This window comes from Temnothorax nylanderi, unplaced genomic scaffold (assembly GCF_030848795.1).
Source record: "Temnothorax nylanderi isolate EJ_2023f unplaced genomic scaffold, tnyl_v1.0 TNYL_tig0234_pilon, whole genome shotgun sequence".
NCBI lineage: Eukaryota > Metazoa > Arthropoda > Insecta > Hymenoptera > Formicidae > Temnothorax > Temnothorax nylanderi.
The window spans coordinates 1-72089 of NW_027249296.1; the positions used below are offsets into that span (position 1 = coordinate 1).

The 72089-nt window shown below is 36.2% G+C and overlaps 4 protein-coding genes, 3 long non-coding RNA genes and 2 pseudogenes across 7 annotated transcripts; 5 read left to right on the forward strand and 4 right to left on the reverse strand.

Moving 5' to 3' along the window:
* Nucleotides 1-4249: 4249 nt before the first annotated feature.
* On the reverse strand, nt 4250-6096 carry LOC139779603 (uncharacterized). Its single transcript, XR_011719945.1, has 3 exons — nt 5960-6096; nt 4829-5429; nt 4250-4639 (listed from the first exon to the last, which is right to left on the reverse strand). It is a non-coding gene; the product is annotated as an uncharacterized lncRNA (long non-coding RNA).
* A 780-nt stretch (nt 6097-6876) lies between these two features.
* Nucleotides 6877-11145, reverse strand: LOC139779601 (uncharacterized). Its single transcript, XM_071718001.1, has 6 exons — nt 10547-11145; nt 10130-10263; nt 9951-10049; nt 9308-9358; nt 8919-9192; nt 6877-7650 (listed from the first exon to the last, which is right to left on the reverse strand). Exons 1-6 carry the CDS (start codon nt 10728-10730, stop codon nt 7547-7549), a joined length of 846 nt encoding a protein of 281 aa, XP_071574102.1. The 5' UTR covers nt 10731-11145; the 3' UTR covers nt 6877-7546.
* A 44-nt stretch (nt 11146-11189) lies between these two features.
* On the forward strand, nt 11190-14420 carry LOC139779600 (uncharacterized). Its single transcript, XM_071718000.1, has 4 exons — nt 11190-11565; nt 11689-11862; nt 11939-12022; nt 12130-14420. The coding sequence occupies exons 1-4, from the start codon at nt 11422-11424 to the stop codon at nt 12634-12636; spliced, it is 909 nt and encodes a 302-aa protein (XP_071574101.1). The 5' UTR covers nt 11190-11421; the 3' UTR covers nt 12637-14420.
* A 2045-nt stretch (nt 14421-16465) lies between these two features.
* LOC139779602 (uncharacterized) lies at nt 16466-17055 on the reverse strand. Its single transcript, XR_011719944.1, has 3 exons — nt 16932-17055; nt 16759-16857; nt 16466-16690 (listed from the first exon to the last, which is right to left on the reverse strand). It is a non-coding gene; the product is annotated as an uncharacterized lncRNA (long non-coding RNA).
* Nucleotides 17056-18333: 1278 nt separating this feature from the next.
* Nucleotides 18334-30088, forward strand: LOC139779604 (uncharacterized). Its single transcript, XR_011719946.1, has 3 exons — nt 18334-18825; nt 29120-29281; nt 29773-30088. It is a non-coding gene; the product is annotated as an uncharacterized lncRNA (long non-coding RNA).
* A 715-nt stretch (nt 30089-30803) lies between these two features.
* Nucleotides 30804-32631, forward strand: LOC139779605 (serine/threonine-protein phosphatase 6 catalytic subunit-like). Its single transcript, XM_071718003.1, has 8 exons — nt 30804-30817; nt 30870-30957; nt 31053-31175; nt 31430-31592; nt 31669-31748; nt 31826-31931; nt 32056-32217; nt 32304-32631. Exons 1-8 carry the CDS (start codon nt 30804-30806, stop codon nt 32492-32494), a joined length of 927 nt encoding a protein of 308 aa, XP_071574104.1. The 3' UTR covers nt 32495-32631.
* Nucleotides 32632-38893: 6262 nt separating this feature from the next.
* LOC139779595 (vacuolar protein sorting-associated protein VTA1 homolog) lies at nt 38894-41131 on the forward strand (annotated as a pseudogene).
* A 1934-nt stretch (nt 41132-43065) lies between these two features.
* Nucleotides 43066-45215, forward strand: LOC139779596 (uncharacterized). The gene is made up of 4 exons (XM_071717995.1): nt 43066-43500; nt 43589-44024; nt 44121-44315; nt 44682-45215. The coding sequence occupies exons 1-3, from the start codon at nt 43450-43452 to the stop codon at nt 44291-44293; spliced, it is 660 nt and encodes a 219-aa protein (XP_071574096.1). The 5' UTR covers nt 43066-43449; the 3' UTR covers nt 44294-44315; nt 44682-45215.
* A 17704-nt stretch (nt 45216-62919) lies between these two features.
* Nucleotides 62920-70846, reverse strand: LOC139779594 (putative fatty acyl-CoA reductase CG5065; annotated as a pseudogene).
* Between the last annotated feature and the right edge of the window lie 1243 nt (nt 70847-72089).

A 72089-nucleotide genomic window follows, 5' to 3' on the forward strand; every position in this document is an offset into this window, starting at 1 on the left:
GAGAGAGAGAGAGAGAGAGAGAGAGAGAGAGAGAGAGAGATGAGAGAGAGAGAGAGAGAGAGATCGAGAGAGAAGAGAGAGAGAGAGAGAAGTGCGAGTTTATGTATTGAGGGGAATATAGACGATTATTTAAAGAAAAAGAGTGGAAGGGGGAAAAGAAGAGAGGAAGAAAAGAAACGTTTAAAAGGAGTAGGAAATGGTGAGATTGCCAGAGGGGAAAGAACAGATGATAGGGATAATGAGTAAAATAATGGAGAAAATACGGGAATTAAGGAAAGAACAGAAAGAGCAAGGGGTAGAATGCAAGAAAGAGAGAGAAATGATAAGATATGAGATTAGGAATATGAGGACGGATGTGGAGGGAGAGAGGTGAAATGGCAGAAGGAAAGGGAGAGGAATTAAAGAAGGAGATAGGAAAGTTGAGAGGAAGGCTAGAGAGTATAAAGAAGGAGAGAAATGGGAGGAAGGAAGGGCAGGGAAAAGTGAAAGATGAAGGAAAGTGGGAGATAGGAAAAAGAGATAAAGCAAGGGAAGCGAAGGTAAGAAAGCTAGAAAAGTGGAGAGAGGTAGAAGAGAGAGACAGAAGGAAAAACAATGTAGTAGTGAAAGGGATGGTGGTGAAGGAGGGAAGGGCGGAGAGAAGAGGGGGAGGAAAAGTAGGAAAAAAGGGAGTGGTGATGAGGCTGAGGGGAGGGGGGAAGGAGTCAGAAAGAGTAAAGTGGGGAAAGTAAAAAGGAGTGAAAGAGAGGAAAAAGAGGGAGGAAAAAGAGAAGGGGAAAGAAAGAAATTAAGGAGGGAGGAAGAAAGGAAGGAACAGGAAGGAAGCCTAAAAATAGGCTTTTGGAATGTAGCGGGAGTGAAGGGAAAACAGAAAGGGTTTTGGGAAAGGATAAAGAGTGGGATGTCGTGAGGTTGGTGCAGACGTGGCTGGAACAGGAGGAATGGGAAGAAAATGAAGAATAGGGTGCCAAAGGAGTTCAACTGGAGTATACAGGGTGCAAGGAAAGAAAAGAGTTGGAAGAAAAGGAAGAGCAATAGGTGGAATAATGATGGGAGTCAGAAACGGGTTAGAAGAGGAAGAAGAATGGGTGGAGAAGGAGAGTTCATGATTAGAGAAGTAAGATGGAAGAAGGAGAAATGGAGATTGGCAACAGTTTACGTAAGCGGCAACTTGGATAAGATGATGAGTAAGATAAAATCGGTAAAAGAGGGGGAAGGGAGAGAGGAGAGAGGATATTGGGGGGGGGCGATTTAATGCGAGAACAGGGGAGAAAGGAGCGCTGGAGGATGGAGAAGAGGGAGTTGTTGAAAGAAAATCAAAAGATAAAATGAAAATAGGTAGGGGGAAGGGCTGATTAGATGGATGGAAGAGGAAGGATGGGAAATATGAACGGTGCAAAGGAGGGAGATGAGGAGAGGGGAGGTGACTTTTACAGGAGGAAGGGGGGGAAACAGTGATCAATACGCAATAGGAGATAGAAAAGCTTGGGAAAGAGTGACAAGATTGGAGATGGGGTGTGAGGTAGATTCGGATCACCAATCAGTAGCAGTACGGGTGGACAAAGGGGGGGGGGGGTTGGTGACAGGAGAGGGACATAGCGGAGGGAGAGAGGTGGGTTTAAAGACGGACTGGTCTCGAAAGAGGCAAGAGAGGAGTTTAGAGAAGGACGGAGGAGGTATAAATAGGTAGGGGGGGCAATAGATAAAGAGGTCAAAAAGTTGACAAAAAAAAATTAAGATGGAAGTAAGGGTGAGAAGAGTAAAAAGAAGGGCAGAAGGAAAGGGAGTATGGTGGGATGGGGGACTGTAGGAAGTAGAGGGAGGAGGTAGAAAAGTTATTAAGAGACTGGAAAAGAGGAAGAAAACACAAAGAAGATCATAAGAGAGAAAGAAAGGAGTATAAGGAAATGTGTGAGGAAAAGGAGAGAAAAAAGGGAAATCTGCTGAAAGAGGCAAGAGAGGCGAGAACAGAGAAGCAGGTGTGGGAAGTAATAAACAAGGAAAGGAGAGAAGGGTAGAAATTAATAAGGAGATAACAATAGAGGAGTGGGATAAATACTTTAGGGTGATGTAGAAGGAACGGAATACAAGCGAAGGCTAGGAGAACGAGAGGAGGGAGAGTAAGGGGCGGAGGGGGAAGTGGAGAAAGAGAAGGAGATAGGATGGGAGGAAGTAGAGAGAGTGCTGAAAGGGCTGAAAAAAGGTAAAGCGGCGGGAGAAACGAGATAGAAAATGAAGTGTAGAGTTATGAGGGAAGTGGTTTAAGAAAGGCGTTATGGGAAGATGCAGGAAAGTATGGAAAGGAGAGGTTTTCCAGAGGCGGGAAGGACGGAGTAGTCGTTCCGATAGCGAAGAAGAGGGGCAAAAGAGGTGAGTGAGCATAGAGGGATTACGCTGATGCGACGGCGTACAAAGTGTACGCGTCGATATTAGCAAATAGGTGAGGGGAAGAGATGGTGGAGAAGGGGATGATTCAGAAAGCCAAGCAGGGTTAGGAAGAGGAGAGGAGTGGTGGACAACATTTACACACTGAATTATGCGATAGGGAAGCGATTAAAGAGGAAAAAGAAGGCTGCTTTTGTCGATCTAAGGGCAGCATTTGATTCAGTGGACAGGAGGGTTTTGGGAAGATGTCTGAAAAAACCATGGGTGAGTGAGAGATTGGAAAAGGGATCATGGAAATATACGAGAAAACAAGGAGTGTAGTGAGGGTGAGGAAAGATACGGAAGGAAATTTTGGACAGCGAGAGGGGTGTAAACGGAAAAATAACAGAGCCGATCAGGATTTAAACTCGAAACCCTTTCATTTTCTACCTTCGTAGTCTGTTACTGTGTGTTGCTTCACAATTGCTTTATCCCACATAACAAAATGTTGGCAGTATGCCGACAGCATGCCAGTAAATTTATCTCATAATTTCGCAGCAAGATCTTCTTATGCTGTGTTTTTTATTCTATTCGATTTGATTTTACTACCTTATAATCTGTTTTATCATAAGTATGCCAGTTTACGTTGCATCTCAATTTTATATTTAAATATAAAACTGCATTATGAGAAAAATAAAAAAAAGAAAAATTTAAATAGTTTTAGGACGTTAAAACATGTAAATGATCTAATATTATCAATAATATATTCACTATTATTTAAACTGTACAATTAGTAAAAGAAATATGGGTAAATTTTATTTTTAATAATTGCTTTTGAATGATTCGTTTTTACGTCTATGGGTTTTACGTCTATAATTATATAAGTAAATTAGGTCCTCATCAGCATTAATAAGTGCGGTGTTTAGTTTTCGAGAAATAAGAAGGTGTCGCTTTAGAGGACCTATGTCGATATTAGCGACTTACCTCTTCACTTCTAATAAACATATATCAAATGTATGGTTGTATATTCGTGATGAAATAAAATAAATGCGCGCGCGTAGCGCGCGCCTGTGTTGTTCTATTCGTGAAATAAAATAAAAGCGCGCGCGTAGCGCGCGCCTGTGTTGTTCTAGTCCACTTTTAAAAAAGGCGTGTTAACTGAGTGAATTTCGTTTGTATCAAAAAATTGAAGCCTCTTTTCCGCGATGCCGATTGGTTATCTCGATGCGTTGTGCGAGTTATTTGCAGCTGTCATTGTATATTTTGACAGTTGCGTGTATCAAGGGTTAATAGTGTAATAGTAATAGCATAATGTTAAAGCTAAATGGCGCGCGCGAAGCGCGCGCGTCTGTAATGTCTAGTCCACTTTTAAAAAGGCGTGTTAACTGAGTGAATTTCGTTTGTATCGAAAATTGAAGCCTCTTTTCCGTGATGCCGATTGGTTATCTCGCTGCGCTTACTTCATTTGCAGCTGTCATCGTATATTTTGACAGTTGTGTGTATCAAGAAGTTAATAGTGTAACAGTAATAGCATAATGTTTCGTTTGTATCGAAAAATTGAAGCCTCTTTTCCGCGATGCCGATTGGTTATCTCGCTGCGCTTACTTCATTTGCAGCTGTCATCGTATATTTTGACAGTTGTGTGTATCAAGAAGTTAATAGTGTAATAGTAATAGCATAATGTTAAAGCTAAATAGCGCGCGCGAAGCGGGCGTCTGTGGTGTCTAGTAATACAAAATAGTATGTGTTACACGTACGGAAGTTGGCTGTTGGTCACGAGCGCGGGTAGGCGCATGAGCCGAAGGCCGAAGGCTCATGCGCCTACCCGCGCTCGTGACTAACAGCCAACTTTCCGCACTTGTAACACAATATACTATAATCCTTTTCTCGTTCGTTATAGCACAAATGTGTTGTTAGGCCAAACGTTCTGTATCTTACAGCCATGGGTGCCACGAGGGATCCATTCTGCAGAGATTGTCATGGCTATTGGCAGCGGCTACTAGTGTGCTGACCTTACTGTCAATGCCGTCGAAATTCGCGAGAGAATTTAGTCTACCGACAATCGCGTTGACCGCGTGGTTCACCATCTTTATCAGAAGTTCACCCTTCAGATCGGTCGGCGCTTGTGATGTGCCCTCGGCGTCTTCTTGCCGTTTATGGTCCGCAATCACTTCATCCCGCAAAATTGTGCGAAGTATAGCATGCAGCTGGAACGTGGGCTGAACCAAACAGCGCGCTGTGGCGATCGCGCTAGCGGTCAATGGTCCGCAAACTCCTGCAAAAGAATTAACATCGTGAAACCTGAAAGAATTTGGCAACCGTCTGCACAGTAACGAATATCGGATTTACTACAAGTATTTCTATATAACATTTGAATTTATCCAAGCACAAGAGATGTCTATACCAAGATATCTTTTTATTTTCACGTCGACAGACGAGAAGATTGAGATTGTGTCTGACTGACCTATAGTTGTGAGAATTCGAAGATATTGGGCGTCAAGCGGAAGGGTACCGGTCTCTTTGCGTCTGACTCTCCGGAGATGTCATCGATGTCGAATTTGAAATACGCGATGTTGATTAGACCGGAATCCTGATGCACGTACATCATGTCGGGATTGAGTCGCGTAAATGAAGTACGTATTCGGCAAAGCATGTCAGCGACAGCTGCAAGGTGAACTAAAAACAGAAAGATAAAGACACGATGAAAATACATATGTTGCATTGTAGTTTTTTTACATCAGCAATAAAGAATATTGAGGATTTCATGATTTAACCTGTTTATACTAAACATACACTTTACGTTGGTTTGTGTACGACGGCTTTAATGTGCACTGAATGCGCACCAGCTCTGCCAGTGAAAAACGCTATTAGAAATCAAAGAACGTTCTGCTTAAAACATTAGCATATAGAATTCTACATTAATTACCTTTTAATCTCACTCGGTCTCTCGTTCAAACGATGGCTTGGCGCAAAAAGACAGGAAATACCACCATGTTTCTTGATCTTTTCGCGATTTTCTGCCGATGTTAAGGCCCGTATTCATAGCCAGTTTTATAGATGTTAGCCTTACATTTATAGAAATAAACCTCAAGTCGTAAGCAAATAAACCAATCTTCGATTACTGCAGATGCGGGTTTAATGTGAGATAATTTTTCATTTTTAAGACTAATAATAAACCAACAAACGCTAAAATTAGACCAACAATCATCAGCAACGATTACGCATCGATTAGACCGTTTTTTAATTAAAAATGAGATTTTTCCGGCTAACTTAACGCTAATTTTTCTTTTTTAATTAAAAAAAAATTAAGAACCAACAAACGTTGTAATTAGGCCAAATCACCAACAAACGACCAACAAACGATTAAAAAAAAAATTAATAAAGTCGAAGTTGACCGGCTAAGTTACCGGAGCTACCGGTAGTACCCTTTATATCATTAACATGCTGAGGTTAGTAGTGAGGTTAAAAAATGTTGAAATGTAAAAACCCACTTTTAAGGTATAAAGGGAAATGAGACATCAGAGGCCGTATATAAACATCGGCTAAAAATATCGAAACCGGCAGCAAAAATGTGAAAAAACATATATATAGTTACCGAGCTCGCAGTGCGACGTTGCCGTGTTTTTAGGGTCGAACGCCAAGATCTGTGAGAGTGCTGCAGTTTTTATTTCTTTTCTCAGAAACTAGTCAGTGAATCATCGTGAAATTTATTGAGAATCTGTGCCAATGTATCCTCTATACACAGTAATTTTTTCAAGAATTGTTCTCTATTTTTTTCTTTATATTCTGAATGCATATATTTGCCCTGGTGGAAATAATTTTCCGATTTTTACGCGATAATTACGTGAAAACTACAATTTCTTCTAATGTAATTACAACTTTTCAAACTATTTTTACGTAATTTCACGTCAAAAGTGCGCGATTTGGGCCATGTTTGTAGTATTTCATAAATTTACGTAGAAATTTTTATGACAAAACTACAACTTTTTAGATGTAAGTATGCGACATGTGTTCGACATTTTTACATCGAACTATGCTGGAATCTGCAACTTTCTATGCATAATAAGGTCTGTTTCTATTCCTGCACTGCTGAACTAGTGCACACTGGTGCAAAAGTTAGAGTGAAACAAAATATACTTGTCACTTTAACTTTTGCACCAGTGTGCACTAGTTCAGCAGTGCAAGAATAGAAACAGACCTATATTGTTAAAATTATTTACAAACTTTTACAAAACAATTTAACTATGTAAATAATCTAATGACGAATAAAATTAATTAAATGTTAAAAAAAACACTGTTATATTATACAATTCACATAAATTTATGATATTTAAAACGGAAAGTGTTACACAAACATAAATAATACAGGACTTTAAAATAAATATAATTTTTTTCTTATTTTTAAAAAGTAATTTAATTATCCAAATTTTAAATTTTATTCAAATAGGTAAGTATTATTATAATAAGTGTATTAATAAGTATCAGGTAGGTAAGCAATAAAATTGTTACATATATATATTAGTGTTATTAATTCTTATCATTTAATTATATCACTTATTTTCTACTTTGTTTTTTTGACTGCTGGTTTTTGTTTTTGATAAATGTTTCATAGTCAATTGTCTTATCGCTTATTGTCTCCTCGCTCGTATCACTTGCATCTTCTTCTTCTTTTTCTCCTTCTTCTTCTTCTTCTTCTCCTTCTTCTTCTTCTCCTTCTCCTTCTTCTCCTTCTTCTCCTTCTTCTTCTTCTTCTTCTTCTTCTTCTTCTTCTTCTTCTTCTTCCTTCGTTGTCTTAAACTTTTTTATTCCACTGTCCAATTTATGTTTTGATTATTTGATTTCGCCTTCGTTGTTTCTGCTCTTTTACTCTCAACTGCTTTTTTTTGGCTCAATGTTCCTTTCATTTTGTAGTTGATTTTCTTGCGGGCGGCAGTTATTGCACCATTGAAGTACTTGTTAACTTTAGAACGATGTAATTGTTCGTCAATTAACATTTGTGGCATTTTGCGTTTGATCCGCATCCATTTTTCAAACTCATTAAGAATGCCATATTTTTTAGTTGGAGTCAACGCAGGTTTTACCACATTGGATTGCGATCGAACGCAACGACTGGCCAACACCTCTGGTCCCCACACTGCATACGACATATTAGTAATAAAGGAGCTAGGTTCCTTTTCTCTCATTATGTTATTATATACATCTGCAGATATATGAACATCAGGTATTTCACAGATAATTTGCTCATCTTTATTACTCTTGGTGTATCTCGTTTATCTCGGCTTGTATCTATTAAAGAAAATTATAAAATATATCATAGTAATTATAAATACAATTATAAATACAATTATAAATACAAGAAAAAATACAAATAAATCCTTTTACAGACTAACTTACGATAATTCCTTCGCGTAAATGGGATTTTGTAGTAACTTACGATAATTTACTCCGCATAACATAGTATCAGTGCCAAAACTGGTACATCGGCTTTAGCACACAAAAACAAGTCGAAAATGTCTAATAAACATATGTCCGAATCTGAACGGTTCCAAAGTTATAAGGTATTGAAGTTGCTCTACATTAAGCATTAAGTGTCAGTTGCCACAGTTGTTTTGAATCGTGAATCTCATTCTGGTAGAGCACCTTTTGTAAAGCATTAAACAGCATTAAAGAACGTTAAGGACCAGTTTTTCAATAGTCGCTTAATTTTAATCTTAGCTCAACTCGACACTCTGTCTCTTTCTAATGTCCATTTCTACTCTTGTAGATTAACTTTAATCTTGGTTTAATTAATTTTTTATCTTTTTCTAATTTAAGAACTAGAAAAAAATAAAAAGTAAGTTAAACCGAGATTAAAGTTAATTTACATTGGTAGAAATGGACATAACTATCCCTTTTAGAAAAAGAGAAAGAGTGACTTTAGCTAAACTATAGTTTAAACGACTATTGAAAAACTGGCCCTAAACAATTTATGATTTATTATTACAAAAGCAACTTCAAGACTCGATAACTCCGAAACCATTGGGATTTAAACATAAGACATTTTCGACTTGTTTTCATGTATTAAAGCTGCTGTACCAGTTTTGGCTGAGTGCAGCGACACTCTACATGATAATAATAATGATTATTGCAATTTTTTATGATCTATAATTATAACTTCTCAAAAAAGGATGACGTCACATCTTACAAAAGGGCGCTCGAAATATTTTACCTCATGGGCGCAAAACAGGTTAGTCCCGGTCTACAATAGGTGTTTTAAGCCCTAAGCCTTAAGAAATTGTTCAATCACAGTTGAATTTGAGGAGAATAATTGACTGTGATTGGTCAATTCTTAGGGCTTAGGAATTAAAACACATATTGTAGACGGGCACTTACGTTAAGTCTCCGTCTACAATAGGTGTTTTAAGTCCTAAGCCCTAAGAAATTGACCAATCACAATTATTCTCTTCAAATTCGACTGTGATTGATCAATTTCTTAAGGCTTAGGGCTTAAAACATCTATTGTAGACCGGGACTAATGCTGCACTGACTGTTTTCACGTATTGAATATAACTTACCAGGAAACATATAATCGGCTACTTGTTTGAGCAGATTTAATATTGCATCCAATTTCTGTGAATTTTCCATTTCAACATTAGTCTGTTTGAAATTGTCACATGTATCCGTCAAAATTTTTATCATTTCTTGTGCGTCATCTAATTTTTTTTTTAATTCATCACGTTCTGCTAAGCATATTTGATAATCGCTGAATAAACACTTCACTTTCTTTACTGTTTCAGCATCGTCAATAGCAGAAATGATATCCAACAGCTTATAATTATATGTAGATTTCTAAAAAATGTAACGTAAGAATAATGTTAACAAACAAAATAATGACAAAATTAATAATACTTATTAATAAATAGCAAAGCAGTGTAGCATAGCAAAATATATTTAAATTTATTACCAATAATAATTGATCTGAGTCAGATTTGCTACTGTTGCCATAGCTGACATTCTAAAATGAAAAAGATTGTTTAACATAAAATATAATTAATGAAATATTAATTTTTAAGTTAAATATTTCTGATTGTTTATACAAATTAATATTTATGTTTTAGTTAATAACAAAACTATTTCAAATAATTTTATCAAAATTGTTTCAATTTCAATAACAATTTTCATTATAAAAGCAATTATACACATATATTGACCAATTAAAATTGTTCAACATGTTACATTTGAAAAATGTTTCAAAATAATTATTATTAATACTGAGTACTACTACCTATCTGTTACTTATTAAGTTAACAATATTTTTACTTTAAATATTGACAGTGGCATTTGAATAGAATCCACGGGGTATATAGTACGCGTAGCAGGTGTAAGGGTAAATTGCAAACAACATGGAAGAGAACAGTTGAAGAGGCAGGAGCAATCAAAAAGATATGGAGATCACGGATAAAGGCGAGGAATAGAACCCGTTGGAGAAGCTTAGTCGAGGCCCTATGTCCTAGTTGGAGATAACAGGCAATTATTATTATTAACATTACACATTACAACACATTATAAACACTTTAATACTTCCAATTTCATATTCATATACGTACCTCTTGCTTTTTTTTTACTTTTTGTTTCTCAGCGTCTATATGTGCTTTTATAATTTCACTTTCTTTCTCTTTCCTTGCTTTAATAACATCATCTGTTTTCTAAAATAAAGAATTTATTTTATAAATATAATACTAAAACTATTTTTTACCTTATTTTATAATTATTATACTTAATTTACCTTCGACTTTCTTTTTACGTGTTTATTCACTTCATTCTCAGGTGGTTCGTATTTTGCGTTAAGATCGGAATAACGAATTTTTGGCAAAACAGGTCTCTTTTTAGATACTTGTGTCTTAAGAAGCGGTAAACTACCTGAAAAAATTAGATTTTCCATTTGCATTTGATATTACCACAAAATAATTTTATGTACAAAAATACCCAGATAGCACAGTGACGTCAAATGACATATCAATTCCGTCATAATGACGTCTCTAACGGGTTAGAGACCCGTTAGAGACGTCATTATGACGGAATTGATATGTCATTTGACGTCACTATGCTATCTGGGTAAAGAGGTTTTTTTAATAATATGTTACACACTCATATAGTTGTTCACAAAATTAATAAAGTGTAACGGAAAAGCTAATACACTTACTTGACATCAATAAAACGTACACTGGAAGTGGCGATTCATTGGCTTTGTTTTGCCAGAAGAAAACTTTCTTTTCGTACAAATTTTTGTTTTCATCGTACGATTCTAACGAAAAATTAAGCAACTCGTCTACAGAAACGTATTCTTGTTTTTTTGTATTTAAAACGTACACGTATGCCCACATCATGTCCACTTAATTATAACCTCTTTCAGAGTTATAATATGGTAAATAACTGCGAACTTTATAAGTAAACTACTGCAATTAAAACAATTAAACACTGAGTCACTGGAGTGTAACGCACGCTGCGTTCCGATATATATTCAATTCACTACACCACTGTACGACTGTACCAGTACTGAAAATCTATAAGTTTACATCATGTATACATTACAGATTTTTAGTACTGGCAATGTGAATATCGGACCACAGCCGTAATACACACAAATAGACAAGTTAACAACAACTAATTATTGATATTTACGCGTGCGAAAATTCACAGCACAGAACGGAACGCGCGAAAGCAGCACCAATCACAGTCATTTCGCGGCCTTAGGCTGCGTTCGGAAACGTCACCCGAGTGCACATGAGTGTACCGTGTGAACCCGTGTGTACCCGGGTGACGTTTCCGAACGCAGCTTTACAACGTCAAGACAAACGCAGCAATTAAGATCCATACCACGGAGGATCCGTGATCCATACGTTTTCACCGACATTTGTAAATATTATCCTAAGAACGCAGCCTTACAACGTCAAGACGAACGCAGCCATTAAGATCCATACCACGGAGGATCCGTGATTCATACGTTTTCACCGACATTCGTAAATCTTAACCTAAGAACGCAGCCTTACAACGTCAAGACGAACGCAGCCATTAAAAATGTCAAAAAGAGGACCATATAAAAGATATTTAGAACCTGGAAGTACAAGAGACATTCCGCGGTCTACCGTAAAGCGAAGAAAGAAAGTTGATCTTTCTGACTTGGACTCATTGCAATCAAATAACTCACAGAATAATCAACAAGTAAGTTGTTTTATAAAATGTTTCAAAATTTATACATTTATGCAATTTTTATACATTTACTTTATTGCTTTTTTCATCAAGAAAATAATTGCCTTTATGACACACTTATACATTCAATTCCAGATATCAACATTTGATCACGATTTATGTACACTTGAAGAGTCTTCTAATAATAAAATCAATGAACCTAGTTCTTCAAGAATATATGAAGAATCTGTATTCTATGATGCCGATAATAATAACAATAATGAGGTTATCGAAGAAAATATTGATGATACAATCTATTTTGAAACTAATGTAAAATTTTATTTTTATTATAATTGTAATTTTTAATCTACATTAGAGTATAAATGATGAGAACATTTTTTTACAGCTAGACGATGTTCTGAGTACAAGTGATTCTGGAGCCAATTTATCTGATACTGACATTGATGATGAAAGAGAAAATTCAAATCAAGTACGTAATTTTGTGGTATATGTGCTTGTGTTTTTCTTAGCATTAAAAATGTTTTCATGTTACTTTATACAACATTCACAAAAACAATCTAACGTTTTTAATTTTAGAGTGAAGAAAATGTGGGACATGACGAATATCCATTCTTAGAAGAACACTTGGGGGCATCTACAACTACATCTAAAGGCGAAGTTTTATTGATGACTTTAGTAATAGGACTGCGCCATTCTTTACCGTGGACAGCGATCACAGATATATTAAAAATGATAAACGTAATATTTGGCGAGCGAATAGTACCAGATACTAAATTCCACTTACATAAATATTTTTCGCCAGAAATTACATCCGCGGTTTATCATGTTTATTGTCCACATTGTACGAAATATTTAGGTATTAAAGAGTCTATCCGAAATTTAAACAATTGTGAGTGTGGATTTAATCTGAAAGAAGCAACATCTTCCTTTGTTCAGTTCAATTTAAAAGATCAATTTAAAAAGTTATTATCAAATAAATTCGTGATAAAGCATCTTAACTATAGATTTACAAGAAAAAAAAAGAATGATAAAGCGTTAGAGGATATTTTTGATGGTAAAAGTATAAAGAAAATAAATGTTTAGAAGATGAATTAAATCTATCTTACATATTTAATACTGATGGGTGCCAGCTAGCAGATACTTCTAAAGTAGCTATATGGCCTTATTACATAATGATAAACGAATTGCCACCACATATTCGTACAAAATATATAATACCAGCTGGATTATGGGTTGATAAATCACAACCTAACATGAATGTATTTGGCGATATTTTTGTTCAGCAAGCAAATGAGTTGTCCACAGTAGGAATTTCGTGGAATTATAGAGGAAAGGATGTTACATCTAAATTTTTTCCATTACTATCTTCTGTTGATTCGGTTGCTCGTTGTAAAATGTTAAATATGAAGCAATTTAACGGTTCATTTGGATGTACATACTGTTTGCACCCAACAGAGCGAATTAATAATGTTGCAAAGTACCCAATTTCTATAAATATTCCAGTACTTAGATCTGATTATGATATAAAAGAATTAATGAAGAGAAGTGTTACATTAGAAACTGCTACTGCTGAGGACAATTTTGGTATAAAAGGACCGTCTTTTTTAATGAATTTAAAATATTTTGATTTGGCAGATTCTTCACCGCCTGATTATATGCATTCTGTGTTATTAGGTGCAATACGACAAATAACTGAAACGATTCTTACTTCAGTTAATAAAAAATACTATATTGGACAATCTTATAAAATGGACATAATTAATAATCGTTTGTTATCCATATCACCACCAAAAATAATAACGAGAACACCAAGACCTTTGACAGAACGAAAGTTATGGAGAGCATCAGAGTGGCGATCCTGGCTTTTATTTTATTCGCTTCCTTGTTTACGCGGAATATTACCAAACAAATATTTGCGACACTTGTCACTTCTTGTAATTGCAATTAATATTCTATTACAAGATTCAATAACACAGACTGCACTTGCCACGGCAAAGTCGTTACTTATTAAATTTGTTGTCAAATTGCAATCACTTTACGGTAAAGAGATAATGACATATAATGTTCATTTATTATTACATTTATGTAAAAGCGTTGAAAATTTTGGTCCACTATGGGCACATAATGCATTTGCATTTGAAAATGCGAACAGATTACTATTAAAAAATAAACATAGTCCAGCTCGTATTATACCTCAGTTTACAAAAAGAATATTATTATTTCAAAATATAACTTCATTTTCTGATAAAACAACAATAAGTCATCATGTAAATGAATTTTGTAACTCTTTGTTTGAAACAAGACTAAAAACAGCCGTAAAATTGTATGACAATTCTGTGTTAGTAGGTTCTGGAAAAAATTGCCATTTAACAGAAGAGGAAATAGAACTACTTAACGAGCCAGTAGAAAAGTGCTTGTCTTTTGATAAACTTATTTATAATGATGTAAGATATACAACAATTTATTATCAACAACAACGCTGCAAGAAAATAAATGATTCAATTGTGCAATTAGATAATGGTTCAATTGGTCAAATTCATAAAATTTGTTTGATAAAATTCGGAAATGTGGAAAAAGTAATATTATTTATAAACACTTTTAGATTAAGAACTTCAAATTTAACATTTTCTTTGATCCCTATTGAGCATATAAAGGAATGTGATGTTACTAATAGTATTTTAACAGTACATAAGCCAGCAAATTTAGTCAGGCCATGTATATTTATGCAAATAGATAAGTTTAAATATGTGAGTAAAATTCCCTATGGTTGTTTACACGATTAATAGGTAAACTATATTTTGTAATTAGTAATTAGACTGTATAATCGTCATATGTATTTATAATGTGAATAAAACAACTTGCAATTATTTATTTTCTCTATGTTGTAATAAAACACTTCCACAAGTAAAGATAAGTTAAGTATTAGGATAAATACGTCAACTTACACCATTGAATTGTTGTGTGTAGAAATGTGCAAAGTAAAAAGGCAATTATAAGTATTTCTTACGATTTTTTAATAATTTAATACAACTTGTAACTTTTTATGAAAATATAAAAAATGTATCAAATCTTTTATGGACTCATAATGCTGAAAAAATATTAGCCACGTATTACAGGGAATATACTGATACAAAAAATCGTATAGCGCCTTTTATGTCATGCAAACTTGTATGTTGTGTACAAAAAACGTAGAAAGTTGTAAATAATATTATTGTTTAGCCTATTTTGGGGGCCCTCGAAATTTGAGGGCCATGGGCTAAAAATGTCCAATTTTAGGGTTACTCTTTATAAACATGTTCTTATACTTCTACAACAAACTGCATTTAGATCATAAAAATATTCGTAGAATTTTGTACGAAGTTTTAAATGATTGTAATTTTTGCAAGAATGTACAACTTCTACAATTTACTATAAAATTTTCATTAAAATATTCGTAGAATGTTGTAGGAAGTTTTAAATAGTTGTAATTTTTACAAGAATGTACAACTTCTACAATTTACTACAAAATTCTCATAAAATATTCGTAGAATGTTGTACATAGTTGTAAATGGTTGTGATTTTTACAATAATCTACAACTTCTATAATTTACTACGTTCTCATAAAAAATATTCGCAGAATGTTGTAGATAGTTGTAAATAGTTATGATTTTTACAATAATCTACAACTTCTACGATTTACTACGTCTCATAAAAATGTTCGTAAAAAGTTTGTTACAATTTTCTATTATCTTTTACAACTTACTACAATTTACTACAATTTACTACAATTTACCATAAATTTCTACAATTTTCACAAATTTCTACAAATTTGTGATTTGTTGTAGAAGATTGTATTTTTTCACAGAAATACGTAAATTGTTGTAAAATTATTTCCACCAGGGTGATAATCTGTCAATCTCCATAAGAACTCATACGAAATTAAAAAGTTAATAACTTTTGAACGGGTCAGACAATCGATCGCAAAAACACAGGTTTTTGGGATATATAAGTGCACAATCTCTATAAATTTCACCTTTATCCCTCTATTTTGACTTAAGCGATATACATCCTTAATAATCAGTTTTACTTTACCTCGGATCTTGTAGTCTATATTATTCAATCGTCCTAAAACTATTGGCACGTATTGTATAACATTAAATCATTAAAGGTATGTGGTTTGTATACAAGATTCCATTTTCTTTCTATATGGCTTATTGCGGTACTTAATAAACATTTTCATTAACGAAATGTAGGGCATCTCGAACATCAAAGATAATACATAGGAACAAAGGTAAGTGATTATAATGTATCCCAAAGTCATAATAATCTGGAACCATAAGTTAAAAAAAATTAATGCATTTTTCACGATATTCCTCTATTAATGCTGAAATTTCAAATATATGTATACTTACAAAGGACAGTAATTTAAAATGAATCGACGTTTCACCATATAAATGAATCGCTTGTATGATGATCGGATTTAAAAGATAAGCGCAGTATGTGAGCCTGCTAAGAGGAATCCAGCCCTTGAATGAGAGTAACTGATTAACGATGCCTATAACAAAGCAAGCATACAATGATAAAAATGATGTTTTTAAACTATGACAATGTTTAAAATATATCACTAATATATTAAAAATATGCCGATTTTTATAAGATGTATTTATCTATTAATGAATAAACGAACCTCCGTGTTTAGTGGAACATGCTATTACAACACATGCAATACATGTGCCCCAAAGTGTTCTGTTCAGTGCTACATAAATAGAAGTAGCTAGAACGGATCTGTATCGATAGTAAGACAAAAATAGTACGAATACTTTGCAAAGAATAGCCAGGCACCAACACAAAATTATATGTTTCTGAAATGTATATGTCAAATTAATATAATACATTTTCATTTATGCGATACTATATAATTAATTTATATGAAACTAGTTAGTTTCTATAGAATAAGTTTATATATTCCATAAGTATTTTAATGACTATTTATTTTCAATATGTTATATAAAACAAAAAAATATACTTTATCTTTTTCAAAACAAAATTATTCTTTAAATGTAAAATGCAACCCGTAATTATCCCAATAATAAATGGATTCATTCTCATCCATGGTGGGATATAAAAGATATCTGCAAGATTGTTCTGTTCATCAAATCTGTAACAATAAGAAAGAGCATCCTCTTAACTTGATTTCTCAATAAGTAAAATACTTTAGTAACTTACGTCGCGATATATTCGTAAACGTGTGAAATATAACCGTTAAGAATAACCGAGCCTATAATTAAAAGTGCACTCAATATCGTAACAGCGGCATAGAAGTATCTGAAATTTATAATATATTTATTCAAGTATACTCGAAGAAGACATTAACTATAATAGTTGGTTAATTAACATACCTTATAGTCGAGAAAATGAAAAACAACGCCATAGCGATTACATAGAATTGCATATCATTGGATAGATACCAACTCCAACTCATGCACTGTAATGCAATAAAAATTTTAGAAAAGTTTTATGCGTCTCCAAGTATAATTTCAAATTGATCTTAATCAAACGTGTTTGTACCATTTTATCCATTCCAAAGAAATTATGTATGTACAAAAGATTTCTCCACCAATATTTCGCACAAGTTTCGTGCGACCTTTCGTACATGTAAGATTGCGATGTTTTATTAAACCAAGCCGAGCTTAAATCCGCTATTCCTATCACCGTCACGTAAGTCGGTGTCAGCCTTAAAAAGAAAAATTTTATTACAGACGCGTGTGAAAAAAGAGAGTTAGTATTTAGCTTACATTGAAATCAATATTCAAATTTCTTTGTAACATATTCTCTTATTTTAATTATTACTACAATAATTTTATTATATTGTTTGTATTGTTTTTTGTGTTCTTCAAACATATCATCATATAATAAAAACTTACCGAATATATCTTTTTATTACGTAAACAAAGAATTCAATTAATTTTTCTCCGCGACCAATCGGCTTTGGTACTTCGTTCCTTTTAACTTGTAAATACATATAATTCAATGTCATTAAACATGCGCTTGAAAAAAAAATATATCAACTGCTATGAATCCCATGTCAACTGCTATGAATCCCATGTATTTATAACTGTCAATGAACTTCCACAGCCATACTTTATTGTCTGTCAATACAAAGCAATTTTCGTTATGCGTAAAGAGTAAAAAAACAAAAGAGCTAAAAATGTCTATTCTAGAGATTTATTATAAATTACTTACCGAGAGAATTAAATGTATAGGGGGACCGGGGCTAAAAAGTCTACGGGGTAAATACGTCTAATCAAATATCTCGGAACCTGTATATTGTGCGAACTCGCTATTAATATTATAAACGCTGCTTATGGTACCCATGTGACCAACGGAGTTTCGGCAGGTTACCTGCCGTGTTATGATTTTTACGAGGGCAAACGTGTTTTCGGAAGGTGAAAGTGAAATTTTCTGCGCGTGGAAATTTTGTAATATCTGCAATAATATTTGCTCTCCAAATCTCGAGGTACGTGATTATAAAGAGTAATGCATGCTGAACACGAATCCAGTGTAGTTTTTTCATTATCGTTGATGTCTAATATTTCATGGGCGATCAAACCTGAAACTTGTGTTTGGGGCTAATCAGTCTACAAGCACCCGGGGCTAATCGGGCTAATCTCATCACTGTGGCGCGTCGGGCGCACGACTTCAGCTCACGGCGATTTCAGGTTAGGTTTCCCTCGAGCGTGATTCTGTCTTCCCTTGCACGTGCGTCAGTTGTGTAAAAGGGAAATAGTACGCACGTATCGTCGCAAAACGGGCGTTTTGGCCGACCGAAAAGATGGCGGACCGTTGTTTTCGAGATCGCTCGCGCTCACGGCACGTCGGCGAGGTACGGCGAGGCACGGCACGGCTCTGAGATCCCGCGATTTCCGTGCGAGAGTTGACATGCCGCGCGCGCGGTAGATCGTCCCGACTCCCGACCGCGGTAAATTGTCGTTGTTGGTCGTTGTGTCCAGTGTCAGTGAAAGTCGCGCGTGCGACCGCATCGTCCAGCGTTCGCCGCATCGTCTCGGCGTCATTGTCGCCGCCGTTGTAGTGGTGGTGGTGTCGGTGGTGGTCATCGTCGTCGTCGTCGTCGTCGTCGTCGTCGTCGTCGTGGTGGTCGTGGCCGTTGTCGTCGTGGTGGTCGTGGCCGTCGTCGTCGTGGTGGTCGTGGCCGTCGTCGTCGTGGTGGTCGTGGCCGTCGTCGTCGTCGTCGTCGGCGCGTCGAGGAATCGGCGCGAGGACGCCGTCGAGTCGGTAAAATGGTCGCGCTCCACCGCGAGCTTTTCTAACCCCCCTGTCGCTATTTATCGCTCCCCCGCGAGAAACGCGGCTTGGTTAGGTTGCTCGAGGGTCCGCGCTGATCCTATGGCACCGGAACGCCGTCACGCGTGTTCCCCGTGGTTGCCCGCGTTGACAATGTGACGTGCCGTTGGGGAGTTTACGATTTGGTTAACCTCTGTATTCACGTGCCTGAATTGTTTTATGGAATAGGTAAAACAATTATTTTTTAATAATGTTTTGCATAAAAATTTTAAATAAATTTTTATATTTTTCTCTTAAAAAACAATTATTAAAATGTATTCTATAATTTTTCAGGATTAGATGTACGTATATGTATTGAAAATGCAGTGTGACCGATTAGCCCCGGGGGGGGGACCGATTAGCCCCGGCATTTTTGAGATTTCAATTTTTCCACCGTTGTCGTTTTTGCTCTATACCGGTTAAACAAAGCGACGTAGATAAAAATTTCCTTAATAAATTTTGTAGCTAAAGGTTCACTCTTTACAGTGGTATACCACATTTAACTGAAATTATTTATTTTGTTGATAAAAATCGGCACCGAAAAAAACCAGACTGTTTAGCCCCGGTCTCCCCTACATATACACTATGGAACATGATTATCGAACACATGCTTAGCAATTTTAAGCCGTGAATAACGGGTATTGTGCTGGCGTCTAACTTTGTGCTAAATATTTTTCCGGTATTTGTGTAAGCGGAAAAACATATTAATATTTCTCCAATTTTACTTTTCCGATATAAAGACCAATTTACTTTTATTTCTATTTCCTCGGAGTTATTTTCAATACTTGAATCATAATTTGACGTCTTTAGTAGTAATACAAAAATCAAAATGCTTTAATTAAGTAAGATTAATATTAAACAAAGGAAATCTATACACGCGAATAAGCCATATGTACACAAGATGTAGCTACAAAATATATTTTATAATTAATTATTAATTACTTAAAGTAATAACTGATTGCAAATTATTAATAATTTTAACACTGAAGATGAAAACTTGATTTGTAGAAAATTGTAGCATATAAAAACAGTAAAAAGTCTGTTGTAATAGAAATTATTTCTATAAGTTTTAGATATGACACTTACCGTTACCAGTTTTATTCGTCTCATTTTTCTTTACATATTTTTGATACACAAATATATCATATATCGTTCCGATTGCTGTCATGAGAAAAGAAAGCCCTAAACCAACACTGCAATAGAATATTTCTTGATTAATTCTTCATATTCTTTCAAAGGATTAAGATTAAAATTACTTATAATATTATTAAGCTTTTCTGTTATATAATATATTATTGTTGTGCATTTCTGGAGACGTACCAGATGAAACATAACACGCCATTAGGTAGCCTTTTGTTATCGTCATTTAGATCTTTAACTTCGATTAGCTCAAAGTCCGCGGAGTAGAGATCATCGACGATAACTCTGTCACGAAATATTTGTTTCAGAATAAAGCTGAGATTATTTATTGTGCATGATGCTGGTAAACAGAGTCCGAGCGTAATCACATTCTAAGATAAAACTTTCTGTATATATTTAAATATCAAACACATCCTTTATCACATAAAGATTTTACAAACTTACCTCGTCAAACATATTTACGTGATATTGAATAGTACTGTTGTGTCTCAAATAAGCTACAAAATAGTTTAATTGATAAGGCGGAAATTCTTTCAAATCGCGATATAGCGTGTTATTTAATATTCTCCGCTGTGAGGTCTGTAGAGGAGCCGTATTCGTTGTATCTAAACATTGGGTACGACTGCCCAGCCAATAATTATTTCCATAAAGAAAATCTGAATTAAAGATTCCACCACTGGAATCTAATACTAAAAATAAAAATTACAATGTTACTACTTATGCAAAAACAATAAATAACTAATTTTTACTTATAATTAATTAATCACGCATTGTTGCTTCCTCATTACAGGAAGCTGTTTTCGTAAACAAATTTTATTTTAGTTTTCTGTGCCAATGTGTTCAGAATGTTCTAAAATTACATTTTTACAAAATGTGTGTGTGTTTAGATATCGGACTCAATTTGTTTTTAAATACAGAGTATTATTAAATAAAAGTTGATATTTAATTAAGCGAGAATCGGTGAAGGGGTTCATTTTTTATAAAATTTTGAATTTTTTGAGAAATGTCTGGTAGCTATAACTTGCGCAAATTTTGAGATATCGCGCTATTTTTAATTCTATTATATTCTTCATTCTTTTCTACTCCTATTTCATATAGTACTTTAAGATTTGATTAGATTTAGCTTTATACGCGATCAAAGGTCCATATGCGAAGTCCATATTGGACCATGTAGCCTGAACTCCCAAAGTCAACATCGATTTGACGCTGCGTCGATTGTGAAACCCCACTTGGGCTACTAAGCTAACCAACTAACTAGTTGGTGTATTGAAAAGTAGATATATATACAATTTTATGTTTTAGCGTAAATATGGTTTCAGCCGTCGCTTGTTATTTATTAAAAAGTTATTAACAAATGTAATTGAAAAATATAACAGTTTGTGACAATATTAAGGGTAGTAATTTGCTGATATGTGTACTTATTTAAAATGCATCAATGCAGCTTCGCTAAATATCATTTGCCTAACAGCGGCTCAGTTAAATAGCGTTTGCCTAGGAAAGTAGCATTTGAACACAAAAACAGATGGGCAAAAGCCATTTGACTAAGCAGATAGCATTTGTCTGGTCAAAAGCTATTTTCCTAAAACAACTATTTACCTACGACATATATATATATATATATATATATATATATATATATATATATATATATGTGACATTCCACGTCAAGTGGCCCCTCCCTCTGTCCAAAAATTGAAGCGACTTTAAATATTGAGTTTGGGCTTAAAATGTTCGTATAAGCGAGGGCTTTCGAAATTTGAGTGGCCTTTTTGACAAACTCCATAACCCCATGACCCCATAAGCAAAATAACCCAAAAACCTGATGAAGTGATCTTACAATATGATTTATACAACTTGTCTCATCTCAATAATCGCTTTAATTAAGCTGTTTGGCCCTAAAACCCTCATAAACTATTAACCCCATGACCCCTTGATCTTATAACCCTCAAAACCCTATAACCCCATAACCATATAGCCCCATAAGCTTCTAAACCCCTATAATCAAAACCATCGCACTTTGATTATTATCTTTCTATACCTCCGTAATCCTGTAATCCCATAACCCCTTGACCCTAAAACACCAAAACCCCATAACCCCATTCTAGAATATGCCCAATTACAAATTTGAATACGCATCATGTCTTACCTGCACAATGTCACGACTCATTCCAAAAACTGCATTACCATGTCGTCAGTATCCAAAAACTCCATAAAAATCATAACTTAATGAGTCTGATCTTGTAATCCATTCAAAATTAGTGTTTTCTCAAAATTTGTACTGGTTTTAGCGTTACCCATCCTGACCACGTGGAGGTACCAGTACAAATTTTGAGAAAACACTAATTTTGAATGGATTACAAGGTCAGACTCATTAAGTTATGATTTTTATGGAGTTTTTGGATACTGACGACATGGTAATGCAGTTTTTGGAATGAGTCGTGACATTGTGCAGGTAAGACATGATGCGTATTCAAATTTGTAATTGGGCATATTCTAGAATGGGGTTATGGGGTTATGGGGTTTTGGTGTTTTAGGGTCAAGGAGTTATGGGATTACAGGATTACGGAGGTATAGAAAGATAATCAAAGTGCGATGGTTTCGATTATAGGGGTTTAGAAGCTTATGGGGCTATATGGTTATGGGGTTTTGAGGTTTATAAGATCAAGGGGTCATGGGGTTAATAGTTTATGAGGGTTTTAGGGCCAAACAGCTTAATTAAAGCGATTATTGAGATGAGACAAGTCGTATAAATCATATTGTAAGATCACTTCATCAGGTTTTTGGGTTATTTTGCTTATGGGGTCATGGGGTTATGGAGTTTGTCAAAAAGGCCACTCAAATTTCGAAAGCCCTCGCTTATACGAACATTTTAAGCCCAAACTCAATATTTAAAGTCGCTTCAATTTTTGGACAGAGGGAGGGGCCACTTGACGTGGAATGTCACATATACAGGGTGTCACTGAATGTTTGGTACTTTTCTCATATTTAGATAGAGCGAGCCAAACTGAGTCGAAAAGTCATGTACCATTTTGCAATTTTCGCAATAGTTGATGAGTTATTAATGATTAAAAATCGCCGTATTAGCCCGGCCCACCACCAAATCCAAGCGCGCGGCGAGATGCGGCCGCCCCGCGGTCGGCGCGCGGGCAGTTGTTTTCTACAAGCGGCGATGATTACGCACGAGCGGCGCGTAACGCCGGGCCCCCGTCCTGAGCGATGATAGTTTCTCGCCTTTTTTAAATAGAAATAAAATTTTCTAACAACATAGAAAAATTTTTTGTGCGTACGTATGTACATACGTGTGTACATGCATACACACAGGAACATATCAATTGTACTGCTTAAAAAAGCGATTACTCAATTTACTTTTTTTCTTTTAGTAAGTAACGGTTGTCTTTAAGAAAGAATATTTTCTTGATGATAGTCTTAAAATGTACAAATTTTAGAAAGAGTCTTTATCATGTACTCGAAAGAAGAATTTATACTCCTTCAAAGAACATAATAAAATTTTATCAAAGAAAAGTCAAAATAATAAATAAAGTAATATGAGGACCCTCGAGATTAAAATAGGAGAAGTCAAGGCTATGAGGGTCAGAGGCAGATCACAGTGCGTAATATCAGAAATAACTGATTTATTCGTCGTTTTGATACATTACATCGATCCGTACGTTTCGGCTCAGTTTTGAGCCATCTTCAGCGGCAGTTACAGAAATTAAGTTACACGTTCTCCGTACCGTATGGTGAGTTTACCGATTCAAAGTATCAGAAACATAGACCAATTGATCCATATCTGTAAATTTGTTCAATTAATGTTGAGATATTAAAAAGATCCCTTAGGAAACTCACTATTCGGTCTGAATAACGTGGAATACAGAGCCATGTACATAATGAATACTCTCTGCGAGAAGACTTGACGATCTTATCGACACGACACATGCACAGCAATGATATGGAAGGTCTTGCAAGAAGAGGTATGTCGTAGGTCAACACACCGGCGAGGATTATAACAAAGCACGATTTGACACCGTCTCAAAATGACACGGATTTTTTGCATCATGCATATGTCACGGTTTTGAGCAAATTGTAATCCATGCTCATGAACTTTGGGCGTTGGCAAATCGAGGTTTTACTATTGGTATACATGCAATATTGTGACGGTGTCAAATCGTGCTTTGTTATAATCCTCGCCGGTGTGTTGACCTACGACATGCCTCTTCTTGCAAGACCTTTCATATCATTGTGTGTCGTGTCGACAAGATCGTCAAGTCTTCTCGCAAAGAGTATTCATTATGTACATGGTTCTGTATTCCACGTTTTTCAGACCGAATGGTGAGTTTCCTAAGGTATCTTTTTAATATCTCAACATTAATTGAACGAATTTACAGATATGGATCAATTGGTCTATGTTTCTGATACTTTGAATCAGTAAACTCACCATACGGTACGGAGAACGTGTAACTTAACTTCTGTAACTACCGCTGAAGATGGCTCAAAGCTGAGCCAAAACGTACGGATCGATGTAATGTATCAAAATGACGAATAAATCAGTTATTTCTGATATTACGCACTGTGATCTGCGTCTGACCCTCATAGCCTTGACTTCTCCTATCAAAATAATTAGCAAATCAAATTTTTGTTTTAATTTTATATGCTTAACTGAAGAACTGAATAATTAGAATTTAGAATATTATTTATTTTAAGTAATATTATCAAGAAAACATTCTTTGTAAAGATCATCGTTACTTAAAAGAAGAGAAAACTGAGTAATTGGTTTTCTTAGCACTAGAATGATAATTTTTTGCGTGTGCGTATACGGCACGCCGTTTTGCTATTTAATACCATCATAAAAATTCTACCAAATTAAATTGATACTCAAAGAAAAAAAATTATTATTATGTCTAGACATACTTATAATTCATCGAATTATTAATAAGCTATAATTGAAAATGCAGAATTAAAATTATGTCTAGACAAAATATTAATTCCAAATTAGTTTATGTTATGCTTAAAAAAAGGAAGAGAAAAAAAATAATTATTTTTTCTTTCTGTGGCAAGAAAATGATAGAGCGCTATCATTTCCACACACCACCTTGCGGCAGATAGCATGGCGCATTTTTTTAAGTGCAATGGTACCCCAGTAGGTCTAATCCACTTTGCATTAAAATATTCTCATATTTTAATGCAAGAACTGTTTGAAGTGCCTTTTTCCAAATGATTAGGCCACCTCGACCCATCCATCTGTCTGGATATCGCGCGTCTAAAACATTTCGCGCCTTTCGCGAAAAATCCGCAGGAGCCCCATCGTACTGGAAAATGCGCATTTTTCGCGACAGGCGCGAAATGTTTTAGACGCGCGATATCTGGACAGATGGATGGGTCGAAGTGGCACAATCATTTGGCCGGCGCGGTCGCCGGATATTAACGTGCTCGACTATTTCGTTTGGGGTTACATTAAAGATTTAGTCGAGTACACCGGCGTGGTGGTACAGAAACTGAGGTACGAGAAGAAATTCTCGCAGCTTTCGATACCATCACGCCGGAAATGGCGCACCGCGCGACGCGCAATATTAATCGAAGGGCCGAACTCTGTATACGAGAACGAGGAAGGCACTTCGAACAGTTCTTTCATTAAAATATGAGAATATTTTAATACAAAGTGGATTAGACCTACTAAGAATACCACTTAAAAAAATACACCATGCTATCTGCCGCAAGGTATAGTGTGTGGAAATGATAGCGCTCTATCATTTTCTTGCCACAGAAAGAAAAAATACTTATTTTTTGGCTCGCGATCTTATATCGCGATTGCTATTTATGTCCGCAAAATTCACACGCAAAAAATATTATTCTAGTGCTAAGAAAACCAATTTCTCTATTTTAGTTCTCTTCTTTTAAGTAACTGTTTACTCTCTTTACTTAAAACAAGTAATATTCTGAATTCAAATTGTTTAATTCTTCAATTAAGATTATAAAATTAAAACAAAAATTCGATTTGCTTATTATTTTGACTTTTCTTTGATAAAATTTTATAATGTTCTTTGAAGGAGTATAAATTCTTTTTTCCAGTACATGATAAAGACTTTTTCTATTTGTGATGAATACATTTTAAGATTATTATCAAGAAAATATTCTTTCTTAAAGAACCCCGTTACTTACCAAAAGAAAAAAAGTAATTCCAGAATTACAATTGTGTACATAATAGAAATTCAAGTATTTAAATTGCGTACATAAGTAAAATTCGGGAATTACAATTATGTACATAATTTTAATTCCCGAAAATTTTTTATGTCATAACGTAAAATAAATTCAGAATTAATATTTTGTCTAGACATAATTGTAATTCTGCATTTTCAATTATAGCTTAACAATAATTCGATAAATTATAAGTATGTCTAGACACAATAATAATTTCTTTTCTTTGAGTATCAATTTAATTTGGTAGAATTTTTATAATGGTATTAAATAGTAAAATGGCATGCCGTATACGCACACGCAAAAAAATAATAGTGCTAAGAAAACCAATTACTCAGTTTTCTCTTCTTTTAAGTAACGATGATCTTTACAAAAAATGTTTTCTTGATAATATTACTTAAAATAAATAATATTCTAAATTCTAATTATTCAGTTCTTCAGTTAAGAATATAAAATTAAAACAAAAATTCGATTTGCTAATTATTTTGATAGGAGAAGTCAAGGCTATGAGGGTCAGACGCAGATCACAGTGCGTAATATCAGAAATAACTGATTTATTCGTCGTTTTGATACATTACATTGATCCGTACGTTTCGGCTCAGTTTTGAGCCATCTTCAGCGGTAGTTACAGAAATTAAGTTACACGTTCTCCGTACCGTATGGTGAGTATACTGATTCAAAGTATCAGAAAAATAGACCAATTGATCCATATCTGTAAATTTGTTCAATTAATGTTGAGATATTAAAAAGATCCCTTAGGAAACTCACCATTCGGTCTGAAAAACGTGGAATACAGAGCCATGTACATAATGAATACTCTCTGCGAGAAGACTTGACGATCTTATCGACACGACACATGCACAGCAATGATATGAAAGGTCTTGCAAGAAGAGGCATGTCGTAGGTCAACACACCGGCGAGGATTATAACAAAGCACGATTTGACACCGTCACAATATTGCATGTACCAATAGTAAAACCCCGATTTGCCAACGACCAAAGTTCATGAGCATGGATTACAATTTGCTCAAAACCGTGACATATGCATGATGCAAAAAATCCGTGTCATTTTGAGACGGTGTCAAATCGTGCTTTGTTATAATCCTCGCCGGTGTGTTGACCTACGACATGCCTCTTCTTGCAAGACCTTTCATATCATTGCTGTGCATGTGTCGTGTCGATAAGATCGTCAAGTCTTCTCGCAGAGAGTATTCATTATGTACATGGCTCTGTATTCCACGTTTTTCAGACCGAATGGTGAGTTTCCTAAGGGATCTTTTTAATATCTCAACATTAATTGAACAAATTTACAGATATGGATCAATTGGTCTATTTTTCTGATACTTTGAATCAGTATACTCACCATACGGTACGGAGAACGTGTAACTTAATTTCTGTAACTACCGCTGAAGATGGCTCAAAACTGAGCCGAAACGTACGGATCAATGTAATGTATCAAAACGACGAATAAATCAGTTATTTCTGATATTACGCACTGTGATCTGCCTCTGACCCTCATAGCCTTGACTTCTCCTATTTTAATCTCGAGGGTCCTCATATTACTTTATTTATTATTTTGACTTTTCTTTGATAAAATTTTATTATGTTCTTTGAAGGAGTATAAATTCTTCTTTCGAGTACATGATAAAGACTCTTTCTAAAATTTGTACATTTTAAGACTATCATCAAGAAAATATTCTTTCTTAAAGACAACCGTTACTTACTAAAAGAAAAAAAGTAAATTGAGTAATCGCTTTTTTAAGCAGTACAATTGATATGTTCCTGTGTGTATGCATGTACACACGTATGTACATACGTACGCACAAAAAATTTTTCTATGTTGTTAGAAAATTTTATTTCTATTTAAAAAAGGCGAGAAACTATCATCGCTCAGGACGGGGGCCCGGCGTTACGCGCCGCTCGTGCGTAATTATCGCCGCTTGTAGAAAACAACTGCCCGCGCGCCGACCGCGGGGCGGCCGCATCTCGCCGCGCGCTTGGATTTGGTGGTGGGCCGGGCTAATACGGCGATTTTTAATCATTAATAACTCATCAACTATTGCGAAAATTGCAAAATGGTACATGACTTTTCGACTCAGTTTGGCTCGCTCTATCTAAATATGAGAAAAGTACCAAACATTCAGTGACACCCTGTATATATACACATATATAGAACATATATTCGGTTTAAATGATACATCGTAAATTATAAACATGCAATATGATAAACACAAATGCAATCTCTTAATTTATTACACTAATATTTTCGTAAATACTATTATTAATTTAAGATTAAAAGATTAAAAGATATTAGCTAGTCAATATATTTAATTTAAATAGAATTCAAGAATTGTAAAATTGATCAATTAAAATATGCAATACAAGCTAAAGATGAGTAGTTGTTTTTTTACTAGCTTTTTAGATTTTAAATTGGAGTAAATGGAGTTAATAGCGATTCAGTTATAATTTTACGTACCTTTCAAGCTCCACAGTATTCGTTGATTGACAGCGTCTCGGAAATCTTTCAGTTCGTTTCCGCATGTAGTTGAGTTCAGAACATCTGCCTTGCAAGCAATGGCATAAGCAGGCAATGTCTGAATACGAGTACTATTCAATTTATGTGCAGAGAATAACGCTAAACTCGTACAGATGCAGAGAATATATTTCAGTTCCATTGTTATGCACTTTTGCTTCCTTCTCGTTATCGTGGTAAATATCTGCACCAATGGTAAATATGCATAAAAGATCAGTACTCGCCAATTTTATCGCCACTTAAATATGTTGTAGAGGAGGTTTTTCTGAGTAATTCTACGCACAAAAAGTGGGGGGACGACATTGATTTACAAAATGTAGCAAATTAAAGTTTTACAATTTTAATGCTAAAAGAAGTAATTTTCTGATATATGTGTGTATAGACATGTAGACTACCGCCCCTCCCCCGCAGGCAGAGGTGAGTGAGAGTAGACCTCGGTTCGCGTGGAAATCGGTAGCGGTGGTATCCCTAGATGGAAAACTGGGCTCCGTCTTTCGGAAATCGGAAGAGACGTTAAACCGTTGGTCCAAAGGAAATGGTAATGGTAAAGGAGGAAATTATAGGGTTGGGTACGTCCCTTCAAAACGCCCTTTAAGGCCCCTTCGGGGTATATAAAGTATACATCTTTAAGTTCAAGTTTTTCTTTAAATAAGGGCGATTAACAGAAATAGAAAGTTAATCAAATTTCAAAGTGAAATCTCACTCGCTAACTTACTTTCATTCACTTCAATTTATTCAACTAACTTTCTTGATTCACAAGAACCACTTTTACATGCAATCAGTGTATTTTCCTTGAGGCGAAAAATTTCAATTCAATTAATGTGATTTCTGCAGTTTTTTGACTTCATGATATTAAACATTTCTTTAAAATATTTAATAGTACTTATAATAAAGTACTTAATTCTGAACGGTATTGTGAGAACACTTTCAAATATATATAATTTATTGTTATAATTTTAAAACATTGTACGTATAAAAGAATTTAATCTTCTTCGCCGGACAACAAATATCTTCATGAATATTTTTCCTCCTCAGACACGACTCTAATGGCCAGTAGCATTTTCTTGCTTAATTAGTGTGAGTAATGTCACGCATTTGACCATTTGGTATCTGTGGCCACGACGGTAAAAAGATACCGCGCGAAAAGAAAATCCGGAGAACGCTAAAAGTGGGAATGACAAATCCGAGGAGCCAAGAAAACAAAGCTCGACCGAGGGACAAAAATTACGAAAAACAATGAAAAATGTTCATTAGTTATAGGGGAATCAAGTACGTCCATTTTCTCTCTAACAAAATCGTCTCGGCTATATATCACGCTACGCGAAAAACGTGTTTGCATCCATGTTTTCATTGCCTGTATCAAGAGACACGGTAGTGTCTCGCGCCAAGTATACGCGGAGCGAGACCGACCGTGACTCTTTTACGCGACGCGACGGGTTGCGAGTACTCGAGATGTTGAGATCTCGAAAACGAGTGAACGGATCAAGTTCTAAGTAGGCTTGATTGATAGCTTGGGGTCGAATTAGGGGGGGGGGGTTTCTCTTATAATATTTCCGCTACGTGCCCTACGAGCGGAGATATTGCGACGCAAAGTCGAAATGTGAAAATTTTTTTTAAGATACGGAGATACGTCGTCGTCTCTCAATCAATATAACATATATATATCAGAAAATGTCACTTTCACTTTTTTGACACTGGCGGCTAGCGGCGTTAGTATCGCAGTGCAGTGCAGTGCAGACAGTGCGTTTAGCGCGCTGTCATCAGTCAGTTCATCAGTTAACCTATTCTCGAGAGACACGGTAGTACGCGCGGAGCGAGACCGACCGTGACTCTTTACGCGACGCGACGATTAATTCAAGGTAATTGTTTTATGTAATTATCCTATAATTAATTATTTTATTCTATATATTACTGTTACTTATTTTACTGTTTATACTACGTTTACGTGAGTGTTTACATAGGTTAATAACCTATTATATTTATTTATATATTGACGGCAGGGAGCTGATACTGAGATCAAGCCCAGGTAGCAGAGTGACGTCAAATGACGTATTAATTCCGTCTTAATGACGTCTCTAACGTCATTAAGACGTCTTTAGACGTCATCTTGACGTCACTCTGCTACCTGGGAGGAGTCAAGGAGCCTGTTCACACGAGGCGTTTCTGCCGCGCGATTGCGGCCGCGCGTTAACGTTTGCACGAGCCGCACGCTGTCGCGAGGTAAGGTGCGACAACACGCGTACGCGAAACGGCAGTAACACCGTAATCGTGCCGGCGATATACTGAAAATTGAATTGCTTCGTGCTTATCTGGAGATTTCGTATCCCTACATCGTATTACCACCGCTGCCGGAAAAGAAGGTTCTCTACGCTTGGCAGAAAGTGACGACTGACACGTTCGATCCCGACTTCGTTGATCGCAGAAGAGCTGGACTCGAGGTACGTTTCCGATTTGCAATTATAACAGTATTGTGCGATGAATGTTGTACTAACCTCAAAGTCGGAGCATCCTTGCTCACCGCTACGGGATCGACGTAAAGTTTTAGCGGATTTTAATCTTCCGAATTAGCGTCGCAACAATATTAGTCTTCCATTATCTATTGCCTCACAACTTTTCGATTTTAATGTTTTGTAGCTGTATAGTTATTTGTACACAATCGTGATATTAATATACATCAGATTGTTCATTACAGTTCTATGATTTAGAGGAACTGTTTCGTAACGGTGGCCTCGTGCCCGATACAAATTACATATTCCTGGGAGATTTTGTCGATCGGGGCTACTATAGCTTAGAAACGTTTACTCGTCCGCTCACACTTAAAGCTAAATGGTCCGACAGGATAACGTTACTACGCGGTAATCACGAATCTAGACAAATCACGCACGTTTATGTGGATTTTGCGGTAATTGGTCTCTTCATTTTCTGTTCTAGATGAATGCCAAAACAAGTACGGCAATGCTAATGCGTGGAAGTACTGTTGTAGGGTATTTGACTTGCTCACAGTTGCTGCCGTGAGTATTTGTATAAAATATTTTTTTAAAAATTGTAACTTCACTTTTGATTACGCTCGAATAAAATTCTGTTTTAGTTAATTGATGAACAGGTTCTTTGTGTACACGGTGGATTGTCTCCAGCTATTAGAACACTAGATCAAATTAGAACGATTGAAAGGAATCAAGAGATTCCACACAAAGGTATTAATTGTATAAAGTGATATGTCATTGCAAAAGTTACATAATAATAAAAGTTACATGACTGGATATTTACTGTTATTGTACAATAATAATAAAATGTCGTTGCTTAATTGCCATATTACAGGTGCTTTCTGTGATTTGGTCTGGTCCGATCCAGAAGATGTAGAAACATGGACAGTAAGTCCGCGTGGTGCAGGCTGGCTGTTTGGCAGCAAAGTGACTTACATGTTTATGGAAGTGAATGATCTTAAACTCATCTGTAGGGCGCACCAATTAGTTCAGGAAGGTATGTCTTTGCTCAAATATTTCTGTCGCAGATTTTTTTAAATATCTCAGAAGTATGTATTGATGACGCATATTTTTATCGTGCAGGTTATAGGTACATGTTTAATGACAAACTCGTCACAGTGTGGTCAGCCCCAAATTATTGTTATCGATGTGGTAACATAGCTAGTATCATGCAGTTCACGACAGTGGATCAGAGATCACCCGTGCTGTTTCAGGCAGTGCCTGATTCCGAGAGAGTAATCCCACCTCTAACGCCCACTCCGTACTTTTCGTGATCTATCTTAGTGGCTCATCTGTACGGATGCGGAAGAGAAATGTCTGTGTCTAGACTCTACGGAATCACATGATTTGATTGGCCGGATCCAGGCTGGTACCATGACGGACCCACAGATTCATGAGAATATATCACTGATTATATACTGTCACGACTTTTTCACTCCCGGAGCGGTCCGGGACGTGTGCCGGATCAAAAGGGGAAAGGAGAGCAGGATGGTAGGCCTCTCCGGTGATTCTCTCGCACCTCCGACACTCCACGAAACGATTCTAATGTTGGGCGCCAGACGCGTAAATTCGCGTCCGCGAAATCGCGAGAAACCAAAAACGAGACGCAAAACGGAATAAGTCGGTGTGCGAGGGAATGGCTAGCTCGACCGAATAGCAGGGCGGGGTTGATGGAGGGCAGCGCAGTATTCGGCGGGGTGACGCCTAATAACGAATGTCGTAACTCAAGCCATTAACATTTAAAGAATAACATTTATTCTGTAGAAAACTTTCGTAACTCAGTGAGTGCCACTGGGGCTTTCAAAACAAAAGCAAGTAACAGGTGATAGATAACGCGGGCGTCAAATTTTTAACAACCAAATATAATAACGCGGACGCCAGACATAAACGGAAAACTTACGTTAACTCAGTAAACGCGCGGAAGGCGCAGCAAGAGAACGTGTGAGGAAAACTAAACTTACGAAATCATCGAGATCACGTAATTTCACAGCTAATAATAGTAGAAAAGTTCGCGGACAAATCACATAGAATATCGGTACAAATTACGACTGACTACGACATAACGGAAATAAACGCGAAATAATAGCGCGAAACACCGCGAAATGATAATGCGCCACGCTTGGAGCGCGTGAACGCAAGTTCCCCAAACCCGTGCCGGGCTTCTGTCGCCATAAGAATCTTACTCTAACGCAAGTAATAATCTCAATCTAACGCAGGGAATAATCTTAAACTAACGCAAAGAGTAATCTTAAACTAACGCAAAGAATAATCTTAAACTAACGCAACGAACGCGACGCGAGTAACGTCCCAACGCAAGAAGGAACGAACGCAACATGTGATATCGCCAGGGATATCCTCACGCGAAGAATAAGGCGCCGGGGCGCTCGACGAAACGCGAAATACTAACTTAACGCGAGACAATATACGGAATTACCGCGACCAATATTATAACTAACGCGAAATGACCGATTTAGCCTAACGCAAGAAACCGAGAATACGCAAGTGATTCTGATCGAACGCAACACCCGCGATCGTCAGCAATCGTCCAACGCGAAAAATGATGCGCCGAGATACTCGGCATAACGCGAAATACTCGAATTAACGCGAGAAAGATACGGAATTACCGCGAGGAGTAACGAGACGCAACATTAGGTCGACGCGAATGGTATCTTAAGGCGAACCACATCCTACCGCGAATAATATCTCAGCCGATATCGCGAGGATAGTCTAAATGTCCGAACGCGAATCGTAAGTGACGCAATTAAACCAACGCGAATATCCCTCGGACGCCATTAATATCGCGTGCAGAATCTAAGATTCGACCGGGCGCAATACTACGCATAACGAGACACGCGGTCGTGAACGTGAAGAGCGCGAGAAATTGCGTATTCGCTACCGCACGTCGTCATCGACGCGCCTACCGCGATCTCCAGAGGTTCGTATTTTTCGATCGCGATCCCACGGCCACGAGACCATTCCGGTGCCCCTCGCTCTCGCTATCGATCGCTAAATACGCCTTGTCGGCGGATACGCTAATTATCGCGAATTTTCCCGAGCGAGAGCGCGACCCGGGGAGCGGTGTCGTGGCTTTACATCAAACGTTACCGAGGCAACCTCACCGTAGGCAGATTCTCTTCCGAGGGTCCTCGCCGTCGTCCCAAGGGTCGAAAGAGATAGCGGCCGGACGTCGTACTCGGCTCCGGAATGCGACTTAACGTGGAGGTAATACCGCGACTTGACTTCCGACGTGCGTCGATCACCGAGGACGATTTACGAATGCTCCCGAAATTTCGCTCGATGGCGGAATCGATAGCGCACCCCACCCCGGGCGTACGCGGCCCCGCGACGTTGGAGCGCGGACCAATGAGGGGTGAGCTCGCAGGCTCGCGGCGGATTCGTGCGTAGGGCCGTGAATTACGGCTTTCCGCAGGGCGCTAAACGGCCCTTCGCTCGCGCGGCAAATTTTCCGGGATTCTTCCCGGCGGCGGACGGGACGTGTCTGCCTCCGTGTTCCTTCCCGCACCGGTTCGGGAATGGTGGCCATCCATCCCGGAATCCGGTCAGCAGTGTGAGGAGGACAGATGGGCTGATTTTTGCCCCGGCGTCCCGGGGCCCCGCCATTATGGGTCCGCCCGCCGCTGTGTCACGCGCCGCGCGCGGGTTCCTGCGCTCCGTCGCTTTCGGCGGCCCGCGGGTCGCTTCGATCCGCTTTCTGTCGTCCGAGCTCTCGCCATTATCCTTCTCGTCGACTCCGCGTCCGCTTCCTCTGTATCCTCTCAGGAACTCCAGTCTCAGCTCGGTGAGGCGCCACGCAATAATACAAAATAAAAGGGATCAGTATATCGTAACGCAATGACTAATATGCCCCTGGAGATCTCGCATCGATTCGTTGAACCGTCCTCGGGCGTAAAAAGGTCGCGAAACCCGCGCCTTGTGACGGCGGCGGGGCGCTGCAACGCTGCAGCGAAACTGCAACGTCACAATACATATTACTTTAGAAAATTTTGATTCCCTTAATAGAAATTATTTGATGCGTTCTACGATCAAAGTATGATACATAGAGAGGACTGAATTGTCGTGTGATTGATCTTATTCAGGGAATGTTCTTTAGATTTTTTAAGAACTTTATCAGGTTTTACATGTTGTAAAGCTAACTTTTATATATCTACATAGTATCTGCCATTGCATCAGCCTGATTTTTGTAGCTCGAGAAAAAAAAACGATATTTTGCATCAGAGCAAATGTGAACATTCTGTGGTCTAGACGCTTTTGCTACTATGTACATTCTGTAGAGCATTCATATCTCAGAGCAGCATTCTGGACTTTAATGTTCAAAAGACTAAGAGCTTTTAAATAATTTATGAGCGCAAATAACGCAAATAGTCCAGTGCTGTGTGTGAATATAAAAAGAAAAGAAAAGAAATATCACGTTTAAACATTCCGGCAAAAAGTACACTCTCTGAGTACAGTGAATGCTTCTCTGACATTACAATCGTTGTGCGTAGAATTCAGGTTTATTAAAGCGTGAGCATATATAGTACTGTTAAGGTCTTCCTGAACATATAAATGATCTGTTGCTGGTACTGTTAGGTACTGTGTGTGCTGCGTACCGTTCTTTTTTCTTCTAAATGCGCAATCGGTGTTCTTAGCAAGAATCGTAAATTCGGCTCTTTTTCGCCGAAGTACAAATAGCGTGTAGCAGTAGCCAAAGTTTTCCTGCTTAGATAAGGAAATCCGATAGCAGGATCGTTATAACATCTGTAGAGAGTTGTCTTATTATTTTTATGCACATGACATTTTTTACGCTTAATTTTAAGAAATTCCGAGCTCAAATATTGTCTTTAAACTACCTTGACACACATTGATGTTCTTTTCAAGAAAGATATCCACCGTTCGTTCGTCACACACACTTCTCTCTTCTATATATATATGTACAAAGCAATATTTTCAAATACTATATTGCATCCTCCGAATCTTTGTACAATTTCCAATATTGTATGCCAAATCGCTGTCGTATTGAATAATCGTAATTAGCTAATTGTCATAAGTTCATTAATGTAGGGAGCAACTTGAAAAGAAAAAAAACCGAGACCCTTAGCAATGTACCTCTAAATTAATAAGCGTTTGTGTAATATAATGATACGATATTGATATATAATTAATGGAAATGCACCGGCCATTGCGTATCATAAGCCTGAATTCTGACCTTCGATTTTTGCTAGCTCACGATAATTCCTAACCGATCACAGACCCGACAAATACGGCATTGGCATTGTGGCACAGGCTGTCAAGTTGAGACTACTCTATTTTGAATTTTGTGATATAGACCGAAGGAGGCGTGTGCAATGGTCATGTCGATGTTTATAACGACTCTCCTTGTCGCACCATTCGAAGAGGTGTTTTGCGAAGACCCGTTATTCCAAGAGATGTAATAAACTTTTGAACAGTGCCTTCAGAACTATAACACGACGGTCTACTAGAAGTATAAATGCTTTCTTACTGACAGATAATCGATAGACGAACTAACATAAGGACAAAGAATCATACAAATATTAGAGCTTAACAGAGAATGTGTATGAGGAAATTTTTTATCATTTTTTCTTTTTATTCTATTTCATAAGCCTTCCGCTATTGTTTTGGAACGAGCCTTTGCTTTTTCGCGAAATTTTTCTACGATATTTACGTTTTACGATTTTACTACCTTTTAGGTCTACTGTTACAATTTTACATCACGCGCGCGCGGTATATTCTCTATTTGTACTACATTTATTATAACGTACAATTACAATTGCGCGATACTTTACGCGAGTAATGTATTACATTAGGTAGAGAGGAGCGCATCTAGAACGAATTGGGACACGGAGCTTGCGTTACAAACTCGACTCGCTACATTTGCAGCCTCCGAGTCGTGAAACGGTTTCGCAACGACGGGAACGCCCTACGTGCGGTACGGATATCATTAGAAATCCTTAAAAAAAAGAAAAGAAGTATTAGCCTCTGTATCTATTGGGGTGTTCTCGGCGTTTCGTTTACCGGAATGCCTCTGTCTGTGATCGCTTTAATCTTATCGAAGTGTCCAAGCGCTTGCGGCGACTCGATATTAATAATCGGTAAGCTCGCGAGAGAAAGAACAAATAAAGACAATTTGCAAGATAAAAATAAAATAACGAAGACTAATTTAGCTTAATGTGCTCCGTGCGGGAGCTTGAACACTGCGCATAATCCTTAAAGATCTCACAGGTAGACACCATTCTAAAACGATCATCATGTACCTTGAAAGTATAGACTTTGTTATGTTAATGTAATGAAGAACGTCTGTAATAAAAATGCGCAAAAAATCGCACTTGATCGCATTGTCAATAATACTCGAAAAAAAAACAAAGTGGTAGTATTATACCTCGAAATAACACCTTGTACATACTGTTTATAAAATGCGTAATACTACAAAAAGGCGTGATATCCGTACAAAATTACCTTTTTTAAAATAGAGAAGAACACGATCGCATAGTGCAGACCAAACGCTTTGGACCAAACGCTATGGTACATGAGCATATTTACAGTTCGAAGACCAAGAGACAGAGCCGCGGAGATACGACGACAAGAAGAAAGATGTCGTCAGCTAACTACCATTGGGGTAGACGAGGCAGAAGACCGAGACAGTAACATAATTATTTTTAAGCCGTATTTTTAAGCAGTAATATAACCCGTCAGTATTATATATTCGTACCTCTGACCATACACATATGAACACACACATACAAAGTGAATATGTGAATATGCTACGTTTCTTATACATACATGAAAACATAATTGCTAAATAAACATTTAATAAAACTATTATATTGTTGTTATTTACTTCATACTTACCAAATCAAGTTTTATTTAATATGTATAATCTATTGTAACTGTAAATAATCTTATATCAAGAGACACGGTAGTGTCTCGCGCCAAGTATACGCGGAGCGAGGCCGACCGTGACTCTTTTACGCGACGCGACGGGTTGCGAGTACTCGAGATGTTGAGATCTCGATAACGAGTGAACGGATCAAGTTCTAAGTAGGCTTGATCGATAGCTTAGGGTCGAATTAGGGGGGGGGGGGTTACTCTTATAATATTTCCGTTATGTGCCCTACGAGCGGAGATATTACGATGCAAAGTCTGAAATGGTAAATTTTAATTAAGATACGTCGTCGTCGTCCTACGGTTGCTTTTTTCCTCGATAGATGGCATTTGAGAACATGTCGAGCGTTCCCCCGGGGCCCCTCCATGACAGTGTTGCTACACTGAAAAGAGACAGCATATATACGCGTACTCGCGTATACGTGTGCGCTCGCCGCTCAGTGCGTTCGCGCGGACAGCGCGCTGTCAGGCTGCGGTCCAGTTGACGCTACAAATGCTTCGGAGCATTCTTCTTCTCCTTATTTCTTCATTAAAAGAGAAGATGGACCGCAGCTTCAGTCAGTTATATTATTATATAACCTAGAAATAATGACAGTCGTGACCGTCGCCGCGTGATAATATATATATTATTATATAACCTAGAAATAATGACAGTCGTGTCCGTCGCCGCGTGATAGTATATATATATATATATATATATATATATATATATATATATATATATATATATATATATAGTGACGTTGAGTGTGTTAATAAGAATAAGAAGTCGACTGATATACATCCAATACTTCATTCTTCGTGCATAGAGATAGAGATTAGTGTGGATATATCGGAGAAGCAGTCTATCAAGAAAAGATAAAATTTCTTAACGGTGTATCTTTGACTCTTGAAATATTCCAATGGCACTGGCAGGACCCGATTTGCCGCAAGTTCCGAATCCTTTGAAATCTATACAGAAATATTTAACAGTCGCGTCGAAGTACGACCAGCGAGATAACGTTGTCAGTTATTGGTGTAAGTACATATATTATTATTTTATACATCGGTAATGACACGGTGAAAAAATGTATTTTCTATTTTTTCTAACTAAGAGAGACAAAGAGTTAATTAAAATTTACGTACAAAAAACAGGTCGCCTGTATGCTCTTCAAACTGAATTGAAATTGTCTACCAAGACATCGGCGGAGACTAATTTTCTACTAAAGTTGATGCACTGGTTGGAAGCAACGAAGAAAGAACTGCATGACAACGAAGCTATTACTAACGATGTGGCCGCTCAATCGCATTTAGAAAATTGGGCCCTAAAGCTCTTTTTATATGCCGATAAGAACGATAGGGCTGCAAATTTTTCCAAGTGTACTACAGAGCTTTTATACCGCTCAGATATTGTACGAAGTGTTGACGTTGAGCGTGGAAGCGGCACAAAATCGGAAGTACGTTCAATGGAAAGCAGCTTATCTCAACAATTGTTTCACAAATGGAGAAACTCCGGTGCCAGGGCCAATAAAAGAAGCAGATGATCATAGTACTCACAAAGCTGAGGAAGATGACGTAAGTATAAATAAATGCATATTTATAATATGTTTATTTTATTTTAATATAATATATACATTAAAAATATTTTAGATATGTTCTTCAGATATTTCCGCCCCTCCGGATACTACTGGCATTGTTGCTGGCCCTTCAAATACCGCCACTGTTGCCGGCCCTTTGCGTACCGCTACTGCTGCCGGATCTTCGCGTACCGCTACTGCTGCCGGCTCTTCGAGTACTGCTGCTGCTGCCGGCCCTTCGAGTGCTGCTGCTGCAGCCAATCCTTCTAGTATCTCCACTGCTGCCGGCCCTTCGAGTACCTCTGTTTCTGTCGGCCCTTTGAGTATTGTCGCTGCTGCTGGCCTGCTGATTCGGGTAAATTACACATATACATAATTGATTATATTTACATATGTATAATTGATGTTATATTTATATTTATTATATTAATGACTTACTTTTTTATTTTAGAACGAAGAGGAAGGGGCACGAAATTTTTCCAAGAATGTACTACAGAGCTTTTATACGTTCAGATATTGTACGATGTGTTGACGCTGTTTGGAGAATTGAGCGTGGGAGCGGCACAAAATCGGAAGTACGCTCAATGGAAAGCAGCTTATCTCAACAATTGTTTCACAAATGGAGAAACTCCGGTGCCAGGGCCAATGAAAGAAGCAGATGATGATAGTACTTCTATTAATGCGTCGAATGACAACGATGGTAAATATTGGGTGCTTATCCTCACAAATTTGTCAAATTCTAATGAACATTTTATGACCATCAGATGAGCCTGAATCAAATGTAAATCCTGGAAATCCTAAGGATAATACTTTGCTAGACATTCCGTCTGTTCCTGCAAATCTCCCAACTACAAGAACGCAGTGGTTTGAATCAGAAGATGATGAGTATAAAACAGAAAGTAAGTCCTGTAATGTAAATTGATATATTCGCAAATGAGATAAAATGAATAAGTCTGGGAACACAAAAATGTGAAAAATAATCATTTTATTTCGAACACAATACAATTTTGTAGGTGGTGCCAAGTTGACGGTTGAACAAATTAGCAAGGTTCAAAAAATGATCAAATGGGCAAGCAGTGCATTGGATTATGATGATGTAGCTACTTCTGTAATGAATCTTCGGAAAGCTCTGCATCTTTTAACTACTGGTCAAGAATCCGCATAGATGAAATGGATAGAAAATGCGTTCAGTAATGTCTTACTTATAATTAATTATGTTGAATTTGATGCTTGTATCGCGCCCAGTAAAAGATATTTTACTAATATTTCACAACTCTTGGGTACAAATAATAGAAGATGAATAAGAGGCATGGTTACAATTAGCTAGTCAAATCAACCTCTGCATATGGTGCACTTAAATAAAATAGAAATTGTTGCAGTATTTTCCAGATTGTAACTATTGTTGTCCAAGATGAAAGATGTATAGTTAGAGTTTTATTATATTTATTGAAACTACTTTAAGAGTATTAATATTCATTTTAATAAAAGCTTAGCATCGCTATTTTGTTTTCTTATTATTAATAAGACATTTTTGCGAGAAATCATTGTTATATTACTAAATAAATAATGAAAAATGAACATTTAAATGGTACAAATTAGTTATTTTGGAATTGAATATAATTGCTTTTACAAGCTTTAGGATTTAATAATCATGGCATTGATATATGATTGTCTTAACTGTTATATAAATAGAGAGAGATAATTTCTTTGACCCAGAGAATATCATCGTTTCCTTCCTTCCTACATATTACAAAGTTTTTGTATTGCACATCGAATCTTTATATATAAAAAGAATCCAGAAATATATCAAGAGACACGGTAGTGTCTCGCGCCAAGTACACACGAAGCGAAACGCATTGTGATGACTCTTTTGCGCGAACGCACGAGTTTTACGATTTTAGATCCACACACACTTTTTGTATTGTAAAACCGGTTTTAGTTTTTCACTGGATCTAACGAATTGTCATAACTATAAACGTAAAACGTAAATATAAGCTGAAGAACCAATCAGTATATTGCTTTAACTTTATGTATTCTAGAAGACGATAGAAATGATAATACAGTTGGCCATAAGCAGAAGTAAGTACGATTTCAACCGGTGACAATCTTAAGCATCGTCTACAATGGCAGCAGGAGTATACATACAGTAAGACGTAAGCAGTAATAATATAACTTATTGACTAATGGGATTTTTACAATTCAAGAATAATTGACTGTGGTTGGTCAATAGCTTACTGCTTAAGTCTTGCTGCATACTCCTGCTGCCATTGTAGACGACGCTTTAGTGCTGGTCTACAACCTTACTTTAAAAAAAATTTAAGCTCTAAGCCGTAAGAAATTGACCAATCACAATAGAATGTGAAGAGAATATTCGACCGTGATTGGTCAATTTCTTACGACGTAGAGCTTAAATACCCTTTAAAGCAAGGTTGTAGACCAGCACTTATCTTACTTACTTCTGTTTACGGCTCATTTCTATCGTCTTCTAGAATACATAAAGTTAAAGCAATAACAATATACTGATTGGTTCTTCAGCTTATATGTTTACGTTTTATGTTTATTTATGGTTATTATGGCAATTCGTGTGCGAAAGTCTTCAGGCCGGTATTCATAGTCGCTTTTTATTTTAAGACCGTCTTAAGTAATGTCTTAAGATGCTAATACGGCTTTGTGATTGGTTAATGACATCTTAAGATTGTAATTACTTAAGACGGTCGTAAATATAAGATCTGACTATGAATACCGGCCTTAGATCCAGTGAAGAACTAAAGGCAAGAACCAATCATATTACAGAATTACTGAGCGCTCACTGGTCTGTTTTGTCTGCTGAACGCGCCCAATGTTACCATTTACCAATGTTACCATCTTATAAAATGTTTCTGATCAACCAATCAATCTATGCACCACAAAAGCGAAGGCGCCACAACACAAAAATTGCGTTTCGCAATTGTTGATGCCGTTGGGTGTAGATGGTTGTTTTGTTGCTGTTAGTCGTGTCGTGATTAGTTATTTTATAATAATTGTGGAATCCAGCCCGGATCGAGTTCGCGAAGGAAGCAGAGAGACACGTAAGTGCTTAAGTCTATTGTAGTTGAAGTTACCGCGTATGACAGCAGTTTTTCCATATATCGTTGACTCTTTCAGTTAACGACGGTGACTATATACAGGCTGTGATCAAGATTGATCGTACTTTGACGAAAAATATCTCCAGAGTTCTTTATCCTAACGATAATTCTTCGAGGGCAAAGAGCTTAGGTTGAAGCAGAGACAAATGTAAGAGTTTCCGCACAAGACTTGTGTGATAGCGTAGCATGGTTATAACGTAACATGGGTCAACGCACAAGAAACGTATCGGTTACGGCGTTATATGCTTATATAAATGCCTCGGATCGAGATTGATTCTCTCATGCAGTCTCACGTATAACGCCGTAACCGATACGTTTCTTATGCGTTGACACTGCACGTTACGTTACGCTACGTTACTATACGAGAGTCTTGTGCAAAGGCTCTAAGTCGTAAAAGACTATGTATGTACCACGCGGTCATTAATGCCTTCGCACCTGAATCTGAGATTTCTATAGTGCATGTAACGTGCACTATAGAATTGCACTATCTCAGATGAAAAGGCATTAACGACCGCGTACAATAGCTTGTCACGACTTTCGTTTTTCTCTGTTATTTAGTCATTGTTGCTCATCGTATCGTCGCTCGTCGCATCGTCGCTTGTCGCTCGTCGCATCGTCCGCAACATCGCTCGTCGCATCGCTGGAAACATGATTTCTGGAAACGTCTCGAAAACGATTCACGAAGCTGAAGAAGATGACGTAAGTTTAAATGCATATATATTTATAACATGTTTATTTTATTTAATTTTTAATTTTATTAATATATACATTAAAAATATTTTTTTAGATTGATATGGCAGACATGGAACTTTTGTTTCAAGATTCCTCAGACATGTCCGTCCCTCCGGTCACTACTGGCTGTTCAAATACCGCAACTGTTGCCGGTCCTTCGCGTACCGCTACTGCTGCTGGCTCTTCGAGTACTGCTGCTGCTGCCGGCCCTTCGAGTTTCGTCGCTGTTGCCGGCCCTTCGAGTGCTGCCGCTGTAGCCAATCCTATTATCCCTGCTGGTGCCGGCCCTTCGAGTGCTGCTGCTGTAGCAGCCAATCCTTCTAGTATCCCTGCTGTTGCCGGTCCTTCGAGTATCCCCACCGCTGCCGGCCCTTCGAGTATCGCCGCTGTTGCCGGCCCTTCGAGTATCGCCGCTGCTGCCGGCCGTTCGAGTATCGCCGCTGCTGCCGGCCCTTCGAGTAACGCCGCTGCTGCTGGCCTCGCTGATTTAGGTAAATTACACATATATAATTGATTATATTTACACATGTATAATTAACGTTATATTTATATTTATTTATATTGATAACTTACTTTTTTTATTATAGCACGAAGAGGAAGGGGCACAAAAGCCGGGAAAAATCGAAAAGCAAGAACCTTCTTTCAGTTTCTATTTAATATGAGTGATACATACAGTAGGCATTATTACGGAAGAGGAAGAGGAAGAGGAAGAGGAGATGTAGGAAGAGGAAGAGGCAGAGGACAAAGGCAAGGAAATTAAGTAGGCAGCATATACATACAAGGTACTTATATGCAAGATATACACTGAAAAAAAAAATTAGATTCAAGAAAATATTTATTCAGATAGTAAAAAAACTCATAAACTATTTTTATTGCTTATCCCCGCAGGGTTTGCAAGTCGCTTTTATAAGGGACGTTACCCAAACCTTTACACTACTACCCTTTCTCCTCTCACTTTAACCCTTTGGACCAACGGCTTAACGTCTCTAATATAATCACATATTTATTTAGATTTAAGTAAAGATATCTAATTCTACATAAATATGTGACTTTATTAAGTAAATAAACCATTGGTACTATCTGAATAAATATTTTCTTGGATCTAAATTCAAAAACTTATTGTGACACACGCAACTTTTCTATTTCAGATTGGAGAACTGCTCGTATCGATACTTCTTCGCAGTATCTTCCATATTATTTCCGCTTTACTTCCGCTGCGAGGCACATATATTTTGATCCGTCTTCGCACCTTTATGATAATGTCTATTCGTATCCGCGCGGTTCGATCCAAGTTTTATTTTATTACGGTTCAGAGCGCTAAAAATAATTTGAGTTTTTTTTAGTACGTTTTAGTTTTAGTACGTTAGTACGTTGAGTTTTTTTTAGTAGATTTTATGTAATTGAGGCGGTCTACACAAATGTGAGAGGATTACTTTGTAATCGAAAGAAGTATAAGCTCGAAAGCTTCGTTTATAGATCAAATGAATTGATTTAGAGAAATGGAAAACCACGCGCTTCCCATTCTTTTTTTGTAGATCTTTTTCATTCTACGTTTTATGCGCAACTCCAATTCCCAGGTGTAATTGTATTAATAAACTTATGACACTCATTATCTTTAGTTTATATGCTGTTTGTACGGATTCGTGTAAGTTTTATAATAAAAAAAAACTATAAAAAAACAACATGGTCTCGTGTGTAAAGTTTATTTAGAAAATAAGATAGAAAATAAGACGTATATGAAATTAAGAAAATAATAAATAATCATAATATGTGCATAGTTATTCATAATAATAAAATGTTATTTCATCCTAATTAGTTATTTTATCCTAATTTATTATAGTTCGTAGATATGTCAATGTGTGGTTGCACGTGTAAATGTGTATTAAAAAGCATTAATTTTCCATGTCATGTTTATGATGACCATCAAAAATAGAGTCAGATAGCTGTATTATCGATTCGGTAAAGTTTTATGCTGTAGGAGGTCACTGATATTATCGACTGATTGATATGTCTGATGATTCATAAACAGTGCATTGAGAGACTCTTTGTGATACAGTGCATTGATCCGCTTTCTCAGTACAAATTGTAATGCGCTCGACGTTGCTTGACTTCGGTAATTGAACGGGACTAGCGGCGTCGCGGCGATCCTCTGGCACATACGTACACAGAGTAAGTTATAGTATTATATTGTTACATGCACATATTGTAATTATTCTTCTTATATTACACGCACGCATACGCGCGCGCGCGCGCGGATACATACACACACACACACACACACACACATTTGCGTCTCTGCGATATGTAACAGGCAATATGAGCATCGAGCTCCGTTGTCTATTTGGCTTGTTCGTTCGTTTCGTGTTTTATTGTAACCTGCAAAGATATAAGTTAGAAAATTTCATTTTAATAATAAGTGTTAGAATGGAGTAATTATTGTATTATATTGTTACATGCACATAATTATTCTTATATTACACGCACGCACACGCGCGCGCACACGCACACACACACACACACACACACACACACACACACACACACATTTGCGTCTCTGCGATATGTGACAGGCAATATGAGCATCGAGCTCCGTTGTCTATTTGGCTTGTTCGTTCGTTTCGTGTTTTATCGTAACCTGCAAAGATATTAATAAGTTATAAAATTTCATTTTAATAATAAGTGTTAGAATGGAGTAAAGCAATTGCTATATGGGACCAGAAGTGGTACTGCTTGCGTTCATGCGATTGGCTTGCTTACGACTAATGTAAAACGACCTTTAAGGATTTTAAAATATTGATTTTGCAACATTTTATATGATACATATATATTATATGATTATAACATTTGTATCATATAACGTTTTATATGATTATTCACGAAATTAGCAATAACAAAATAAATTTTGGTAAATATGTTGTATAATAACGGCATCCTCTCAGATTTCTTTGAAACTTTCAAATATTTGAAAAATGTTTTGGGATAAAAATTTAAAGGATCACAATTAAAACAGATAACAGTGCTTTTGGTTAAAGCCTCGGTTAAAGCAGAGAATACTCTGCATTTATGCTTTCTACTATTCTCTGCTTTAACAAAGATTATAGTTTTAAAATTTATAATTGAATGAAGTTGTAAATAACATATGATCTAATAATAAGAAGCAAAATATATATCCATAATTATTATTTCTTTATACTTATCGACATCGTGATATTTTAAGTATTAATTATAAACAAACAAAATGAGCGACAATTTCTTTCCGAGAATCTTTTTTTACCCAAAATACACAAAATGCTGTTATATTCATATTTACCTACATTTGTATTGAATTATCAAATAAGTATTAGTCGCAAACAATTATTAATTACGTAAAAATTAATAATATTTTCAAATCCCTCAAACAAAATTAGTCTATCTGTAATAGTTTAAAAGATATACGCAAAAAAAGATCTATATACTACTGATATAAGAGTAAAGTATCAGTCAGTTAAAATACAGAAAGCGAAATAATTCTTGTCTTAAATGTTTTTCGATTAATGTGTTCTGGAATATGCACAATGAAATTTTCGTGCTCATCCCCTTCGACTGACCCAAACGTGAGCACCCCATACGTATGTACAAGAGTAAAGTATCAGTTAAAATACAGATAGCGAATTGGTTTTAGTCTTAAAATGTTCCTCAATTTATGTCTCCCGAATATGCATAATGAGATTTTTGTGCTCATCCCCTTCAGCCGATCGAACGTGAGCACCCCATACGTACAAGAGTAAAGTACTAGTTAAAATACAGATAGCGAATTGGTTTTAATCTTAAAATGTTGCTCAATTTATGTGCTTTTAAAATACGCACAATGAGATTTCCGTGCTCATGCCGTTCGGGCAATCCAAACGTGAGTACCTCATACGTACAAGAGTAAAGTACCAGTTAAAATACAGATAGCAAATTGGTTTTAGTCTTAAAATGTTCTTCAATTTATGTGCTTTCGAAATGTACAGAGTAAGATTTTTGTGCTCATCTCCTTCGGTCGACAAACCTTTCTGAAAGTGAGCACCACTATATACTTACAAGTGTAAAGTGCTTACTAACATAACGATTCGTTTCTAGCCTATTGATTATAAGCTGAAAATTTATGTGCTTTTAAAATATTCTTGATTGGATTTTGACGAGATTATTGTATAATATAATGGCTATTCGAAATAAATCATAAGACAATTATATTATTAAAGTGTTAGTATTTATAGTGTGATATATATTATGGAATATTGTATCTTTATAAAATTAGAGGTTGTTATAAATGTAAATAGATATGTCCTTTAATATGTAATATGTTTATTGCGTTTTATGTTGTACATAATAAGTATAGCTTGAAGTTTTATGAGATTAATGAGTATTATAAACATAAATGTTTCCTTTATGTATGTGAACATAGTTTTGTCCATGTCATCATGCTCATCCTCGTCCACGCCCACGACCGCGTCTGAAGGAGATGAGCACAAAAATCTTATTCTGTACATTTTGAAAGCACATAAATTGAGCAACATTTTAAGACTAAAACCAATTTGCTATCTATATTTTAACTGGTACTACTTTACTCTTGTAAGTTGGTTGGTGTTCACTTACAGGAAGGTTGTCGGCCGAGGAAATGAGCAAAAAAATTTCAATTGTGCATATTTTGAAAGCACATAATTGAGGAATATTTAAGACTAAAACCAATTTGTTATCTGTATTTAACTGACACTTACTTTTGTACGTATGGGATGCTCGCGTTCGGGTCAGTCGAAGGGGATAAGTACGAAAATTTCATTGTGCATATTTTGAGAATACATTAATCGAGGAACATTTTAAGACAAGAATTATTTTGCTTTCTGTATTTTAACTGATATATCTTTTAAACAATTAGAGATAGACTAATTTTAATTTGAGGCATTTGGATACGTAATTTTAATGAGTGGGGGTACTAGCTTACGTTAAGCCAGCACCTCCACTTTTAATTGCAATTTCCCGTAAAACCACTCGAGCACAAAAATCGTGAATAGAACACATAATTAGCATATAAAGAGCACTTAATTTCTGCATATGTGTTATTTCGGTTTTTTGTGGAAGGGGGGGGGGGGTGCTAACTTAATAGACATGATAATTTGTCCGAGAAAAATTTCTATTGGACATTTTATTAAGTAGAAATAAATTCTTTATTATTAAAATATTAATAATTATAGTCTCAGATATAGTCTCAGATAAATTACTTATGTCTTTTGATTTTAAAAGTTATTAATTAGTTTAATATAAATAATTTAATTATTGCATTTAAAAAAATAATGGTTTAAAAAAATAATTATATATATGTTAATGTTATATGTATGGGAGACCGGGCTAAACCGTCTGTTTTTTTTCGGTGCCGATTTTAACAACAAAATAAATAATTGTAGTTAAATGTGGTATACCACTGTAGAGAGTGAACCTTTAGCTACAAAATTTATATAGGAAATTTTTGTCTACGTCGCTTTGTTTAACCGGTATAGAGCAAAAACGACAACGGTAGAAAATTGAAATCTCAAAAATGCCGGGGTTAAACCGTCTACCCCCCGGGGTAAATCAGTTTCAGGTTTGATCGCCCATGAAATATTAGACATCTACACTGGATTCATGTTCAGCATCCATTACTCTTTATAATCAGCATGCATTTATAATCACGTACCTCGAGATTTGGAGAGCAAATATTATTGCAGATATTACAAAATTTCCACGCGCAGAAAATTTCACTTTTCACCACGAAAACACGTTTGCCCTCGTAAAAATTAAAAATCATAACACGGCAGGTAACCTGCCGAAACTCCGTTGGTCACATGGGTACCATAAGCAGCATTTACAATGTTAATAGCGAATTCGCACAATATACAGGTTCCGAGATATTTGATTAGACGGATTTACCCCGTAGACGTTTAGCCTCGGTCTCCCCTATATATTGTATATAGATATATTTCTTAATCCGCTTCCGTTCTTAAACGTTTTAAAGATTACGCTTTTCTAAATATTCTAATTATTTAAATAAGCGTGTTAGAAGCATGTATTTCAATTGCAGCTTGCTTTTCGAACAAACGGATTGGCGAAAGATTCTTTCATCGACGATTATTTATCGGTGTTTTTCAACCACCCGTTTGTATTGTTTTCTCAGACTAAATCTGTTGTGAGTAATGTATTACTTTTTTTTACGTTTTACCTCAAGTGATTCGAGTTTATAGTTATTTAATGTTTCACGTGCACAACATAGTCAAGCAGAACGGAGACGAGTGTTGTATTATCTGTATGTATATTAGTCAATACAAAAATATTTTATTTAAAATTAGCTCAAATATTTTAAAACATCCGACTAAAGCAGCTCCTAGATAATGAATATTATTGCACAATCTAGAGATATTGTACAATATAATTGTACAATAATATTGATCGTCTAGGAGCCGTTTAACGTAACGCGAATCACTTGGTTATATTATGTATAAACATATTGTATATTGCATAAATATATTTTATTCTTTTACAGATTGCTTCAAGAACGTAGAGGGGGGGAGAGAATACTATATATATATATATATATATATATATCGGCTGCTCATTAGCGCTGAACGGCTGCTATATAGCGCTGTTGGCTGCTATTAGCGCTAAATTTTGGTATATTGACCTTTCATTGGCATTATATAAGGTTGCCATAGCGCTGTCAAATATCGGCTGCTATTAACGGTCAAATTTAATTTTCAAGATTAATCCAATTATATATACGTAATAAAAAAATCAATTTATAGGAGAATATAATCACTTTTTGACAGGCAACATGTCTGTGCATACAAAGAAACATATAACCTTGATGCCTGAAGAGAGAGATATAATTGTCCAGGGCGAATGGCTGACAGACATACATATGGATCATTTCCATCGATTTGTACAAAGTTGTTCAGATTATAGACCTGTCGGAACATGGCGAGTACAATTGCCTGAAATGATTCAACCTATACCACAAGATAGAAAACATATACAAATATTGCACAGTAGATCAGCTCCATTAAATTGTACAGATCCAAATCTTATAGATAGAAATGGACATTGGGTATGTAGTTATTACGATACAAAAAAAATATATATCTATGATTCACAAAATAAAAAAGAATTGCACGAACATCATGAGGTATTCTTGAGAAAATTATTTCCAACATACGACTTTGAGAAACATCCTGTCGAATTTCCTTATGTGCAATATCAACGAAATTGTAATGATTGCGGAGTTTTTGCTATAGCTTTTGCTACTTCATTGTTATTCAATATTAAACCTGACAAAGTAAGATATGATTATAGATTAATGCGATCACATTTGTTGAAGATTTTCGAATCAAATACAATTGAGCATTTTCCTCAAGATTCACAAAGTAATGCCCAGAAAGTGCTTCCATTAGCAGTAGTAAGAGCAAGAGAGGCTGAAGCAGCCCGTATACGTGTAATATTTCAATGTAAAAAAAAAGAAGTGGACTATATGCAGAATTTAAAAAATAATCATGCTAAGAAAAGGCATAAATATCAGGAGAATATAGAAGATGAGCGTGCTAAAAAGAGACGTCGATATAAGCAAAATTTTGAAAATAATCGGGCTAAAAAGCGATGTCAATATAAAAAGGATTTAGTAAAACAACGCGCACAAAAGCGTATACGTTATTCTATAAATTCTCAGCATGAACGAGATAGACAAAGAAAATATTCTGATCGTAAATGGGTTTATAATAAGCGATATTATGAGAGAAAGAAGTCTAAATGCGTACTTGCAAACAAAAATCGCGATATTGGTAAAAATATTACTAGAAAATATGCAAAGTTTTGGTCACAAAATTATATAATAAAATTTCGCCCTGTGGCAATTGAAGATATTGAAAAGAAACTTGATATTAGAAATCATATTGAAAGACGATTAGAAGCCGAAAGAATCGTACGTTGGTGTATGCATATTCGAGACAGTTTTGTCCGCAAGATCTATAAATATTAGCTTCCCTTAAAAATAAATCAGAAGCGTGTTTGACTCTTGCCGAAGAATGCTCTACAATTGACGATAAAATACGTGCATTATGTGGCATATCGCGACATACAGCTTCGTCTGAAAATTATTTTATCGACACATATCGTAACATTACTTCGTCACAACCTTTGGTAATGAACGTAAAAGGTCAAACTATGAATGTATTACCTTTGCAGCAGGCACAAGCAAAAAAATCATGGGAATGTAATACCTTGTGTACAATTGATGATCCGTTTTTAATCGATCGTTATGAAAAATTCCTTCAAACGATAAGTACATGTACTTTAAACAAAATACCACAATTGTTAGAAAAGATTCATACATGTACGATAAAAAATTCAAATAAAAAGGGTCACACACATGCTTGTTACATTGATACGAAACTTTGCAAAGCGATGTTTCTTTGTGTTCAAATATTATCACCTCATTTTCCAAAGGTGAGACATATTAACGTTTCATTTATCAATAACAAGTTTCTATCGGAAAATGTTAAATCTGCAGAAGGCTTTAACTTCCGCTGATTTAGACACATTAAATGAAATTATAACTTTGGAACAAGAAAAAGCAAATATGTACAAACATCAGCAGAGTTGTACTATTTTGAGTGATGACGATATCATTTCTCGCTATAGCAACGCATTTAAGGCTTTTACCAAACGCTGCATGGACACACCTCGATATGTTTGTGCATCATGTGAGAGACTTTGTTATAAGAAAAGTGTCTCTGAAATTAATAAGCTTAAAACGCAATTAGATATTCCAATTTGGAGAGATTTAATGGCGCATTTAAAAAAACATAACATTACCCCACAATACATATGTCGTTATTGTGCAGGAAAATTCCGTAAAGGATTAATGCCTGCGTATTGCGTTTTAAATAATCGATTTGTACGTGATACACCCGAAGAAATATCATCTCTTAACACGTTTGAAAAAATTTTTATACAAAGAGCTAAAGCTTTTCAAACTGTTGTTAAAATGGGAACTGTTATTAACAAAAAACTGCCTCATAGAAATATGGTACAAAAAGTAAAAGGTAGAACGTTTCATTTACCATTACCTTTACAAGAGACATGGAATAAATTATGTTCCGATACCGATCCAATTAATAAAAATCATGAAATGTACTTCGTACGTGTTAGAGGTGTTCCGACAAAATCAAAAATTGTTTGGGAGGAATACGTAGATCGTAAAAAGGTACACAAGGCTTTAACATGGCTCAAACGTAACAATCCTTTTTACAATAATATAACACTCTCAGAAACTCACGATGGATTATGTTTAGAGAAACTGGATAATAATGAATTTGAAGCACAAGAGACGGAAAATGATAGTGAATCTGTTTCGGATAACGAACAAGAATTGAGTCCAAAAGTTCCAATGGAAGAAACAAAAAATAACGTAGACGCTATTTTATCAAATGACGAACAAGAATTGAGTTTAAAAGTTCCAATGGAAGAAACAAAAAATAACGTAGACGCTACTTCAAACAATCAGCGTGAAGCGATGTTAACCCAGATTCTTGACGAAAGTCAAGATAGTTATTACGAGCAATACACTATTTATCCTTTATATGAAAAAAAATCATGTCAAAGTGCTACTGCCTTATATCAAATGTTAAAAGTTCAAGATTTGCCCTTGGACAATCGTGAGAAAGCTTTAGATCTAATGTGTTTTCCAGATTTATTTCCTTTTGGTGTTAATGGACAACGCGAAACTAGACAGGTTAAACTTCACAGCCATGAATTTATTAAATGTTGTTTGACATCCAAACATTCACAATTTAGATTAAATCTACAATTCTTATTTTTCTTGTTAAATGATGCGAATATTCGTCAATTAAGTCGTGGTATTTATCATAAATTGTATACAACTGATTCACGAGAACGTTATACGGCTAAAGAATATTTAGAAGCATTGCAGAAAGGTGATATGGAATCTGACTTGAGTTCGATATTTTCCACTTTAAGAAATACGGAACAATACTGGCGTAGACCAAGAAGTGATTTAATTGCTATGACGCAAGAATACGGACCTGCGACATGGTTCTTTACAGTTAGTCCTGGTGAATGGATGTGGAAAGATTTAGGTGCATATCTTCGTAAAGTAAATGGATGGCCTGACGATTCGACGCCCATTAGCGTACTCGTTGCTAAAGATCCCGTGTCGACGTCGAGGTTTCTTGATAATAAATTCAAAGCGCTGCTTGATTTTATTTGTTCCAAAGATCACCCGATCGGAGAAGTAACGCATTACTTCTGGCGACGAGAATACCAAGGTAGAGGTATACAACATTTTCATTTATTAATTTGGATTAAAGACGCGCCAATTATCGGTAAATCTTCTGTTGAAGAGGTTTCTAAATTTATTTTGCAACATATAAGTTGTAAAATGCCAGATCCAAATATTTCACCATTGTTATACAGGCGAGTCAATATGTATCAACTACACAAACATAACGATTATTGTCTTCGTTCTAAAAAAGCAGGACGTAAAACGACTCGCGTCTGTCGTTTCGGATTTCCTCGTCCCGTTACAGACACGTTGATTATGAGAGATGTCATAAGTTCGATAGCAGGTAGAAAACGATTAAAAAATAGAAGTAGGCTTTATGACCTTCCTCGAACAGATACTGAAACCTGTATAAATGATTATAATCCTATCATTCTTACTGCATGGGAAGGAAATATGGATATACAATTTATCGGTGAAAAAGCATCGCTGCTTACTTGGTATATTACTAAGTATATAAATAAACCAGGAAAAAGTGAAATATCTGATGTTATCTTTGATAGTAAAAATAAGAAAAACGAATCATTGGCGAGCCGTCTTTGGAAGATTGCTTTTCGAGCCATGAGTAATAGAGAATGTGGAGCTCTTGAAGCTGCTGATACACTGCTAGGTAATCCTTTATATGGGACTGATCGAAATACGAGTATTAGATGGTTAGATGTTAATATGATACGACATAGAAAAGTTAAAACCTGTAAGGAAATTGAAGCTCTTGATGGAGATTCCACAGAAATATTTTGTCCATCTATAATAGATGATCATTATCCACGGAGACCGGAAGAACTTGAATCCTTGTGTTTATATGAATTTGCACAGCAATATGATATTACGAAAATCAAACCACGAAGTAAAAATATTGAATTCTACAAGATGAATAATGGTTATTATGTGAAACGACGACAGCGTAACTATATTATTAATCACTATAAATATGATGTCAATACGCGGCCGGAAAATTATTTCTTTTCATTATTGCTTATGTTTAAACCATGGCGGAAACTAGATGATCTTAAAATGGATGTGATACTTATGCAGAATCATTTCACAAGGGAAAGTTGGATCTTGAGAAAGCATTGCATTATCGTGAAAAAATAGAGGAATTGCAAAAAGCATTTGAAACTGCGAAGCAATTGGTTCAGCAACATTTAGATGATTTAGAAAAACAGCACGAGTCTCAAGATGATCCTGATAATCCAATAGGTGTTCAAAATATTGAGGCTGGTGAAGCGATGCAAGATTTTAAGGATCTTGGTGAAAAATTAGTTCAGGAAATCGATGTATCTGAAATGATTTCAAATCTGAACGCAGATCAAAGAAGAGCATTTGACGATGTGATCAACACCGTAACATCGCCGGATAATAAACAATTACTAAAATATGTCAGTGGAGAAGGAGGTACTGGCAAAAGTTTCTTAATTAAAACAATTAAATGCTGGATAAAACAAAATCTCAACAAGGATACCGTTGTAGCAGCACCTACTGGTATAGCAGCGTTCAATATCGATGGTTTGACCACTTACAGAGTGTGGCAGTTACCCGTTGCACATGGTGATACTCCCAAGTATACACAATTATCTGATCACGTTTTGAAAGTTTTACGGGCAGATCTGAAAGATGTTATTCTTATTATAATTGATAAAGTGTCAATGATATCTAATTTAAATTTAGCGTATATACATTTACGACTATCTGAAATATTCAATACCACTGAAGATGGTTGGTTTGGTCAAAAGCATATTCTTTTATTTGGAGATCTGCTTCAATTACCTCCTGTACGTGAAAATTTTGTTTTTGTTCGATTATCAAAGAAAGAAATTGATAAATATATTGGCTCTATAGCGTCTACAAATTTGTGGACACATTTTAATTATGACGAATTAACGATCAATATGCGCCAGCAAGGAGATGAATCTTATCGTGAATTACTCTCGAGAGTTCGTATTGGTTTATTGACAAAATCTGATTTTGAGATTCTCGAAAAAAGAAAAATATCTTTTAAAGGCGAGTCTTTCGAAACAAGATTATACGAATTATGTAATTTTATTGATAATTTGCCATCTGATACCGTTTGTTTACTGCCTACTTGTCATATGTGCGATGTTCTTAACACTGCAATGTTAAGTCGTATTGATTCAAAAGAAATATTATTAATTGCTGAAGATACGTATGAATGTGATAGATATATACAAAAGAAAGTAGTAAAAAAATTAACGGATAATGATGAAGATAATACTAGAACAGCTGGACTTTCGAGACAAATTACAATTAAAATTGGAGCTAAAGTCATGATAAGACGCAATATTGATGTCACTTTGGGCCTTGTAAATGGTACAATTGCTACAGTTATTTCTGTTGTGCAGGATACTGATTATGTAGAAAAGATAAAACTTCTTTTACCGCCTGGTTTGGAGTATTTTATTGAAAGAGTAAGTGTCAAGTTTCAAGTAATGGATATGGATAAAGCGTATGTTGTTAGAAAACAATTTCCATTATGTTTGAGTTATGGCATCACCATTCATAAAAGCCAAGGATTAAGCTTGCAAAACGCTGTTATAGATATAGGTAATTCTGTATTTAGTCATGGTCAAGCATATGTTGCGTTATCCCGAGTAACATCTCTGGATGGATTGCATTTAATTAATTTTGATCCGTTATCTGTAACAGCTAGTGATAGAGCTATTACCGAATATAATCGGCTAAGACAACAATTTATACCACAAGCACAAATGATTACTATTTCAAAACAACGTTTTCGAAAAGTAAAAGATGTTCCGTGGGCATTGTCGAAAAGCATTGCTTCCGTTCAAGAGTCACATCAAGAAGCTCGACAAAGTACTGCTTGGGAGATACGTGCTTTTCAAAATACAGATAAAGATTCGCACTGTGCAAATGCAGTATTACAATGCTTGTTGCATTTAAGTATTATTAGAAAAAAATTGCTTAATATTAAGAAACAAGATGATTTAAGTAAATTAGCACAGCGATATGAAAGTAATATGGAAAATTTGAACACTGATGCAATACGGAAAAGTTTAGAAGAATACTTTTCGATTAAACGAGATGCCGTCGAATTTCTTACTGCTATTTGTACAAAATATGGTTATGTAAGAAATCTGGTAGAGCATCAAGTTACTTGTACTAGTCGGTGCAAATCATGTGGTAATACAAAAGTTATTATTACTGATAACAATATAGTTGTCCCAATTTCTATTAAAAATTTGAAGAAAAAATGTGATCTTAATGATTTATTAAAGACTACATTTTCACATTGGTGTCAATCACATGACAAATCATGCGAACATTGTGCAGGAAATGATATAATGTTTAAAAATGAATTAACGTTGACAAAAGAAATGGTTATTATTCATTTAATTTTGTTTTCATTACAAGATAATAAAGTAATAAAAATACCACAGAAATTTAATTTAAATGGCATATCAACAGCTAAAGTATCAATAGCTAAACAGCAATATAAAGTAATGAATGCTATATTTCATGATGGTTCATGTATTGAGAATGGCGATTATACAAGTATGTGTAGAGAAGGGACATCTTGGACTAAAATTGATGAGAAACAAAAAATGATTACGAAAGAAGAACGATGGCCTACAGGTGCTAGAAATATTTATATATTATTTTTACAAAAAGTTGATAATAAAAATTAAGCAACTATTATCAAATATAGATACACATTTTACATAAAAACAATGTCCAGCAATGTATTTTCATGATTAGCAGTGATATTCTAAACCAAATTCAATTGTATTTTATTACATATTTTTTATGTGGCATCAACATGTCTCTCATTTATTAATTTACATATCAATGATTATATTTTAATTATAAAAGACGATGAGAGTGGTAGTGAAATTTTTTCACTTTATTAGCATTAATCACGTTAGAATGCGATTGTCTTATATCGCAAAATATATACAGGGTATAAAACTAAAGGTGTTACAAACTATTATTTCTAAAACTAAGCAAATTATGAAATTTTTGTTTCCTTAGAAATAATAGCCTGTAACACCTTTAGCTTTACAATCTGTACATACTGTTTGTAAGATATACTCTTTATAAGACTAGATATTATATAGACGCGCGCGCTATTTAACTTTAATATTTCACTGTTACTATTACACTATTAACCACACAACTGTCAAAATATGCCATGACAGCCGGTCCTGAAGTAAGCACAAGAGAACTAATCCGCATTGCGGAAAAGCGACAATAATATTTCGATAGATTCGAGTATGGATGACATGCCCTTTTTAGAAGAGGATGCGTAACACTACAAAATGCATGATATCAGTACAAAATTACCTTTTTCAAAAAAGGTAAAAAAAGGGCGCCAAGTACACGCGTGGTTGTTACCTCGGAAAAAAACCAAATGGTAGTATCATTAATTTTATCTCACAAAATTGTCTCACAAAAATTGTCTCACAAAATTGTCTGACAAAAATTGTCACACAAAATTGTCTCACAAAAATTGTCTCACAAAAATTGTCTCACAGAATTGTCTCACAAAAATTGTCTCACAAAATTATTAAATTACAAAATTGTTACTTTATTCAATCCAAGTGATATCTATCTTAACAAAATTATTAAAAACAGAAGTCGTTTTTGTTCGACCCAACTGGCCTAATAATTAATATATTTAAACTCACAACGTTTCGAAAAATTATCTCACAAAATTGTCTCACAAAAATTGTCTCACAAAATTGTCTCACAAAAATTGTCTCACAAAATTATTAAAATACAAAATTGTTACTTTATTCAATCCAAGTGATATCTATCTCGAAAAAACCTAAATAACAAGTGGTATCTATTTAAAAAAAAAATATGTGAAATTTTTTAATACTGCGCCAATTACAAAGAGAGAATATATATATATATATATATATATATATATACCTTAACAAAATTATTATTATATCACGAAATTGCGTTACCAAACTCAATCCAAGTGATATATATATTTCAAAAAAATATATGAAATCTTTAAATTACGCCAACTACAAAGAGAATATTATATTGCTTTGAAAAATAATTGTAGTGCAACTACTCTTAAAAAATAAAACAAAATTGTGTTACCTAACTCAACCCAAGTGGTATGTATCTTTGTATTCCTAAGGATCTTTCTATCAACCCAAGTGGTAGTAGTTTTAATTCTCCTTGATAAAATTATAATATTACAAAGAATCGTTTAATCATTTTAATCACAAAGAATTAAAGAGGTAACATTATAAAATAAAAATATTTAATTAAAATAAAATAAATAAATTTTTCTTGTAAAAAACTTGGCGCTGCTTTTTTAAAGTCTATCCAGACAAATTTGCATCGCGCATAAACATAAGCGTAAGAAATTGATTGGTTCAGATATATGTGCAAAAGGAAATAGACCAATCCATCTCTTTATGCATATGCTTATGCACCTATGCAAGTTTGTCTGGATTAACCTTAAAAAAGCAGCGCCAAGTTTTTTACAAGAAAAATTTATTTATTTTATTTTAATTAAATATTTTTATTTTATAATGTTACCTCTTTAATTCTTTGTGATTAAAATGATTAAACGATTCTTTGTAATATTATAATTTTATCAAGGAGAATTAAAACTACTACCACTTGGGTTGATAGAAAGATCCTTAGGAATACAAAGATACATACCACTTGGGTTGAGTTAGGTAACACAATTTTGTTTTATTTTTTAAGAGTAGTTGCACTACAATTATTTTTCAAAGCAATATAATATTCTCTTTGTAGTTGGCGTAATTTAAAGATTTCATATATTTTTTTGAAATATATATATCACTTGGATTGAGTTTGGTAACGCAATTTCGTGATATAATAATAATTTTGTTAAGGTATATATATATATATATATATATATTCTCTCTTTGTAATTGGCGCAGTATTAAAAAATTTCACATATTTTTTTTTTAAATAGATACCACTTGTTATTTAGGTTTTTTCGAGATAGATATCACTTGGATTGAATAAAGTAACAATTTTGTATTTTAATAATTTTGTGAGACAATTTTTGTGAGACAATTTTGTGAGACAATTTTTGTGAGACAATTTTGTGAGATAATTTTTCGAAACGTTGTGAGTTTAAATATATTAATTATTAGGCCAGTTGGGTCGAACAAAAACGACTTCTGTTTTTAATAATTTTGTTAAGATAGATATCACTTGGATTGAATAAAGTAACAATTTTGTAATTTAATAATTTTGTGAGACAATTTTTGTGAGACAATTCTGTGAGACAATTTTTGTGAGACAATTTTTGTGAGACAATTTTGTGTGACAATTTTTGTCAGACAATTTTGTGATATCATTGACACAAGCTGATGGGTGCATATTTTTTAACAGCACTTTAAATTTTTCATCGGTTTTGCATTGGTAAATCCTTAGGTTCCTTTTTGCTTTAGAGCTTCCACAATAGGATGATATTTAACTGTTGAAAGGAGTTGTATTTTGACTTGGTTATTTTTTAGAATTTTCATTACATATTGGCCTTCTGCTACTTTATCCAGTACTTGTTTTAATGGTGCGATATCTTCCACTCCATCAATAAAAATTGGTGGTGATTTAGTTTCGATTTCTGTTACCGCCTCTACTGAGAAGCTGTTATGATTTTCTGAATTAGTCTCACGCATATCTACATCTTCTAGTTTGCTATACGAGTTTCTAGTGTTTAAAGGTTTACTTAGTAGTCTTTGATGCTGGTTTGTCTTTTGATGAATGTAGGAGAATCTGGGTTACTTCTCATTCTTTTTTTATGAATAATTTTTTTCCAGGCCTCATCTTAAGCAGGGGCATGTGCTGCCACTATCTTCCAAGTGCGCTTGCACCGGGCTGGATGCTCCGGTCCGAGGTTGCCTCTGTTGTGATTGTACAGGTTGTAGATTATACGGTTTTAATGAGGCAGTTAGCACTGAATATGATATGAAAATAAGCCTCCTTGAAGCACAGAGGGAGGCTTCTAATTAGTCTGGCCAAATGTCTGCAAAAAACAGCCCCAGAGGGCCAGAACAAGGCAGAAAAAGGGTTTCTAATGAGAGATCAGTTAACAGCATGCAACACAGTAAACAAAATGTTTGCTAGTTTGCTTTGTGCATAACTTTTAAATAGTGCATAAGATCTTTCCAAATTAATGTCATCGAAATCTATGTCAGCAACTATAGAATGATTTTGTTAGAGTTGTACTTTAAACAAAAACTGGGTGTGTACAAAAGACATTTTAGTTTATTTCTAAAGTCACCATAATCACTTTACATACAAATATGTGCAATTGATGAAACATTGACTATTCTGCAGCTGGCAGAAGACGATTGCATTTTTGGTATTATAGTAACAGAAGTGTCAAAAGAAAATGGCCAAGATGGTTGACTTGTAGTGTCGTCTCATTTCCATCCTCTGTCTTCTCGTATGGAGACATAATCACACCGGCATTATTTATGAGTATGTGAATAGCTGCTTCGTTTGTCAACAAATTTTTTGCACAATCTCTCACGCTCTTAAAACTGCGCAGATCCAGAAAATAAATCGCAAGCTCACCTACGTTATTTTTATATTCATCTTTTGTCATCCTAAAAGTAACCATTGATTTACAGACCACATCTTCATTTTCTCCATCATAAAAAGATTTAATTAAGATAAATATAGTTTGATAAAGACAAAAAAACAAATAAGGCCAGACCTTATCGAATACTTGGGATATGTCCAAGAAAACCGCGGAGCGATATATTTTCCCCTCTAAGGCTCTGTTGATTTCTCTTACGTCTCTGGGCACTTGTTCGGCTGATGCGTGATGTTCCCGAAAACCAAATTGGTGTCCCGGGATGATTTTTTTGTTTTCAATAATCGGTATAATTCTTTTGAGTAATAGCTTTTCAAAGACTTTCGACAGGATTGGCAGTAAGCTTATTGGTCTTTAGGATGATGGTTCTTCTGGTTCTTTCTTTGGTTTTGGGATTAGTATTATTTGGGCTACTTTCCATTGCGCTGGGAAATAACTGAGGCGTATTATAGCATTAAATACTATTGTTATAAATCTTATCGCTTTTGGAGGAAGTTCTTTTAATATTTTCCCGGTTATTAGTTCATATCCAGGCGCCTTGTTAGCTTGTAAATCATTTATTGTTTTTTTGACTCCTTCAGCTTTTATTTTTTGTAAGGGCATTTCCGCTTGCGATGGCGTTGCTAGGTATTTCATGATTGTTTCTTCTCTTTCTCGCTATTCAGGAGACGCGCTTGCAACTGGTTCGAAGACTTTTTTCAGATGGTCTGCAAATACTCTAGTTTTGTCCTTATTGGTTCTTGCCCATTCGCCGTTTTCTTGTTCTATGGGTGGAATTGTTTTTTGGGGAGTTCTTTTGATCTTTCTGGTAAGTTTCCCCAACGAATAGTCTGTAGCTTCTGTGGGGGTTAGATTGATAAGAAACTCTTCGATTGATTTGTCCTGTTCGTTCTTTATAAGTTCCTTCAGTCCTCCGTAGTTCCACTTTCTTTCAAGCACTTGAGTTTGCTCTGATTATAGCTGTAAGAATTGTTCAAGTTAATAGTTAAGATAATATTAGATTGCAATCAAACATGCATTACATGTATCGTGCGTGATTATCAACTTACGTGAACAACAGGTAGGAGGTGTCAATCCTGTGGAATATACAAGCTCAAGAGCGTGTGCAACAGGCCCTGTGTTCAGAGAGACTTTCACCGAAATCCTCGGTCCTTCGTATCACGATGTGAAAAAGAATGAGGGTGTCGAGCGGTACTCGAGATTCTCGATCCTTCTACTTAGGTTATGGTGCGGATACAGAAAAATACAATGTTCCACCGAAATCTTCGGGCCTTCGTATCACGTTGTGCGAAAGAATGTGGGTGTCGAGCGGTTGTTTTATCACCTTGTTTAATTTCGTCTCGCAATGTGTTGACCTGGTTTTTTGCCATTCTTTTCTGATTCTTCTTTTCTCAGCTAATTTATCCTTTATGGCTGTTGAGCAACTTATTACTCTTTTAGAATCTTGGCTAATAGGAGTCGAATCTCAGGGTGCATTTTGAATCGTATTAGTAAGTTTGTCAACTGCCTTATCTATATCCTCGTATGTTTTGAGAGGAATATTACAGGTTGTTTCTCTCTCAACCCTAAGCCAATACTGCAAATAGAATATTTCTTGGTTGATGCTTTTTATATTCTTTCGGAGGATTAAAATTAAAATTACTTATAATATTATTAATCTTTTTTGTCATATAATATTATTGTTGTGCTTGTATTGTCAAGTAATTGCAATTTATACATTTCTGGAGACGTACCAGATGAAACGTAATACACCATTGGTTAGCCTTTTGTTATCGTCATTTAGATCTTTCACCTGGATTAGCTGAAAGTCTGCGGAGTAGAGATAATCGTAGATAACTCTGTCACGAAATATTCTTTCCAAAATAAAGCTAAGATTATTTGTGGTGCACGATGCTGGTAAACAGAGTCCAAGCGAAAGATTCTCGAGAGGATATGCCTCGAGGGTGTATCTTTCGTTTTATGGGTGGAATTGTTTTTGGGGAGTTCTTTTGATCTTTCTGGTAAGTTTCCACAACGAATAGACTGTAGCTTTTGTGGGGGTTTGTGGGGGGCGCGGATAGGGACTAGGGATTACGATCAGACACCGGAAGGATTGACAGATTGATAGCTCTTTCTTGATTCGGTGGGTGGTGGTGCATGGCCGTTCTTAGTTGGTGGAGCGATTTGTCTGGTTAATTCCGATAACGAACGAGACTATCTCGTAGACTTTTTTAGGACTTTGTGTTATATTTGCAACTGAAGATGACGATAAATTATCTATTGGCAGTGGAGCTTCATGATTTGTGTCGAGCAGTAATAGCATGTTCTCTGCCGCATTATGCTTGGCTTCCTTTTTGGATGTTCCTGTACCACATGCTTTCAATTGTCGAGAGAGAGACACATTCCACGGTCAATTTCAAAGAAAATTTAAGGAGGTTCCGTCACTACAAAAATATGCAGCCAGTTTCATGAAATTTTAATATGTTGTTCTGGAATGCAAAATATAATTATGTGAATTTTTTGGGAATTTTTCACCGTCCCGTTTTGAAAAAAATCTACTTTAAAAATGTAAAAAGTACAATCAACGTAGGCTTGACATCTTGTACATTGAGCAATATCTCTTTTTTTAGACGGCTGTTCAAAGGTAACGATTGTATTTAAAAGTTTTTTGACTTTGTAGATATCTTTGTTGTTTTCCTTTTGTTGTAATTCTACGAAGAGGAGTGGCAAGGGATTCTTTGTTCTGGGATTCAATATATTTGATATATTTATGACTTTGTGATTTTGGGCTTCGATATCTGTTTTAATATCATTGACACAAGCTGATGGGTGCATATTTTTTAACAGCACTTTAAATTTTTCGTCGGTTTTGCATTGGTAAATCCTTAGGTTCCTTTTTGCTTTAGAGCTTCCACAATAGGATGATATTTAACTGTTGAAAGGAGTTGTATTCTGACTTGGTTATTTTTTAGAATTTTCATTACATATTGGCCTTCTGCTATTTTATCCAGTACTTGTTTTAATGGTGCAATATCTTCCACTCCATCAATAAAAATTGGTGGTGATTTAGTTTCGATTTCTGTTACCGCCTCTACTGAGGAGCTGCTATGATTTTCTGCATTAGTCTCACGCATATCTACATCTTCTAGTTTGTTATACGAGTTTCTAGTGTTTAAAGGTTTACTTAGCCAGTAGTCTTTGATGCTGGTTTGTCTTTTGATGAATGCATGTAGGAGAATCTGGGTTACTTCTCATTCTTTTTTTATGAATAATTTTTTTCCAGGCCTGATCTTAAGCAGGGGCATGTGCTGCCACTATCTTCCAAGTGCGCTTGCGCCGGGCTGGATGCTCCGGTCCGAGATTGCCTCTATAATTCTTTTGAGTAATAGCTTTTCAAAGACTTTCGACAGGATTGGCAGTAAGCTTATTGGTCTATAGGATGATGGTTCTTCTGGTTCTTTCTTTGGTTTTGGGATTAGTATTATTTGGGCTACTTTCCATGGCGCTGGGAAATAACTGAGGCGTATAGCATTAAATACTATTGTTATAAATCTCATCGCTTTTGGAGGAAGTTCTTTTAATATTTTCCCGGTTATTAGTTCATATCCAGGCGCCTTGTTAGCTTGTAAATCATTTATTGTTTTTTTGACTTCCTCAGCTTTTATTTTTTGCAAGGGCATTTCCGCTTGCGATGGCGTTGCTAGGTATTTCATGATTGCTTCTTCTCTTTCTCGCTATTCAGGAGACGCGCTTGCAACTGGTTCGAAGACTTTTTTCAGATGGTCTGCAAATACTCTAGTTTTGTCCTTATTGGTTCTTGCCCATTCGCCGTTTTCTTGTTCTATGGGTGGAATTGTTTTTTGGGGAGTTCTTTTGATCTTTCTGGTAAGTTTCCCCAACGAATAGTCTGTAGCTTCTGTGGGGGTTAGATTGATAAGAAACTCTTCGATTGATTTGTCCTGTTCGTTCTTTATAAGTTCCTTTAGTTGTTTTATCACCTTGTTTAATTTCGTCTTGCAAAATTAAATCAACGTAGATACTTACCCTTTATATATATTTTTATTATACCAATCTGGGATATCATTGGATGTTACATCGGTCTGATCTGGATCGATCACACTGTTATCTTCTAGGAGTAATTTGAAATGTTCATCTACCGTCTGCGTTTGTAACGCATTGCAGTTCAAACGCAGACGGTAGATGAACATTTCAAATTACTGGATGCATCAATATTTGTACTTTTTTCTAAATAATGGTTTATAATTTTTAATGTGTTGACCTGGTTTTTTGCCATTCTTTTCTGATTCTTCTTTTCTCAGCTAATTTATCCTTTATGGCTGTTGAGCAACTATTACTCTTTCAGAATCTTGGCTAATAGAAGTCGAATCCCAGGCTGCATTTTGAATCGTATTAGTAAGTTTGTCAACTGCCTTATCTATATCCTCGTATGTTTTGAGAGGAATATTACAGGTTATTCCATCGTTTATATGCTCTCTGAACAGGTTCCAGTTCGTTTTAGCGTTATATAGAGCCAGAAGTTTCTCTTTTTTTATTGCAGATCCATTGAGGGTGATTATTATGGGAGAGTGGTCCAATGTTAAGTCGAGATAAGATTCTGCTCTAAAATTTAATTTTGAAATTATGTCTATGTTGTGATCGTATAGGAAGCATTTGAGTTCTTTGCTTCTTTGAGTTAACCCGTTAGCATTCCACACTCCTATTTCAAGTTCTTTAGGCATTATTTATTTCATCTTCGTGATTACTACTGTTAGTAAGTTTAACATAGTGTCCATCTTGTATTAATTGGATAATCATGTCCTCCAGTTTATTGTTTGCTGATTAATCAACTACGGTGGGCATTGCTATTTGCTCACTGTTGTTATTTAAATCATTGTTTTCTATATGTGTGTACCAATTACGTACAACTAATTGCTTTTAAAAAAGCTGTCGACTTACACCCCGCAGTAAGTATTACAGTTGTAATATTGTTGCACCTCCGACGACGTCCCTCGACGTCGCTACGACTCGCGCCTTCGTGCGCGGCAACACACACTCCCTCACACAAGCACACACGATCCGCGCGCGTAAAAGAAAGGAGACCGATTTTAAGGAAACACCAACTTTATTCAAGCGCTTGCGTAACAGGATGAAACGCGTCCTCCACAAGAGGAGTTCAGCAAAAATCTGACGGGAGACTTGTTTTTAATAACAAGCTCCCCAGCAACCGTTGCTACAATAACTTTAACGTGAATCTCCGTTGACTTCTCGGCCGGTCGATCGACACCTAAAGGCCGTTCGGCCCGACAACTGACTCGCGTGGTCGGGGAGTAAACCGGGCGGTCGCAGCACGCAACAATATTATACTTATAGAAAAAACGTTTGGAAAATTGAATCTCTTCGGCTTTGATATGTTGCAAGATAAATCAAAATGTGAAATAGATACTTTTCGTAAATCCAATAGCCCTCATTATTGAATTGAATTTGGACTTTTCAAGAATGTCATATTTTTTAAAGTATCCACATTACTATATTTCAAGAATTGCAATATTATATCATAGATAGTTGAATTTATAGCATTAAATGCTTTTTAACAAGTTTGTCCTCAAATAATTTAAAAACTTTTACAAGTAATAAAGACGATGTGTGTGTGTGTGTGTGTGTGTGTGTGTGTGTGTGTGTGTGTGTGTGTGTGTGTGTGTGTGTGTGTGTGTGTGTGTGTGTGTTGAGGCTTGTGAGTGTTTTCTTTTAATACATGTGCATAGTTTAAATTGGGCCTTAGTGTGCTCGGTGCTATGTCGTTTGCCTGCTCTTTGCTTTGGTTTGTTCTTATATTTTGCTCCTCGGCTTTTTTATCTCTCAGTCTTGGAAAGATTTTTTGTTGCAGTTGTTTGCGTATTTCGCATCCCTTGTAACTTGCCGGATGGTTGCTTCCACAATTACAGCATTTAACTTCTTTGAATTTTTGTTTTATAGGCCAGTCCGTGGTAAGATGTTTTCGGCGCATTTTACGGATTTTGGGCCCCTAAAACAATACTTTTTGTATGACCGTAGGCTTGACATCTTGTACATTGAGCAATGTCTCTTTTTTTATATACGGCTGTTCAAAGGTAACGATTGTATTTAAAAGTTTTTCGACTTTGTAGATATCTTTGTTGTTTTTTTAGCCAGCATCAAACTTTTGTAATAGTTCTAACACACGGTCGTATAAAAGAGTTTTCGCGTTGATTGCCCACAAGAAATCGAGGTGATTGAAAAGTTTAAATGGTACTTCCTCAGTTAGGAGAACATTTGGTAAGCGTTTGCCAAGTTCCAATACATTCTGAAAATTAAAAACATGATGAAAGAAATGGTATTAATTAATGACGTGATGATTTAAATGTATGAAGAGTAGAAAATAGATCCGATTGTTACAAATCAGCTGTTTTCCCTTTTACACTTTGCAATTATATTCAATCGGATTCTTTCATATTGTTAAAATATTATATATGATCATTATTTCATTATGTTTGTGTAAATATTTCTTTCTCTTGCTTTTATTTCACAGTAAAAATTAGACAATGAAAAACTTAACGGAGAACTATTACCTCTTCTAAGACAATCACATCGTTTGCTGAGTAAAATAAAATTATTGGAGCAGTAATCTTTTTCAGATCATAACTTGGGGGTGTTTCCTGTTTGTATCGTTTATAGTTTTCAGCTATTCCATAATCATAGTTTCGAAAGTCCTCTGCAACAATCGATATTAATCATACATTTATAAATATCCAAAACTTGAAAGTATATTTGGAAAAAAATAATTACATGTGCATACAATTATAAATTAATATATAGAAAATTATAAAAATTAATTTAGATCTTTCAACGATATCTTATTTTAAATGGCAAGAAATGTTTTATTGCAACATTACATCAACCGGAATATTGCTTTATAAAAGGAAATATTGTTTTATGAATGGGGGAATACTCACTTATACGAATATTTTGGTAAAAATGCTCTAATGTTTGTACAGAACTACCGGCTGGGAAATAGGAGAATATATCTGGCAGGGTTGTCTATAACAGAAATAATTTTATAGATGAAAAGCCACATAAAACAATGAGTAATTAGAAGAATAGGATTGGGGTGGTTAAAGCCGTAAATTTATTTATATTTATGACTTTGTGATTTTGGGCTTCGATATCTGTTTTAATATCATTGACACAAGCTGATGGGTGCATATTTCTTAACAGCACTTTAAATTTTTTGTCGGTTTTGCATTGGTAAATCCTTGGGTTCCTTTTTGCTTTAGAGCTTCCACAATAGGATGATATTTAACTGTTGAAAGGAGTTGTATTCTGACTTGATTATTTTTTAGAATTCTCATTACATATTAGCCTTCCGCTATTTTATCCAGTACTTGTTTTAATGGTGCAATATCTTCCACTCCATCAATAAAAATTGGTGGTAATTTAGTTTCGATTTCTGTTACCGCCTCTACTGAGGAGCTGCTGTGACTTTCTACATTAGTCTCACGCATATCTACATCTTCTAGTTTGCTATACGAGTTTCTAGTGCTTAAAGGTTTACTTAGCCAGTAGTCTTTGATGCTGGTTTGTCTTTTGATGAATGTAGGAGAATCTGGACTACTTGAAGATACTACGAGAAGAGTGTGAGCGATACTGAAATAACAATACCGAGAGACGTCAGTATATATTCATTCTAATTCTATTATAATTCTATTATAATTCTATTATATAAAACAATTGCTGAAAAGCAAAAAGTATGTCTTACTTTGTCATGCGTGAACGAGCAGCTGGCAGTGTGTCCGGACTCTCTCTCAGGATAAACTGTCTTATTCCGAGAATATAATTCTCCAAATAAGATGACCAGTCGATTTGCGTAACGTCGAACATAAACGTTTCTCTATCCTCCGGACTGAGTTGCTCACCCAGATTTCGCACGTTATTGTCTCTAAAATTCCACTGGTTCGTAGCGAAGTACTTGAAACACTTGGCGGCTTTGGAAAGTTTCGCCTGCTTGCGGACCATTATAGGCCGCGAGCCCTTGAGCCGTGCGAGAGTGTCTAAGATATACGCAGGTACATTGTGCTGAAGTTTCACGCACAATGTATTTATCATGGAGGACCTATTGCAACGAACGTCCGGATAGTCCGGATACCAGAGCACATTGTCCATCGGGTGTAGCCGGCAATATTTAAAGATCGACAGATCGATGAACTTCTTTCAAGTTATTGGATTTTGCTGGCCGGTGCAACAATTATAAATTGGGATGGTGTCGGTGTGTTGCGTGGCGGTCCTCCATGCCGCGCAAATCATTAGGGAGATTACAATGTCGACGGGCACCAGATCCGCCACTTTGTCCTCGTGGCATAGTATATTTCTGCAAGCAAGAGATCGCGATTTGTAAGAGAGATTTATTCGCACGAAAATAATGACTTACGAAGATTGTGAGCAATACTGAAATAACAATACCGAGAGACGTCAGTATTCATTCTAATTCTATTATAATACCGATACTAGCGATCGCTAATTATGGCCGCTCGTTGTCATCTCACCTGAAGAAGCCTTTCCCAGCGGCGGCGATAATTCTTGTGGGGCCGTTGCGATTGTCCACCCAACCGGCGACCGGTTCTCTGTACGACGACAGCACGATCGATGGCCTGACAATCGCCGCCGGTAAAGAACCCCTTTCCCGCTGGAGCATTCGCTCGGCCAGTGCTTTGGCCAATGTATACGTGTTTGGTCGACTGGCGATCAGATTTGGCGTGAGTTCCTCAAACATTTTGTCGTCCATTCTGTCAGAGCGATTACCAGGAGTGCGATTCTGTAACTCGTTATGAGGTATCGACTATCGTTGCGCAGATATTTTATATGGTAAAAAAGCTGCGCAATTGTCGTTATAGCTCATAACGACGGCATAACGAGTTACAGAATTGCACTACTGATCAGGTTCCCGTCGTCCCACCGGATAAATCTCCTCGGCGACTTTTCTCTTTATTCTTATATTTTTCTTTTGTAGCTGCTTTTAATGTATGAATGTTTTATATCCTTAATTTGTTACTATTTTTGTAATTCAGTTTCGACTCTTTAGGGGACGTAGTCCCAGAGCGTCTAATAAATGACGATTCTGATTCTGATTCTGATTCTCTCGCGATGAAGAGACCGCTTAGAATTAAGCGGTGCCGCGCAGTGCGCGCAAACGTTTAAACCGATTACACATGGAACGCGCGGAATTTCGCGTGCGAGCTTTAATTAGATCGTCGCCGGCGAGGCGATCGTTGATTGGAAAACGCATGGAAATCGCGCGATTTGCGCGCTCGTCGAGCGCGAGCGCGGAGGCATCCGCGTTGCGAAGCGCGTTTCTCAACGAGAAACCTTCTCCGCGATCCGTGAAATTGCGCTCGCTGTCAGAGGCTTGATTAATACCGCGGGTGAGTACCGAAGACACCGCGGGTTAACCGAGTCGCGTAACCGTAGACATCCAACTCGCGATCTCGAGCGGTCCGCAACCACCCTCGCAACGTTTGTCTTGTATAAGTGAAATGTCAGGAACTTCGCTCGCATTCTCAGCTATTCACGCAATGTCGAGGACGAACATTGCTATCTCTTAAAGAATAAAGACCCCGCGTGTCGTAACTGTAGTCCGTAGTGCGATGTTTAGGGAGAGGGGTTTTAGTGGGTGCAAGCCCCACATATTCCGGGTGGCCGGCCCCCGGTTGAATGCGCGAGGCATTTCCCCTCTTCCTCCGAAACAAAAAAACAAAAAAAAAAGAATGAAGACCAATAATTGATTAATTAATCATGTAGAACGTTTCGAAGCTCGATTCTTTTTCGCGTCATATACCTATAATATTTTTTACGAAAAGTTGCTCGAAGCGTTTGTCGGAGATCGGCCGCGTGCCGTAGGTCGCGATGATGCAAAACAGCATCACAACGCGCATCATTAGAGAGCAAACATCAAATTGTCGATTGACGATTATCCGCGGACGTGCGACAATCACATTCGCGGCACGATTTCCGGGCGGTACAACGACACACTGATTGCGGTATTGCGTCAAGTGCGGGCCGGATATCGGTGGGAGGGCGAGGGTAATCTCTCCCGGTCTCGCTGTAAAACAATTAGCCCGCTCGTCCGATATGCGCATCGTCGCTTTAAGCGCGGTCTGCACGGAGTCGACGATCTCTGCCGGCTCCGCCGCGGCCGTGGCGAATACAATGCGATGAACAATCCGACGTGTTCGGCCGCCGCGCAAAGTCGCGCGGTCGATTCGACGGCGTTCGCGCCACGCCGCCGGTAGTACGTCGTCGACGGAATTACGCGCATGTCGCATCGCTGCATACGTAATCGGGCGTTGCGTCGCGTCGCGTTACCCCCTAGCCCTAATGCATATTCGCTCATCATCCTGTAATTTTCATCGGGCGCCGCGCCACTTGACAAGCAAACCTTTTTCCGCCGTTAGAAACAACGGGGTATAGCAGGGTAGAGACACACGCGGGGAGATCGTCTGATCGATTTTCGAAATACACGGCTCCTTGACGTTTGTATCTTTCCCACTTTTGCCAAAATTGTAATAATCTCTATATTGTGCATGGAATGTCGAGACGTCGGAAGAAAGTTGATATGTTACATAAAGTTCAATATCCGAGTTACTTGTT

Excerpts from the sequence above, each read along its gene's own strand:
- LOC139779601 (XM_071718001.1), bottom strand. The coding sequence starts at position 10,730 with ATGATGTGGGCATACGTGTACGTTTTAAATACAAAAAAACAAGAATAC. Across the intron at positions 10,264-10,546 it reads GTACGTTTTATTGATGTCAA|GTAGTTTACCGCTTCTTAAG; the intron begins GTAAGTGTATTA and ends TAATTTTTTCAG. Across the intron at positions 10,050-10,129 it reads ACGTAAAAAGAAAGTCGAAG|AAAACAGATGATGTTATTAA; the intron begins GTAAATTAAGTA and ends TCTTTATTTTAG.
- LOC139779600 (XM_071718000.1), top strand. The coding sequence starts at position 11,422 with ATGTCAAAAAGAGGACCATATAAAAGATATTTAGAACCTGGAAGTACA. Across the intron at positions 11,566-11,688 it reads ACTCACAGAATAATCAACAA|ATATCAACATTTGATCACGA; the intron begins GTAAGTTGTTTT and ends ATTCAATTCCAG. Across the intron at positions 11,863-11,938 it reads CAATCTATTTTGAAACTAAT|CTAGACGATGTTCTGAGTAC; the intron begins GTAAAATTTTAT and ends ATTTTTTTACAG.
- LOC139779605 (XM_071718003.1), top strand. Across the intron at positions 31,749-31,825 it reads ACTTGCTCACAGTTGCTGCC|TTAATTGATGAACAGGTTCT; the intron begins GTGAGTATTTGT and ends ATTCTGTTTTAG. Across the intron at positions 32,218-32,303 it reads GCACCAATTAGTTCAGGAAG|GTTATAGGTACATGTTTAAT; the intron begins GTATGTCTTTGC and ends TTTATCGTGCAG.
- LOC139779596 (XM_071717995.1), top strand. The coding sequence starts at position 43,450 with ATGATTTCTGGAAACGTCTCGAAAACGATTCACGAAGCTGAAGAAGAT. Across the intron at positions 43,501-43,588 it reads ACGAAGCTGAAGAAGATGAC|ATTGATATGGCAGACATGGA; the intron begins GTAAGTTTAAAT and ends ATATTTTTTTAG. Across the intron at positions 44,025-44,120 it reads TGCTGGCCTCGCTGATTTAG|CACGAAGAGGAAGGGGCACA; the intron begins GTAAATTACACA and ends TTTTTATTATAG.